At 46.3% G+C, this 60,948-nt stretch overlaps 3 protein-coding genes across 20 annotated transcripts; 1 reads left to right on the top strand and 2 right to left on the bottom strand.

Moving 5' to 3' along the window:
• Positions 1-219: 219 nt before the first annotated feature.
• On the bottom strand, positions 220-22,691 carry Nfya (nuclear transcription factor Y subunit alpha). Of its 10 annotated transcripts, none has more exons than XM_052191987.1 (10): positions 22,523-22,691; positions 13,521-13,663; positions 12,179-12,262; positions 8,644-8,790; positions 7,003-7,134; positions 6,725-6,830; positions 5,854-6,020; positions 5,390-5,563; positions 4,653-4,754; positions 220-2,683 (listed from the first exon to the last, which is right to left on the bottom strand). In XM_052191987.1, exons 2-10 carry the CDS (start codon positions 13,593-13,595, stop codon positions 2,630-2,632), a joined length of 1,041 nt encoding a protein of 346 aa, XP_052047947.1. In that variant the 5' UTR covers positions 13,596-13,663; positions 22,523-22,691; the 3' UTR covers positions 220-2,629. The 10 variants fall into 10 exon arrangements, with proteins under 10 accessions (XP_052047947.1, XP_052047946.1, XP_052047949.1 ...); XM_052191986.1 differs by having other exon boundaries at positions 12,176-12,259; XM_052191989.1 differs by having other exon boundaries at positions 12,179-12,259.
• Positions 22,692-22,837: 146 nt separating this feature from the next.
• Positions 22,838-29,990, top strand: Oard1 (O-acyl-ADP-ribose deacylase 1). 9 transcript variants are annotated; one of them, XM_052192002.1, is made up of 6 exons: positions 22,838-23,007; positions 23,756-23,832; positions 24,191-24,335; positions 26,661-26,719; positions 27,647-27,759; positions 29,435-29,990. In XM_052192002.1, the coding sequence occupies exons 2-6, from the start codon at positions 23,794-23,796 to the stop codon at positions 29,535-29,537; spliced, it is 459 nt and encodes a 152-aa protein (XP_052047962.1). In that variant the 5' UTR covers positions 22,838-23,007; positions 23,756-23,793; the 3' UTR covers positions 29,538-29,990. The 9 variants fall into 9 exon arrangements, with proteins under 9 accessions (XP_052047962.1, XP_052047959.1, XP_052047960.1 ...); XM_052191999.1 differs by having other exon boundaries at positions 23,753-23,832; XM_052192000.1 differs by having other exon boundaries at positions 22,838-23,148.
• Positions 29,991-31,980: 1,990 nt separating this feature from the next.
• On the bottom strand, positions 31,981-45,397 carry Apobec2 (apolipoprotein B mRNA editing enzyme catalytic subunit 2). Its single transcript, XM_052192921.1, has 3 exons — positions 45,156-45,397; positions 35,847-36,410; positions 31,981-32,326 (listed from the first exon to the last, which is right to left on the bottom strand). The coding sequence occupies exons 1-2, from the start codon at positions 45,284-45,286 to the stop codon at positions 35,867-35,869; spliced, it is 675 nt and encodes a 224-aa protein (XP_052048881.1). The 5' UTR covers positions 45,287-45,397; the 3' UTR covers positions 31,981-32,326; positions 35,847-35,866.
• Between the last annotated feature and the right edge of the window lie 15,551 nt (positions 45,398-60,948).

Genomic DNA, 60,948 nt, shown 5'->3' with positions numbered 1-60,948 from the left:
TAAAAGTCACAACTTTAACATTGTGAATGAGTCTCCAGGCACAGGGCTTGCAGATTCCTCAGTTGTCATCCATACTGGGTGTGGGGCTGCACACCAGGTAAGGCAGGAAGATCTTGAGTTGGAGGGCAGCTTGAGTTCCATAGCCAGATCAGGTCTCAAACAACAGCGAAAGAGCCAGAAAACCAAACTAAAACAAACAAACACCAAAAATCAAGGCACTTTTTAGTATTTTTATAAATTTATTAAAAAAAGAAAAGCAATTGCAATGACATCAGTGATCACCTGTACTCCCCTACTAGGGGGGGCTGGGGAGTGGGGGTGGGGAGGAGAGACCTACAGAGTTGAGTCCCAAAGGAAAATCAAGACATTATTATCAGGCACCCTGTAGCCAGGAGAGGCTGTTGGTGCAGTGGTCTAGACACTGGCGTGTCCCATTACCAGTGCAATTAAAATATATACATTTACAGTTATCCTGCAACAGGAAGTAGAGTGCCCAGTAGACCAGCAGCCTACTCCTCCACTTGCTCTGTATCTTTGAAGCCATCACTACAATCACAAGAACAAGTCAAAAGAACTAAGTTAAACAAATAAACAAACAAAAATCAATCCAAGTAAGCCCCTCCGGCCTCTGTGGGCTATTCTTACACTGTGCCAGAATTAGAATGACCACACGGACAGGGCAGGGGCCAACTGCAATGCAGCCATAACGTGGAAACCCAAGCATCTGCATCAAAGGAAAGAAAACTCAAACTTGCCTTCCTCAAAATGAAACTAGAACAGTATGAGGTTAGGGTTATGTACAAACTTACAGACACAAATAAATAGCATTCTACAATTGCTGGCTGAAGCACTACAGTTAAGTCTGAGGAATCCCTGAAGCCTCCCCTTAGAATCCTCTCCACCTCAAAGGTAGACATTTCTCACGGCTTTCAGTAAAATCTGGAAGCTCACGTGAAGAGCCAGAAGTTTGTAGTGAGTTTACTAAAAAAGGATCAGCCCCTGACCTCTGGAAGCCAGGAGAAATGGCAAGATTCCTGGTAGTAGAAGAGATGGCTTACTTCATGCTTCTCCGATATTAAACTGGTCTCCCAGTGAGATTTCTTTATAAGGTTAAAGTCTTTCCCATCTTTAACACAGAACAAAGTCAAGGAGCCAGTTTCTAGACTTGACTGGTATTTTAGTCTTTGGAATGACTGCATTTGACTTTGATTGCAGAGAAGGCAGCCAAGTCTTCTGAGACATCAGCGTTGGTCTTTCCTCCCAGGCCTCAGCATCTACAGAGCTGGGGCTGGGGCTGGGGTATGTGTGTGTGTGGCTCAGTGGTAGAGTGCTTGTCCAGAAAACACATTTCTGGGGCCCAATTCCTGACCCTGCAGGAATCCTTACAGGCTGTAGTTGGTCCCTACAGCACTGATGCAGTGAGCAAACCTTGCTGCAAGGCCTACAGAGAAAGGAGAAAACAAGTGGAAACTGGCACCAAAGAATCAGCTGCCATGGGAAGAACATTCACCCTCTGGGTCAGCACCAGGCAGGGGTGAAGCACACGTCTCTCCTCCACTCTGCGCTCCAGCAGGGCTCCAGTCTGCATCCAGGACAGCTGGCTCAACAGTGATTCTTCAGCAATGTAAGGGTTCTTTTTTAGTGCACGTCAGGTGTCAGTGTGAATGTGACTTGGGTTCTTCAGCCTAAGAGCCATGCCTGGTATCCATCCACTGGAGAATCATGCTCCACAGCAGCACTTGGGCCGGCAGGGAACTTGCTCTCTAGATTGAAATGCACAGATCCTTCCATTTGCTACTTGCTGTCATAAAGCCCATGATTAAATATCCTAGGTTTGCCTCTGTTGAAGAACAACCGTGAATATCCTCAACACTTCAGCACAGATATTGTGAAGTTTTGTTCTCTACTCTCTAAACTGTCTCTAAAGTGGCCACAGCATGAACTATGACCCAGATGGCTGTTAACAGAAACAAGCAGACCACAGTCAAAGCTACAAATGTACCTTTTAGGTCCATCTATCCTTTTATCCTGAGTCCAAAATATCCTTTTTGTACTTTCTTGGCTGAAGTAAAAAAATACCAACCTAGCATGTGGGCAGACAGACTCTTACCAGCACAGGTCAGAAGGCTGCAGCTCAGTTGGTGCTCCAAGTCCTGACAGAAAGCTTCTTTGCTTGGGAGCCACAAGAGCGCAGTGTCTATGCATCAGGCAGCCCGACATCCCACCAGGGGATGGATGCTGTTGAGACTCCACAGGGAGGCAGGGGCTGTGGCTGCCTTGACTGAGGATCAGGCTGAGAAGGCTGCTCTCCCCCACTGCAATGGCTGATGGGCTGGCTTTACCACTCAACATTAAGTGCTGTGTTTATAATGCTGGGCTGGCAAATACCTCTTATCATCCAAATTTGCAAAAGGTCAGTATCCAACAGTCTGAAACAGGTCCTCAATGAAAGGGTGAGACAAAAGCTTGCCACTGCAGTTCATCAGCCATCACTGCAGCTGTAATACTGAGCTAAGTAGTGTCTGTCCTGAGAAAGGGCAGAGTGAGACTGTCGTCGCCCCACTGGAAGTCAGTCTGTTTCCAGACAGTGGAGAGGACCGTGAGTGATCAGCTCTGCCACCCTCTGTGGTTAGGAAACTCGGATGATCTGTGTCATGGCCTCTTCGTCAGCTTGATTTGGATCCTACAGAGAAAGACAGCACAACAGTACTTTACACCAGCAACAGGAGTCCCCGGCTCTCACAACTTATGTACTTGGGTGGCTACGACAAAACCCCAGAGCAAGCACAATGATATGCTGTAGTTTTGTGTCATTTTTATATATGATAATCTAAAAAAATGGAATCCCGATAGTATTCTCCACAGATGCAGATACAGATGAAAGGAGGCAGGGAACTTCCCAGGTCAACATGGAGATTCACAAGAGCCTTTAACACCACGGCCCACAGCTCGCAGTTCCGAATCACAGACGTGCCCAGATACCACTAAAAACCAAGGGTTGTCAAGATGTTTGCAGTGTGGTTCACTATGGAGGAGGAAACTACAGACTGCTGTGGGTAGACTATGAAAGCCTTCACTATCTGATACAGAACTGGAGGAATTCTATGCTGCTGAGAAGGGAGCCAGCAAAAGAATCCATGAACTCAACCAGCACTTCTGAGCATTTGCTCCAAGCTGGAGTCTTAAGTTAACCCCCAAACACTCCAGAACAAAACTTTCTATTTTAATGTAGCTTACTCTCCAGTAAATGAAAGCAATGTGGACCAAATAGAGAAAATCTCTTGTTGATTCTTATAAGATAAAGGATGAAATTAAGAGAAAATAAAAGAGTAAAAGAGCTCTGCTAGAGATGAGAACAGGCTAAAAGCTTCTCAGATCTAAGCCAGGCCTAAAAGAAAGGAAGGCAAAAGCTGTCTGTGGCGGCATGCTCCTGGACCCCAGCGCTTGGGAAACTGGGGCAGGAGTACTGCAAATCTGAGAATAGCCTAGCTACACAGAGAGAAGAAGTCATGGAAGTGATGGAGAAAAGAACATTACAGACTAGAAACTATAAAGACAAGGGACCACGCAGGAGAAAGAGAGAAATGGTAAACGGTGAGCAAATAAGAGCAAAGGAATCTAGACCCAGACACCCGCTTCCTGGCCATGGCTGAGACACACAGAGGATGAGAAAGCAAAGGCAGGATGAGGCCCGTGTGAGGCCTGCCCAGCACAGCCCTGAGACGTGGAAACCAGAAGGGAGGACAAGAGTGCGTGACAATGGATGTATTCATCTAGACCAAGAAAGAGGACTAGGCCAGGCTGACATCAGTAAGGACAGTATGATAAACAGATTCAATCATGTTTCAGAGACAAAACCAAAAGAACTTCAGAATTTGAATCACCTAAACTTTAACAGCTGGGCGGTAACAAGCCACTTGTTTAGGGAATAGACTAATGAACAAGCACTCCATTTTAAACATACAGATTCAGAAACATGTGAGAGATAATTAGTGACATTCTACTACCCAGGTTTGAATTCAGTTGATGGGTCTGTTTGTGGAAGAAGCAGGATTTGAACCCAAGGCCTCACATGCCAGGTCAAATACTTCGTACGACTGAGCTACAGTACTAGCCCTTTATGAGACAGTCTCACTAAATTAGCTGGTTGAGTATGTCTCTAGCCCAGGCGTGGCCTCACCTTGTTAACTTCTTGCCTCAGCTTCCAGAATAACTGGGATGCTGGACTGCACTTCCGGGCTGCCTCAGTTGTGTAAGGATGACCTTAGGCAAGCTACCTAAGGTCGCAAGAACTCCTATTCAACTGTGAAAAACGCTGATATGTGTACTCCTACTCTATGGACCTAGGTCGCCAGTCAGTTGAACAACAACAAATAAAAGTTTACTAGAATCCGTGGCACAAGAACTGCCCACACAGTATTAAATGTTACTCTAATACTATGCTAAAAGAAAGTAAAACTTTTCCTTTAAAAAGAACTGAGAAACCGAGAGTAAAAAAGGTGGGGTTGAAGCTTTCAGCCCTTCTAAAAGGAAAGGAAGCTAAGCAACAGATCTACCTGCTGTGGCGGAGTGGGTTTCTTCCTTAATGGAGGGTAGCTCTTTGCTGACAGAAAAGGCAAGCAACAGAGAAAGGACATATTCAATGTCCTTACCTGCATGTGGGGACTGTCCTTTTCTTTTGGAGAGAAGAAGCGGCCCCCTTCCCCACGCTTCCGTGCCATGGCGTGCCGATGCCGAGACTCATGGAGGTATTTCTAGAGAAGGGAAACAAGATCCCCCGTTGTTAGTGAACTCTAGCAGTAACCTACTGCAGATTCTTTCACCAAAGTTCAGGCAGTGCAATCCGAGCCAAGAGGTCAAGGAAAAATGAATGATGGACAAAGTACAGTCGCCCTGGCATCTAACCTGTTAGAATGTTAGGCTGACTGAACAGGAGGGAAAAGCAACGATCACGACTGCCCTCCTAACACTGCTTCAGGATCTGACCAAGGTTTGGTTGAGCAGATGGCAGCTCTGGAGGAGACCCCATTTCTATGCTATCTATAGGTATATTAGACTGTATCAGTGGATGCTGGCTAATGTGACAAAAGCAATCCTTTAAAATGAGAAGCTGCTTTCTTATTTCCTTGGTCCCTTGGCTAGAGCCCAACTGCCATTTCAAACTACAACCAACACATGAGCACCGCAGCCTTTAGACAAGTCCCGAGGACACATTTTCTCTGGACTTCTTTACTGTAGAAAGAGGAAAGTCTCTTGCTTTCAAGACACTTTGTCACTAGTCTTACAGTGAACCTTCCTGTACTCCAGTGTTTGGAAGGGACCAGGAAACACATATGCTTGATGCAGAACTGTGCTGCTTCCGGCTTAGCACTTCCCAAGGCGTACGCACCCTTCTTTCCTTTGGAATTTTCCCTTCTGCCTCTAGCTTAGCCCGTGCTTGTCTCCTCTTAAGGATGCGGTGATACTGTTTGGCATTCACATACAGGGGCTCTTCTTCCAGCATCTCCGCTCCAGGTAAAGGGATTCTTTGGATAGCAGGCACAGAGCCAGCTCCGGGTACCATCTGCATGAACAGGACATCAGACCTATTACTGGCATGAAAATTTTAAATAAAATTGAGCATTTACACCCATACTGCTCTATCTCCAGCATCTAGACTAGTTTGCTAACAGGTAGGCATCAGAATGAATTAGGCTTCCTGTGGATGTAGACCACTGCTGGTGCTTTAAAAATGTAGTTAGCTTCAAATCCAAAAGTTAACATCATAAGTGACTTCACAAGAGACACCAACTTGCAGCTCAAAGACAAAAGAACCCCACTGAAAGCTCCAGTGCCGGGAAACACTTTCCTTACCATGACCATTCCTCCTGAGTTGACCACATTCCCTGCCACTGGCAGCGTCACAGTGACAGTCCCTTGTCCACTGCTGGTTGTGTTGGTATTGGCTCCTGTCTGAACGATCTGTGCCCCTGCCAAACTGGCTGCTGGGATGGTGATCATGCCTGAAACAGGGACTGTAACTTTAAGAAAACAAAACATAAAACAAAAACAAAACAAAACAAAATAAAATAAACAGGTACACGGAACAGAAAGAAGGGGAAACGTTAGTCCCTTCCACCTGGCTCCTGTATACCCTCCTGGATAAACAGATATACACTAAAGAAAGCAAGCATCTTCTACTGCTTCACTGGATTCCGCTAAGTAGTCCGTGTAAGTTCATTTTTAGAAGTTTAACAGTCTAGGACCCAATTCCAAATAAATTATACTTCCATCTACCACCACTGAATCTGGCTGAGATAGCCTTTCTAGACTTAGCTTCTAAAGCATTTAAGTCTACTTTGAGCATGTTTTCCCTGAAGCCAAGTCTAGATTTCTCACAGGAGATCCTGTCTTTTACTCATCTTTTCCTAGGGTGTACTTCTCTAAGGCTCTGCACTCTATATGGTGTTTAGATCTTCTTAGCTAGACTAAGGTTTTGAGACGTTCTTGACTCTTAAGTAAACACCTATATGAATAGATTTAGAGGCCCAAAGTGAAAAGGAAGGAACTCTAGTCACCAAGCAGCATCAGGTTGGTCTTATGTGGCTGGCAAACAGTGCAGATGTGGTGGAAATCCTGTTGTTTAAACATGACAAGGACTTCATAATGATTTTGAAGCACTCTCAGGTACTCAAAGGCTAAAACTAATGCCCTGAAAAGTGCCACTGCAATAGTGGCAGCTTACCTTGCTGAAGAATTGTGCCATCTGCATTAACTGGCTGGTAAACAATAGTTTGCCCTTCAGCAGTCTGGGCCACTTGCTGTCCCTGAACAGCAATCTGTTGCTGTGTCTGTAGAAAACAATGACATATTAACAGATGCCAGAGACCCACACAGACCCCACTGTAATGATGTTCTTCACATTCACAATCTATGTGCTCCACAATCTGGTGGAACCAGGTGGCTTGCAGTTCCACCCTTCCACACCAGCTGTACTGATGCTAGAGCAGCGAGCAGACTCACCTGAGTCTGGCCAGCGGTGACTGCAGTCTGGGGCTGCTGAATGATGATCTGCTGGGTTTGGCCTTGCTGGCCTTGCACCTGCACAGCCTGTCCACCCTGGATCTGGATCTGTCCAGGCGGCACCAACTGTATCTGTGGAGGAGAATACACAAAAAGCTTGGCACCATATTGATACCACTCTTTTGGTTCCTTATTTGTTTTTGCTTTTTATTTTAGGTGTATAGGTATTTTGCCTGCATGTATATGTGTACCATATGTGTGCCTGGTGTCCAGAAGCCAGAAGAGGGAGTTGGAGCACCTGGAACTATAGTTACAGGTGGCTGTGACCACTAGGTGGTGCTGGGAATTAAATCTGGATTCTCTAGAGCAGATAGTGTTCTCAACTGATGAGCCATCTCTCCATCCTCACTCTGGTTTCTGAAAATTAGCTGAATAAATTCCACTAGAGATCAAGAAATACCCAGAGGAATATGCCTGTAATTCTACAGCTTGGGAGGCAGAGGCAGAATTATCAGGAATTCAAGGCCAGGCTTAGGAACATAAAAGTGTCCCTTTAAAAAATAATCGTTGGTGGCATGATTATTTTTTTAAAGTATATTTACTTAAACATACTCTGAGGTACTGTATCAATGATTAAAACAACTTATAAAATATATTCTTTCCAAGTTAAATGCTAAGCTGATGGTAGTGAAAGCAACACTTTGATGAGGTCCGTGATAGAGATCAGCTGTCAAGACTTCCGAGTCACAGAAATTGAAATGTATGACCATCCATTTGACTGGATATAAAAATCACATGAAAACAAACACTGGGCATGCCTGTTGAAGGAGTTTCTAGATTAACAGAGGTGGCATCCTGAACTCAGAGTTCTCACTGGCTTTGTAAGCATCTGTCACTGTTCCTTTGACCTTCTGGAGCATTCCTATATCTAGCAGCCTGAGAGGTCACTCTCAGAAAGGTGAGTCTGTGAAGGGCATGCCTAGAGCCTCAGGTCCCCACCCCTCTCCAGCTGACCGACCGACCAACGGCTGGTAGGAGGGAAAGGGGAGGAAAGCAGCCCATGGACCTTTCTGTTGGGCTACACATTGCCCAAGTTTTCTTATGCTACTTAACTCACAATTAAAATTGCTGGCAGCTGACTAGGTGAGCAAACCCACCTGTTTCCACCGCATTACTCTGCTCCAGTTATGTAGTACTACTGAACGACAAAGGTAGAAAGGCTAAGCACAAAATAAGAGGTAGGACTCAAGGAAAAGCAGCTGAGTTTTGGTTTTGGTTTTTTGTCTTTTTTGATAGCAATTTCTTCTTCAAAACGTCTGCTCTGCAGGCTAGGGAGACAGCTCAGAGGTAAGGCATGTGGTGCAGAGCACAAGGGTCTGACTGGACCCTTGGCAATCATAGGAATGCACGGCAGGACAGTTTACATCTGCAGCCCTGGTGCAGAGGACAGACTTGTGGGGGGGCAGACACCAGTGGACTCCCAGACTACCCAGTTAGTAAAAGACCATGTCTCAAAAACTAAGGTGAAGATACCCGGCCTTGCATGTATGTACAAATCTGTACACATATGAATATATACATGATCTACACTCATACCAGACTTCTAATGTACAACCTAAACACTTTAAAAACAGCACTCACCTGCTGTAAACCCTGTGTTCCAGACACAGGTACTTGCATGATAGTTTGGCCTTGTCCCCCAGGCACAGCCTGCACCATGATGGGTTGGCCAGTTGATGTAATAAGCTGGCCTCCACTGACTTGCACCATTAATGGTTGCCCTTGGACCTAGAAAGAAATAAAATAACAATGAAATAGTGTAAGATACAAGCAGCTTCACCAAGACAATCAATCACTGCAACTCTCCTGCTGCCTGCAAGAGGGGAGGCAAGGCAGATTTAGTCAAGTCAGTCACCTGCCTCTCTGCCAGGGTTATGTAGTGCTAGTTGGCCTTGAACTTAGATATCCTGTCTCTGCCTCCCAAGTTCAGAGACTAAATCCTGGCCCAAGACAGTATTTTTAAACTCTAATATTTCTATATTCTCTGCCTGTGTGTGTGTGTGTGTCTGTCTGTGTGGTATGTGCATATGCTACTGAGAGTGGGACGTCAGATCCCCCTGGAGCTTGACTTACAGGTGATTAAGAGCTGTCTGACATGGTGCCGACTGAAATCAGACCCTCGATTAAGTGCCAAGCTGGATATTCGAAGGTCAAACCTATCTACAGTCTGGAAAATTCCAACAGATGGAAGGCATTCATCACCAAACACAGGCTGAATCCAAGAAAGCAGCCTAGTTACCAGAACTGTTTGCCTGCTTGAGCTGATCCTCAGGACTGGTTCTGGTAAAGGCTAGAGAAACAGTGGTGAGGGGCTGGGGCTGGGGCTGGGATGGGAATGGAACACAGGCCTAGCTTCACATCTGGATAGGAAGCCCGCTTGGAGCTTCCTCCGGGCCCTGAAGCAAAAGTGAATTATAAACATTCACTTCTAATCTTCTCTGAGGATTCCAGGAATGACTGTTATTTAGAGTCTACCACTAAAAACTTGCAGAACAGGAAGCTGAGGCAGGAGCAGCATGGGTTTTAGGACAGAATGGACTGCAGTTAGTTCCAGGTAAGCCTAATGAGACCCCGCTTCAAAGCAAACAAAGCCAAGACGGGTCAGAAACATTTTCCAGCCTGTTTGTGATCATCAAGGTAGAGTTCTTCAAACTGCATCGTAAACATTTGCATAGTTGTTCTAATTATCAGAAGCAATGAAACCCTGAAATCAGACAGCTACGGTGTGCAAATAGAATGTCCAATTTTTAAGTCTTCTGTACCAATACACTCTAAAAAGGAAGCCAATGCAATGCTCAGTCGCATACTGAAATGAACCCCAGTGTGAATCTCAAGAAAGTCTTTCAGAGGCCCAGACAGAAGTTGCTTTGGACTGAGGAGTAGCAGGACAAAGCCGAAACTCCCTTGTAGAGCGTGTCTCTGCTCGAAGGAATGATATGTAACAGAACAGACTGGCACACTCATCCTTAGTCCCAGCAGAAGTCAATTTCAACAGCATCAACCACCTGTGCAGTCACCGTGTCCTGGATGTGAAGGTGGCGAGGCTCTCCACTACTCTCCATCAGTACCATCAGCCCAACCTCAGGGAGAAACTCATGACTTTGAAGACTTTATGGCTTATTTATTCACATTCTCTCCTCTTAAGTTTCCATAAATCTCCTTTGCTGCACCAATGCTATTTTGTGCTTTGTTAGGAAATGTTTCCAGGAGCTTTATGGTGGAGAAAGAGAAAGAATTATTTGAATTCTCTAACATGACAAGCTCATAAGAAGACCTCATTACTTCCACTTCTCTTCAGTGCAATCTTAATCTACGTAAGCTGACACAGCTGTGTTGTTATAGTGCACTGGAAGGCTCTGCAGTTCTTGATGTCAAAGTGGAAGCCAGAAGCTGACATTGGATGCTGTCTTCTACTCTTGCTACCTTGTTTTGAGAAAGTCTCCTGGAGCTCCCTGCCCCAGGTTCGGCCTGTTTCTGCCTCCCAGTGCTGGGGTTACAGGACAAACCTACATATTTTTAAATGACTTCTATGGATTCAAACTTAGTCTTCACACTTGTATAACAAATAGAGCACACTGAGCCTCAGTCCCCAAAGTTGACACAAATTTAAAACCACTTACTTACTTTTCTGGTTATCCATCATCTCTGCCCATCCCCCACCCCTCCCACACTAACATGCTATATACACATGCGATAAAGGATTTGAGACTGAGGAGCTCACATGTCTACAACAAATGATCACAAGGACTCATGCACGAGACAACAAGCCACGTAGTTAAGAGCATGGCACATCCCCATTCCCGCAATGGTTAATGACAATCCAGACACCACTTCACGTGTTAAAAAGATGAAACAAGCAGGAACAGAGAGCTGCTGCTCTCCGATACTCAAGCTCTGCAGGAAGACAAATGAGCTTCCTTTAATATATGTGTAGAACTGGTTGTGTGTCATCACCAAACACTACTAAGTGGCAGGGTTGGGACAGGCTGAGAGGGGCAAGGCGCTTATAGCAATGGCTCTCAACTGGTGGGTTGCAACCCTTTGGGGACTGAAAGGTCCTCTCACAGGGGCTGCCTAAGACCATCAGAAACATGGACATTCACATTATTAATTCATAACAGTAGCAAAATTACATTATGAAGTAGCGATGAAAATAATGTTGTGGTTGGGAGTCCCACCTTGAGGAACTGTGTTAATGGGCTGCTGCCATCAGGCAGGTTGAAACCCCCTGACTTACAGGAAAGGGTAGTTACCTGCAGAAGGGTCTCAGCAACATTCTCAATAAATGGAGATGCCAGATGACTCTGGAGACCCCTGCTAAGTCAACCCAATTCAGCAGAGGAAGAAAGGGTATCTGAGTCTTGCCAATTTCTCAAAACCTTTAGTTCTTAATGGACCCAGAAAAGACCAATGCTGTTACTTTTTTCACAGGAATTTAGAATATTTAACAAGCATACATAATACTGAAGAACAGCATTGGTTAACTCTAGTTTTTTTTTTTTTTTTTTTTTTTAAAGCATATCAATGTAACAAGTAATAGCTTTTTGTTTTGTCCTAAACTCTCATTCCCCTGCCTCCATATCCCAACTCCTGGACAAGACACATGCATCACCATGTGCTGTGTTGCCACAGAGCTATGCAATCATCTGTACAGAGCTTATAATGAGACACGAGAGGTATGGGATTTTAAGAGAAACCTTGCTTAGGGCAATGGCTATTCAGTAGCCAAGTTGTACTTTTAGCAAAAACCCTTTAGGGTTAGGGTTTTGGTCTCCCCATGTGTGCACTCCCTTTTCCAGTGTAACACAATTCATGAAACTCTGACATGTACCTGAATTGGGAGCTGAGGACTGAGTAAGATCTGAAGCCACCTGTAGAATTTATTCCTATTGCTTCCCAGTCTTTCTAAAACAACACACTTAGTGCATACTTCTGAGAAATGACACAACAGTCACTACATGCCTTGGCATGGAACACTGACATATTGGTCTCATAGACAGGTTAGCAGCACAAAAGGCATGCGACTTTGCCATTCAATTTGAGATCCAAACACAAACAGTAGCAGACAGGCAGCGTTCATGCATCGCTCACAGAGAATCAGAGAGGGCACCACTACCTGGAGGGTCTGGACTTGCTGGCCTGAGGCGGATGCCACCTGGGCCTCAGTCTGCAGCTGGACAGCAGTGACACCACCCTGCTGCTGAGAACAGGAAGAGGAAGAGCTTGAAATGTATCAGGATGGAAATGTACAGCTCAAGATAGCAGATCACTCTCAGGGAGAAGAACGGACGGGGGCCTCTAAAGCACCTCATCCCGCACAGGAACTTTCAAAGGTGTGGACTCATATTCAAGCTGTCATGCTGCCAGAGCTGTCCCTAGAGTGGACTCACAACACACTTCTATGACTTAAAACACAAAGATTTATAGTGCAGTCGTCCCTAGGAATTTTTTCCTTCTGCTAGACATGTATGTTAGGATCTCTTTATTTCCTTACGGTCCCAAGAACAAAACTACCAGGTTTTAAAGCCTTGAAACTACAATGAAGAGTTTCTGGGGCTTTAATGCGTCACCATGGAGGAAGGAACTAGCCATGGTGATTAGCTCAGGAGGCTACTGCTTTTACATCCGCAAATGAAGATTTATTTCCAACCAACTGACTGCTTTAGAGGCAATGTTTTCAGAAAGTCAACCTTATTTCCTATCTTGGGGAAGTCCTCACAGAAGAGAGACCCACCAACAAGGTTCTGTCTGTAGTTAGAAGGCCCCTTTCCAAGATCTACTCTCTAAGGCACTTCAGGAAGCCAGCATGCTCAGCCTCTCTCCCCTTTCATGCAGAGTAGCCGCTCTCCCTGTCAGTGGCCAGGAACTCACCATCACTCCGCCCCTCACCCTCCTTGCTGATCTGTACTAGTGAGCCTCTGTTCTCAGGAGAAAACACAGGAGGGCAACAGCCTTGGCCTATAATCACATAGAAACAATGTCTTTTTCTCCAAAATGCAGGTGTAGGGGTGTGTGTGTGTGTGTGTGTTGTGTGTGTGTGTGTGTGTGGTGGGTATTCCCCAATATGAATCCAGGTAAAAGCCTCAAAAATGGCTCCTGTGCTTTATCCACAGAGTAGCACCTAAATATAGTCTAATATTAAACCACAACTGTTGAGAATTAATTCTGAACAGACTGGCTGGAATCTGACAATTGTCTGATTCCAAGGGAAATAAGCAGACTTAATGCAGAGAAAAGCAGGGCAGGTGTCATTTCAATGAGCTAAATAAAAGCAGGCAATCTACTCTAAAGTGATTTCATAAAGAACAAGTACCAGGTGGTAACAGACTGATTCATAGCACAGCACCAGTCATGAGACTGAGGAGTTCCTAAGGTCTGACACGAGGTCTAAGTCCTTCCACAGAGGATTCCATACACTCTGTGGTATTGTAATGATCAAAGTACACTTTCTCCCTTACCTGCTGCTGAATCTGGCCAGCCTGCACCACAATCTGCTCTGTGGAACTATTGCTGTTTGTCGTATACTGCTCCATGGCCCGGCCAAGTTAAGAGTCCTGAAGCTTCACTCTACAGATCCCAAGCAGCTGCCAGGTAGGGACGCCTATTAGAAAAGGAAGGAAAAAAAACCTAAAATGAGTCAATTAGAAAAGGCCCTCTGAAGATACTTAGCGCGCGCGCACACACACACACACACACACACACACAATTATTTGAAGTATTTACAATATAAAAGAACACCAGGAGAAGCTCATCATTCTTTTGGTTTTTTTTTTTTTTATTTAAATAAGAGGGTTCATGGCACAGTCTTTTAAAACTATCATTGTCAGGCTAGTAGTGGGAAACCGCAATTCCAGTACTGGAGAGGCTGAGGCAAGGAGGCTGAAGTTTGAGCCAGGTTGAGCTACACAAAGGGACTCCCTCAGAGACTAACCAACAGACAAGTCACAGTATTTTATTTTCACTTTCACTGTGAGAGTATGTGATGTTGAAAAGTACATTTTCACAGCACAGTGGCCAAGACATAGAGAATGAATACTCTGAGTGGCCAGGGCAAGATCTAGTCCTCAATAACAAACACTCTTCACAATAACCCACTTCTAACTAGGCCTCACTTACCAATAATAGTATCATATAAATCCACCCCATCAGAGCCCTCAGGATGTAAGGCCCCTCCTACAAACAGCATCCTCACAGACAAGCCCAGCTGTGCCTTATTTCCTGTTTCTTAACCCAATTAAGCTGATAAAACTGACCACCTTTCAGTATTGCCAGAATAACACTTAGAAACACTGTCTGGCCAGCTCTTGTTGCAAGCCTACTTTCAAGGCAGTGGGTCTATGTCAGAGAATTGGTATACACACGTGGTTCCAAACATGCTACTCTCTTGGGCCACATATATCATAAGCCACCTCAGGCTGGAGGTTTGTCACTAAGTAGTTCAAATATTTTTGCTTTATCAAAATCTCCACTCTACTGGGCCTGGGGGGGGGGCGAGGTCTTATGCTTAGAATCCCATCACTTGGCAAACAGAAGATGAGGACCACCGGTGACGGGCCAGCCTGGGTTACACAGTAAGTTCAGGACAACCTATACTTGAGTGAGAGATACTTTGCCTATATATGAACTCCACCTTACAGAATCATGTCTATTAAAAACCAAACAAACCCCCCAAAATTCCTGTGCACAGTGATGCAGGCCTTAAACTCAGCAGATAGATCTGAATTCAAGTCTCTGCTGGGAGTTTGTTCCAGGCCAGCCAGAGCTACATAGTGAGACCCTGTTTCAAACTCCATTAAATAGCACCAAGTAGGAACATTCTAGCAAAGCTTTGGGAATTGTGCTATAATCCAATGAAACGGTATCACTGAGAGCAGGCATTTAAAACTTGATAAAGCACAGCCTGTTTCCACGGGGTGTACCAATACCTGCACGGGCTATTTAAAACCTGGTTTACTATCAAATCCCATCTATACTATTCTCTGCATATTTACCCTGCAGTAAAGCCTAAATAGTGAGCCCAAATGAACCTTTTCTTGGTTGGCTACTTCAGGTTGTTTCTTAGAAACTGAAAGGTATTGTCTTAGTCAGGGTTTCCATTCCTGTACAAAACATCATGACCAAGAAGTAAGTTGGGGAGGAAAGAGTTTGTTCAGCTTACACTTCCATAGTTCATCACCAAAGATAATCAGGATCTGAACCCAAGCAGGTCAGGAAGCAGGAGCTGATGCAGAGGCCATGAAGGGATGTTCCTTACTGGCTTGCTTCCCCTGGCTTGCTCAGTTTGCTTTCTAAAAGAATCCAAGACCAGGGATGGCACCACCCACAATGGGCCCTCCCACCCTTGATCACTAATTGAGAAAATGCCCTACAGCAGCTGGCTCTCGTGGAGGCATTTCCTCAAGGGAGGCTCGCTCCTTTTTCTTTCTGTGATAACTCCAGCTTGTGTCAAGTTGACACACAAAACCAGCCAGTACAGGTACCTAACAATATTCAAGTGTGTGCCTAAACACTGACATATAAAACTTCTTTTATGTTTTACTATGCTTTCTTCAAAACCTCTTCTACCCATCTTGTGGCCCCATTTCTAGGTATACAATCTCTAGCCACACAAACATCTACTTACCCACTACCACAGAAGTAAAGCTAGGACTGCCTATGCCCTAGGGAAAAACACATGTGTTTTTTGAGTTTGACTTATTTTGCTTAATGTAACATGCATTAGTCAGGGTTCTCTGGAGGAAGAGAATAGAATAAATCCATGTATCTATATGTGGAGGAGATTAGACTGACTTACAGGCTGTGGTTCTGCTAGTTCAACAACGATTGCCTATCAACAGAAAGTCCAAGAATCCAGCAATTGTTCATCCATGAAGTTGAATGTCTCAACTGGCCTTCAGTATAGGTCAGGAACCTGCAGAAGCAGGCCTTATGCTAGTGAAGAAGCAAGAGCAAGCAGGCTAAGACCCAGTGAGAAAGTTTCTTTCTTCCATGTCCTTTATATAAATTACCACCAGCAGAGGATGTGGCCCAAAAATCTTTTCCTATCTCAAAAGATCTAGATTAAAGATGTGTCTTCCCTCTTCAAATGATTCCAATCAAGAAAAATTCCTCTCAGGTGTGCATAGTTCTTGGGTTTTAGTTAAGTCTAGATGTGGTCAAGTTGACAACCAAGAACAGCCATCACCTAAAACTTTCCAGATTTACAGTTTTCTTGCAAATTTCATTTTTTATGGCTGTATAGAATTCCACTTTACGTATGCATGGCATTTGCATTATCCATTCTGTTGATAACATCTAGGTTGGTTTTGTTATTGTGAGTAGAGCAGAGAGCAAGTACTTCTGAGTAGCATAGAATCGGAAGGTTCTCTATTTGAGAAACCTCTGCATTCATTTCTACAAACTAACAATGTAAATAACTAAGACTCCTCTTCCCTACAGCCTCAGCAGCATTTGTTGGTCTTTATTTTCTAGATTAGAGCTGTTTTGGGCTCCACCCTACTTGGGTAGGGAGGTGAGGTGGAGTAAATTTTAATTTGCATGGGCCTGGTGGAAAAGGATTCTGGTCACTTTTAAAAATGCTGCCCTTTGTGTCCTTCTAAGAACTGCAGAACCTATCTCAAGACTGGCAGTTCCCGTCTTCTGGTGTTTGCAGTTCTGGCAAGACAGCTCAGTTGGTAAAGTACTTGCCTCACAAGCAGGACCTGAGCTTGATCCCAGAATGCCCTTAACACTGGGTGTGCTGGCCAGTTTATAAGGCCAGAGTGGGGAGGCAGAGACGGCACAACTTCTGGGCCTCCAGTTCAGCCCAATTGGTGAGCCCCCAAAACAATAAGAGACCTTGTCTCAAAGGAGGGCAGTTATCCAGAGGATGAGTGGTTTCCTTCAACACACAAACACACTAATGGTAGGTCAGCAAAAACTGGATTCTGGAGACTATTTACTTTGCTAAAAAAAATCCTAATTTCACAAAACCCCATTTGTCAATTCTTAAGACTATTTCCAGGGTTAATGCGGCCCTTTTCAGAAAGTTCACATCCTTTTCTGCCACGCCACCCTGGAAAAGCCTGATCTTGTCTTATCTCACAAGCCAAGCAAGGTGAGAATTGATCAGTCAGTCCTCAGTACTTGGATGGGAGTGTTCTTTTCTAGGTCTATATCTTAAGTGTTTTCCTCCAGTAGTAACTTACTCTTATAGTGTTAAAAAATGAGTTTGTGGAGCGATGAACCAGCATTTAATTTGGCAGATGGTAATTATAGAGTCTAAGTAGTAGGTACATGGATATTCATCATAATATTTTTTCAACTTCACTGTATGAAAATTGCTACATTATAATGTAGGGGGGAAATAGTCAATAAAAAATAATCAGGCTAATTATCTGTAACCAAAATAGACCACTATGCCTTTATTGTGGGTTCCAATGGACTACTCAACAGATTTCTGGCTCTGACTTGAACTAACAAAGACTTGCAAAGGGAAGATATGAATGGCAACATAACTAAATTTAATCACTACCTCATTATCAATATATTCCAACTTGATTGCTACTTTACTAGCCATGTGTTCACTGTATAAAACAATGGTTTTTATCTATATGTTTTAACAATATACATAACCTGTCTGGACTACTGTGATCCCATTTTTCACTTTACAAATAATCCTTTCTTGTCTTTATTTAGATTATGCGTATGAGAACATATTTGCTATTTGTCTTTCTGCATATACTTTCTTTGCCTTACTATAAAGCTCCATCCAGTACCATCCATTTTCTTCCAAACAACATAATGTATAATACATTGAACATACACACACGTTTTTCTTTACCAGTTCACTCACTGATGGGCACCTACAGATTCCCTAACTTGGTGGTGAAGGCACAGCAATTAAGTGCAGTGTCTTTAGTATATGTTGACTTTAGTTTCTTCAGGTGTGCTCCCAAGACGATATAGCAGGATCATATAGTGGTGGGATTTTTCTTTGTGTGTGTGTGTGTGTGTGTGTGTGTGTGTGGTGCCTATGTGATGGCTTTTCTTGGTGTCAACTTGATACATCTGGTATACGCTAAAACCCAAGCAGCTGGGCACACCTATGAGTAATTTTTCTAAGCTAAATCATTTGATGTGGGAGGGCCCACTTTAATCTGGCTACACCTGGTGACAGCCCATATAAAGGGACTGGAATAAGGAAGTGTTTACCATTTGTCTGCTTGCCCTTGCTGGCAAGCTCATTCTTTCACTGGCTGTACAGCCCAGTACTTCTGGCAATATAGTGAAGACCAGCTGAAACTGAAATATCCAGCCTCATGAACAACTAGATTCTTGGCCTTTCTGTTGGTAGAAAGCCATTGCTGAACTAGTTGGATTACTTGTAAACCACCTTAATCAATCAATCCCTCCCTCCCCCACCCTCAGGCCAGTCTCTTTTCTATTCCTAGAGAACCATGACTAACACACCAACTTCCATAGACTCTATAGTGGTAGAAATGACTTATATTCCAACCCATGATGCTTAAGAGCTATTTTCATCCTCACCAGCACTCTTATTTTCTTGATGACAGCTATTCTGACTGGTGTGAGAAGGAATTACATAGTTTTGATCTGCATTTTCCTGATGGCTCAGTATGCTATTTTTAAATACATCTACAGGCCATTTGTATTCTTTTGAGAACTAACCTATTTGCTTGTTTATAGCTTATTTTGTCTGTAATTTCTGAGCTCTTTCTATATTCTGAATATTAATTCCCCTGGCTAAGTTTGCAGATTTTTACACCATCCTTTTTGAGCCAGTTGACTGAGCTGGTTCTTGAGACTCCAGGTCCAATATGGTAAATCAGCCGAACTAAGTGGCTCCACTAGGGAAACCATGTTCCCTAGGGGGCGTGAGGGTACTGACAGGTGTCCAGGCTGTCCTCAAACTCAGAGATGCACAGACTCTGCCTTCTGAGTGCTGTACTACCACAGTGTCTAACAATGTATCTGTCTCCAGACTAATACATTAAGGCTACAATATAAACAAGCATGGCCCCATGATAAACTCTGATAACAGTAACCTAGACAGAAGAGTTTCTTGAGCCTGAGGGAGGGAGGTGGGGGAGACTGAATAGATGAGCTAGATCTATGACCGTTCTGAGGATGACCAAAGTTCTTTTTCTCAAGTGGGGACTGTACAGGTGTGAAGAGCTTTAAAAACTCACCAAAATACATACATATACAATGATTACATTTTGATGTTAAAAAAAAAAGATATTAGCATCCTCTGTATTTCAACACTTCCACTAACTTCAAGACTCTTCTATAAAGCTTTCTTCTTGGCTAAATTTCCTAAATCTGCATCTTATCAGATTAAATGCAGAATGGAACTTGAAGTGGGCAAGAGGGCTGGAATGGCTGTAAGGAACATTTGGATCAGACTCATTTATCTTGCTGATACAAATGTTCCTCCACTCTCAGGCCATTGAGACCTACTGTGCTTTGAAGGGTAAGAGCAGAGGCAGCTTCAAAGCCAGCAGTCATTCCACATTGATGAGCGAGCACAACCCTCAGGCTGCCCATGGTGCCTGCTTCTTGGCTCCAGTACAGCTACATGCACCTTCCTTCCTCAACCTCAGCCAGCAGAACTGTGACACAACCTGACACACTTCCTTTCCTCAAGCTTTCTTTGCCCAAGTTTATGACAGAATTGAGCCAGCTGGATTTAGACTTTCTAGCTCTTCCACAAATTTGTGAATGTGTTTTTTAAAGTGAGAATATGAATGAATATGAATGAGAATGGATTTATTCTGGCCTGAGACATTCTCTTTCTGTAGCATTTCCTGCCCATCTACATGGCACAGATGCAGTTGGCCACCACTTAGAAAGCTAACCTGAGGATATCCAAAAGCTGAAATGCCCAGAAATGCTACAATAAACATATGATCACCACAGTCCATCTGACTTGACAATCACAAGCTACCACCAGACTAGGACCTTTGAAGGCTCCAAATTTGCTCATTTTTCTCCACTAATGATGTATCATGAATTAAATAATAAAACAAGATTCTAACTTCAAAGAAGCTTTTAAGTCTAAAAAGGAGCAAAAATGTATATTAGACTCCTAAAGGGAAATACAGTAAATGGAGTTTGGGGGACAGAGGCTTTTCCACTGGGGACAAACCAGGAAAACACTAGGAAAGGCGTCATGTGAATTAGATTTAAATGTGATATCTCATTTAGATGATGTTAGTCTTGGGTGAAATATTTAAAACAAAGGGAAACTGTTTAGGCTGTGTCTAGAGAAAGGGACTTTTTCTTAAAATGCAGATGCAGAGGAACCAGTGGAGGCTCCACAGGCTTGAGTCAGTGACCAAAGGATAACTGCTTTTGTCCACAAAAACATTAGGCAGTTTTGAAGTGGACAGATGTATCCATTTTTAAAATACCCACCAAAGTCAGAACACCCAGTCCAAAGACAAGACATATATTCTTAAAAAGACTGAAGCTGTGTGGTGCAGTTCATTTACTATTGCAAATGTAAGAAATAAGGTGTGCTGGCTAGTATTTTTGCCACCGTGACATAAGCTAGGGTCTTCCAAACCGGGCAAGCATCAACTGTGAGAATGCCCCCTTAAGACTGGCAAGCTACTGGGGCATTTTATTCAGTGTGGGAGGGCCCAAACCTATAGGTGGTAGGGCAAGGGACCCAAGCTTAAGAAAGGCTGTAAAAGCCATGAAGAACAAGCCAGTAAACAGCACCCTTCTATGGCTTCTGCTTCAATTCTGATCTTTACTTCCCTTCACGATGGAAAATGAAATAAACCTCCCAAGTTCCTTTTGGTGTGGTGCTTATAGCAATAAAAAACAAACAAACAAACAAACAAACAAAAACCCCAAAAACTAGAACACACGAGAAACTAGAAAACAATTTAAAGAAACCTGAGAATACAAGCTGTTTTGGTTTGGAAGGTGCACTGGATTCGTTTTCCCAGCCGAGTTCAGCAAATGTGACTTAAGAAACCACACACAGAAAATCGGCTCTCAGCTTCACTAGGACTAAAAAATAATTTTTCTTTCAGGTAAAAAATTCAGCTCTTATTATGGGGTAGAATTCTCAGGTTAGCAACCTTTTCTCCCAAAGTTAGGGGAGGAATCCACTCTAGATCACTTTTAATCTCCAGTCAAAACTGTTTTCAAAAAATTCCTTTGTAAGACCTGCAAAGGTTTTTACATACTGGACTTTCCCGCCTAAACTCAGTACTACTGGCCCGTTCTGCGTCCAACTACACTATCTGTTCCAGTTAATTCTTTTCAGTCTTTCTTCCCTGAGAACATTATCCTTCAACACCCAATCAAAAGTGTGGCGATGAAAATAGGCTTCCTCATGCAAACAGCACTTTTCGTTACTGGATTAGATCCCTATGAAACACTAACACCAATCAATCTCCACCGAGCAGGCAAGGCTCCTACCCCTATTCTCTCCCCGCTTGCAGCACTTGGGGTGATGCCCGCCAAAGATTAATAGCTAGCAGCCCTTGGGAGACTTCCTTTCTCCCGAAGGGGGAAAGAAAATCTAAGCATGTGTACGTTTTTTAACACCAATTAAGAAAACGTTCGCGCGGGATTTCAAAGTGTATTAGAACAAATAGACACAAGCGGGCTGAGCCATTGAGTGGAGACTGACACAAAAAAAGATTAAAAGGAAAACAAAACCAGAGAGTATCCAAGAGAAAGATCAAGGGAGGAGACAGGGATAATAGAAACTGCGAGATGTGTGCCCCCAATCATCAAGAATGCACAAGGTTATCAGTTCTGCAACAGCAAGGTTTCAGACACCGAGACACAGAGCAAAAAGAGGAAGGGCGCTTGGTTGGGCTCCAGCACGGAGGTGTGCCGGCACCGCAGGCTGAGCGGGGAGGAAATGACGAGCCAGAAAGGGGTGGTAACGGCGCCGGCCCGGGAGCCCCGGTGGCGGGCCGAGAGGAGGGGCGCGGCGGGCGCGCCAACGGCCCCGGGGTGGGTCTTGGAGGCCGCGCCGCGCGTCTCCGCCTGGCCTCGCTCCGGGTCTGTAGTCCTAACTGTGCACAGCTCAGGGTACACGGGCCTCGTCGGGGCCCGGAACGTGGGTACACAAGAGCCGTAGGATGAGGCTGGAACGACATGAGGAAACTGCCACGGCCCGTGGCTGGGCGGCCGGCCACTTGACCTCCCGGGACCGAGGATCGGGAGCAAGCGGCGCATCTGCCACCGGCACCCGGAGACGATCCAGATCCCGAAAAGCCTGGCTCCAGGGCGCCATCCCAACGCTGGACGGCCCCTATAGGCCTCCATAAACTCCGAGCCGGGGCTGCAGGCTACTCAGCTCGGGCAGCCTCGGCTCGACTCCCGGGCTCGACGGACGCCTGGGCCTCTCCTGAGTGGTCAGCGAGACCCGCCAATAGGGGCGCTGGGGCCGGCTCTGGGCCGCTGGATATTGGCTCCTCATACTCACCGTGCCTCGCTCCCCCGGTTCGCTGCCCGCGCTGATTGGCTCCAGTACCGGACCCCGAAACCCAATCAGAGGCTCCAGCCGCCGCCGCCGCCGCCACTGCCGCTGCCTCGCAAAATGGCGAATCTGAACAAAGGGGAATCGGGCCTCCCTCCAACCGCCTTCGCGCAAGCGCCTTCGAGACCACGCCCCATAACCCCGGCCAGCCTGGCCCCGCCCCCTAGAGGGAGCTGCGCGCAGGCGTTCCAGAGGCCACACCCACTTCCTGGATGTGACACCGCCTTCCGCCTAAGGCCTACGCACGCGCCTTGTACAAGCTCTGTACTCTTCTTCTTAAACACCTCCCTGAGTTATATACTACGCAAGTGCTAACACGCCTCCCTTCCTTCCTTTTTTAAAAAACTGTCCACCTATTTCTAAGTCTACACGGACCCACCCCCTGGGGCCAAATGCGCAAGCGCTCTTCTCAAATTGGGGTCGGCATCTCGGTACGCATGCCTGAGCGGTAGCGGGAGACTACGGAATTTACCGCCGGAAATTCTGAAGCCTTTACTACAGAGAGCGGGCACCGCTACCTAGCTAGAGAGGCTCACTTCCGCCCCGTTAAGGGATGGGGGCGGCCATCTTGAGTGCGTACAATCAAAAGGCTTTGGCGGGATTTGTTCGGTGTTGGGGCTCTTCTGTTGCTTCCCACCTACGAGGGTTTCATCTCGAACCCTTCCCTGCGTAGAGGAGGGCCTGTTGACGGCCGATTCCTTTGCAGGTGAAGGATGACCCCAGCACCCACTTTTCTACGGGATCCCAGGATTGCCCTCCTTAGGGTAGGAGGAGACTGGGAAGTCATTTTCAGACTTTTCCTTCCTGCATCTCCAAGGCAGGTGGTGATCTTTCCCTGAGAAGCTGTTCTCCCCCCTTGAGTTCGGTTCACTCTTTGCCGCTCAGTGTGTCTGTAGCCAAGTCTTTCCCATTCTAAGCCATATTCTCTGGGGAAATACTGGACTGTCCAAAACCACCTCTGCTAGGGAAGGCTTGAAGTAAGGAGGTGTGTCTTGGGGCCGCCTTTGCTTTTGCTCCTGGAAAGCTGTTTTGTATTGCCTCTTAGAGGCTGAGTGAACTTACATTCAGAGATATTACCTTAAGAAGGTGGGGGAAACTAAGTGGGTTGTCAGTGTAATCTGAACACGCTATGTTCAGGCTGCCTGAGCGTTTTTACTTGCTTTTCCTTTTCTTTAGCAGAAGAAACTCTTAAATTCTGGAAATAGCGACTCAGTATCATGGCCAGCCGCCTTAATGAAGATCCAGAAGGAAGTCGAGTGCGTAACAGCTATTAAATTTATCGGTGAAGTGAAATTCAGAATAATTGAGGTCAAAAGCATAAACACTTTTTAATTAAACCAATAATTGGATTCTTACCCTCCCGTTTGTTTCTCTCTAGCTGACTTACTTAGGAAAGGCTAATACAATTTTACGCAGAGAACAATCATCCATCACTTTGCTTTTACGGATACTTAAAAATATTGTGGTTAACTCCTTAAGATGGGTAGGTTTGTCTTTAATTCAGAGTGTCAGAGATGCAGGGTTGAGGCAGTGGCGGTGGGGCTCTGTTGAAGGTCTGAAAGGAGAAATAGTTTTCTGTTTTTAACCTTTTTTTTTTTCCTTTGTACGTTTTAGATCACTTATATGAAAGGAGATCTTTTCGCATGTCCCAAAACAGACTCTCTAGCCCATTGTATCAGTGAGGATTGTCGAATGGGTGCTGGAATAGCTGTTCTCTTCAAGAAGAGATTTGGAGGGGTGCAGGAACTGATAAGTCAACGTGAGTTTTGAGAGCATCTCAGCCTATTTCATGCTGGCTGAAGCCTGGTTTGGTCTTCCATTATACTCTGTGTACATATGTACAATCAGAAAGATTTCTGGTGACTGCGTTTAACTGCTAAGGGTGTTTTGTTATTGTTGTAAGCTTCCTCAAGATTGGCTTCTGGTATAGATCTTTGCCATCAGAGTTGTCAAACTTTCCAGTCTCTTCCCCTTTTTTAATGTATGAATTTGCAGTGTGCAGATACATACATGTAAGGAGGCCAGAGTTGGCACCATCTGTTTTTGTTTGTTTGCCAATTTTTTTTTTTTTTTTTTTTTTTTTTTTTTTTTTTTTTTGGGGGGGGAGACAGCCTCTCTTAAGGACATAGAGTTTGTCTTTCCAGTCTGGGCTGTATATATAGTGTGTACCTGACACTTGGGGGTTTTTGTGGGTGTTAGAGATCACGCCAAGATTCTCATGTTTGCATAGTATGCGCTTCATTGATTAACTCATCTCCCCAAACCCTCACATTTTTTTCTTCCAAAATATTTCACTTCTCCCAAACTTTGGTTAACTGAAGGGCTTATCAAATTCCATACACTTTGGAAGTCAAGATGCTGTATGAAATATTATTCTGTTCTTTCTTTGAAGCAGAGTCTCATTGTATAGCGTAGGCTGGCCTGGGTCTTGCTGTGTAACTTAAGCTTGTCTTGACCTCTGAGCAGTCCTCCTGGCCTAGTCTCCTAAATACTGACATTACAGGCGTGAGCTACTACATCAGGCTTTCTCAACTTACTCTTCAAAGTGTGGTTTGGACTAGAAGTGGTAGCAGACACCTTGGTCCTAGCGATTGAAATATAAAGGGGAATGGATCACAGTGAGTTCAAGACAAGCCTGATCTCCATAAGGAGTTCAGGGCTATGTACTTAGACCAATGACGCATAGGTTGGAAACCACTTTACAGATCCCTCCGCCACTTTCTGCCAGTGACTTTAAATCAGAACTATGTATTACTGTACATCTGGAGCTTCTGAAATAATCTCAGACTACAGTTCAGCCCCATCCTTTTTCAGAATAGCTAGTTCTCCAGACTTGTAAGAATATGTACCATTTGTTATGACTCTATGCTTGGACAAAAGCAGCTTATTGCCTTTGGTAACAATTATTTAAAAGGATGGCGTTAAGTTGGATGGTGGTGGTGCACGCCCTTAATCCCAACACTTAGGAGATAGGAAGGTGGATCTCTGTTAGTTCAAGGCCAGCCTGGTTTACAAAGTGAGTTCTAGACTAGGTAGGGCTGCTACACCGAGAAGCCCTATCTTGAGGAAACAAACAAACAACCACAGTAACATAAACAAATAATAACACTGTTTCTGAATAGATAATGTCATAACTAAGGACCTTAAATGTTTCTCAGCATTAGAGTGGTTGCACACACCTCTAATCCTAGCAGTCATGAGGCAGAGGCAGGCAGATCTCTGTAAGTTCAAGGTCAGCCTGGTCTACTGAGCAAGTTCTAGGGCAGCCAGGGCTACATAAAGAAGTTGGGAGTGGGGTACGGAGGGGAGTGTTCCTTATAATGTTTAATACAACACTGAGGAAAGGTTGTTGGGATGGGGGAGCGATTCAGTCTATAAAGTGCTTGCTGAACAAGCATGAAGGTGGGACCTCATGAACCCACGTGTTTGATTTTGTTTTATATTTGTAAAGCTATGTACAAATGTGTTTGCTCCCGGTCCTTGGGAGAGAGAGGTAGATGGATCTTTGGTGCTCACTGGCCAGCTCTAAGTTTCCGTGACAGACCCTGGGTCAGAAAAAAAAAAATAGGAGGAGGAGGGGAACAAAATAGTAGATGGCGTGGGGATGCTGGGAAGATGGCTTAGTGGTTAACAGCTTTTGAAGAAGACCCGAGTTTGCTTCTTAACATCCACATGGGGTATCACAGTTGCCTCTAACTCTGGTTCCAGGGGATCTGATGTCTCTGGTTTCCACAGGGACCTGTACTTGTGCACTTATGCATATATGAACATAATTTTAAAATAATAAAAGTAAATACTTTTAATAAGTAGACGGGAAGTAGTTGAGAAAGCACTCAATATTGACCTCTAGTCTATGCCTACCTGTATGTGCGGGTGCCCACGCCCCCCCAATACAGATTTTGTTGAATAAACATGTTTGACAACTTTTGAATAGTGGTCCATTCTAAGACAATTTTAAGACATAAGTGGGCAAATTACAATGCATTAGAAATTGGGATAAGCATGGTCAGGTCTCTAAAAATTGTTGTATCTTAAGTGGTAACAGACATTTTTTTCCTTTTACTATTAAATAACTTTTTCTTAGAAAAGAAGTCTGGAGAAGTGGCTGTTCTGAAGAGAGATGGGCGATATATATATTACTTGGTAAGATGGGGCCAAATCTTCATACTGTGTAGATTGGCAAGTAGATGGACTTCTCTTTATTGGTCATGATGTTCCATCCTAGACAGCAAAGAATGCCAAACAGCTCCAGTTGTACGTCAGCTCGGCTGCAGAGGCGCTGGCTGCTTGGAGCGCTGAGGCAGGTGTGCCAGGCCGCCCCAGCTCCATGGGGAGGCCACTGTGCTGTCCTCTGAGTCTGTGGTCTAAGAGTGACAAACCTTAGGGGGTCCCACTGCTATTTCTTAGTCATAGTGAAAGGAAACCCTATCTCAAGAGACATCTCCCTGAGGGCTTTTAATTATCCCTGTTACGAGCCACAGAATGTCCTATTCCTCTCCTGCCTGTTGTGGGAAATGTAGGATACTTTATCTTTCACCCCATCTTTGGTCCCAGAAGAGGGATGTCTTCCTTACAGTTGGTGTGGGGTGATTTAGAGCTAACCCACAAAAAGCCTTTTCTTGACAGCAAACACTTGGGAGACGCACTCACCTGCCAAGTGTGGTCTTGAAAGCCAAGACTGCTTTTCAGTTAGAAGAACTATCTCTTGCTGCTGCTGCTTTCGTAGGGAAACAGAAAAGCAAAGGAGCGTGGTTTGTAAATGAACAGACATTGGAGGGGGCTGCTCAGGAGGATGAGGCCTTGGCACAAGTGTGCGACTTCGGCGTGATCTTGCTTAACCATGGAGGCGGGCTCAGCTTTCCTGGGCTGTGGTTCGCCTCGGTACTCTGCAGTCTGTTTCTTGGTCACTGATAGATTTTCCTGTGGCTGGAGGATGTTGCCATCCCTCTTTAGATGAATTGGGTGAATTTATAAAGCTAAAGGATGTAGAGGAGTCTGGTCACTTCTTTATTGGCTGCTGTATTGGGAGATGGAGCTAATGAGAATTCAAATCCTTTCTTTTGTGTTCAGATTACAAAGAAACGGGCTTCACACAAGCCAACATATGAGAACCTACAGAAGAGTTTAGAGGCCATGAAGTCCCATTGTTTGAAGAATGGCGTCACTGACCTCTCCATGCCCAGGCAAGGCAATCCCGAATTGATTGATGAAGTTTAATATCTAACTTCCAGGCCAAGCCTAGAATGTAGGTGTAAACAGGTCCCTGCTTGTCAGAGCTCCTCACTAGGTGGCTGTGCTGCCACAGCGTATCTGTGTTCAGGACTGAATGAGTCAGTTAAGTAAGGAAAGGGCACACAAATGTGTTTGAAGCATTGGCCTCTGCTCCTGAAGCAGTGGGATCTCAGGGTGGAGACTGAGCGGTTGCACTTCCTCCTGGGCTGCTTCTCATCTCCTTACATTGAATGTGCTGCTAGGAAAGTTGGCAATGACCTCTGCCTTTTGTGCTGCATGCCAGCTTGTGGTCCTTGTGGGTAGCAGTCAGGATGTCCTCGATGTCCCTTTGAGGACTTAAATGGCATTGGTCTTAGGTGATCCTTTGCTTCCTCTTGAAGACCTAGTCCACACCCTTTCTCTTTTTATTGCTCTAGTAGCTTTCAGTCAGTACTGACCAAAGCTCAAGTGACTTTCAGTGTGATCACACATACCTTCTTTTTATTTTTTAATGTGCATTAGTGTTTTGCCTGTATGTATGTATGGGTGAGGGTATTGGATCCCTGGATGCTGCAAATTGAACTCCTGGTCCTCTGGAAGAGCAGCCAGAGGCCTCTCCAGCCCATCATCCGTTCGTGGCTTATGTATCAGAAACTTTTTTTTAAAAAAAAGTCACTCTCTTAGTCAGGGTTTCTGTTCCTGCACAAACATCATGACCAAGAAGCTTACATTTCCACATTGCTGTTCATCAGTAAAGGAAGTCAGAACTGGAACTCAAGCAGGTCAAGAAGTAGGAGCTGATGCAGAGGCCATGGAGGGATGTTTCTTACTGGCTTGCTTCCTTATAGAACCCAGGACTACCAGCCCGGGGATGGCACCACCCACAATGGGCTCTCCCCACTTGATCACCAACCAAGAAAATGCCCCACAACTGGATTTCATGGAGGCACTTCCCCACCTGAAGCTCCCTTCTCTGTGATAACTCCAGCTTGTGTCAAGTTGACATACAAAACCAGCCAGTACAGTCACTATTCAGAAACCTGTTTGTCCTGCTATCGTGTGAAGTTGGCAGTTTTAACGTTCCCCTTTGTCCCTAGGGCTGTTGAGGATCAGTACAGTGTCATCAGAAGGAAAGTGTCAGGTGGTAGAGGTGACCATCTGGTTGCAAAGACCTCCCTCTGGGGCCACAGCCAGCCCCTCTGGACATTCATTCCATTTTGACCTCCTTTCTAAGGTCCTCCCTCCTTTGCATGCTCTCCACCATTCTATTATTTTAAGGATGTTTTAAACATATGGACACTTTCCCACCCACTCAAGTCAGTTTTCATTGCAAGAGTAACTAGGCTAGTGGCCTTGTGTCAGTGTGAAATAATTAGAAAGTAATTAGAAATAATTGGAAAGCAAAGAGATATGATGGCTGCCTAAGATCTGTCTTGAGTGACTTCACAAGAATCCACTTGGGAGATTCTTCATCATGGCTTCCTATAGGTGTGAGTCTGGGTAACTGCTTTGATTAGAGCCCAAAGGGAGAGGGAAGGGGGGGGGCAGGTTCCTAAGTACTTTCATCATAACCAGTGGAGGGTTGTTTTTTCACACTTTATCTTAACCAAAAGACCAAAAAGAGATGGTGTTTTCTTTTCTTCTCAGGATTGGATGTGGTCTGGATCGTCTGCAGTGGGAAAATGTATCTGCGATTCTTGAAGAGGTGTTTGAGTCAACAGACATCAAAATTACTGTGTATACACTCTGAACACATGAAGATCTTGGACAAGCCCATGGTCTTTTGTGTCATCTCTACAAAGTTGTAGGACCTCAGAGTGGGCAGAGGACAGTCTGTGTGAGGGAGTCTCTTGCAGGCCAGATGTGGGTTTCTGTACTCCAAGAGGATAGGGAGGGCACTGCACCCAGGCAGGAGGGTCAGGACACCAGATAGGTAAGCTGTTTTAGGCCCCTGCTTTGCTTAGCCACTACTGGATTTGTTTGCTTAGCCACTGGGTGGCAGCATAGGTTATAATTCTCTTTCTTTTGAAGAGAAATTGTGGGAAGGGTAAACTTTTGAGATTTTTTTTTTTAAACAATTTTGTGTTTGTGTACTTGGTGTTAGTCTTATCAAAAATCATCATAGGAAAGGATTATGGTTTTTAGTTATGACATCACAATGCATCAAGAGTAGAACAATAAACTTTTCCCTTGGGTTCACTGAGCTTTGCATGCCTGAACGTCTGTGTTCTGGATCTTGGGGACAGGCTAAACCTGTGACTTAATTTTGAAGAGCCAGAATTCCCTGGGAAGAACAACAAGGTAAGGGGAAGTATGAACAAGGACTCTCCTCCTGGTTCGAGTGCTGAACTGAAGTTGGCAGTTGAAAGGCAGGGCTCTTTCCTGTCTGCTGCATAGTTGATGTGATTCATGCCTGGACTTAATCAGGAGGCCAGCAAAATAACACTAAAGACTCAGAGGCAAGGGCAGGTTTTAGGTTTGTGTTTTCCCCTCCCTAGAAGATCGTGACATGCAACTAATTGGACTCTCACAAGCACTACAGTTATTATGGTCCCTTCTGAAACTAAGGTCAAGCATCATGTCTATGGTGGGAAGATAAAGTCCATGGATTTAGTCAGTGTTCTGTTATTAGAGATATCGGAGCAACTAGGAATCCTCCCTACCCCATAGAAGTTGTACTGCAAGTTACCACAGCCAAACCTACCACAGTCTACTCCAGTGTGAAGGCTGGTTGGTCAGGAATGGGTGATTCTTCCAGTATAAAATTAATAACTAAGTTATAAGGAGCTGTGGAGACACCCTGAGAGCCCTGGTGATGTGATCTTGGGATGTGAGACGTGTTGTTAGTATATTGCAGCCTGCTGGCAGGGGAATCCAGAAGATGATACAGACAAGTTCTGCATGATGCTGTGGGAGGAGTCCAAAGCTTTCATTAGAGGCTGTGTCTCTAAAACTGTAGGGAGAAATTTTCTAAATACATGAGGCAGATGAGAGCGAGTGATGGCAGATTATCCTATTTCATTCTGGGAAATCTTTACATTCTTTTTCTCCCATGGAGTGAATCTGTAGCCTTTCATGTTATTAGACTATTCCACCACCAATCTACACTTCAGCCCCTATGGAAACATCCCAACACTTGCTCAGATCAGTGGCTCTCTGAGATCCTTTGCTTTTAAGGGGATTATAGTTAATTATTTTTGTCAGGGAGCCTGATTGGCTGTCAGTGACATTCTGGACCTTGGTGGGAATGTGATTAAGTGCCTTTGGGTCAAATTCTTCTCACCCATGAAGCCCGAGGAAAGGAGAGCTGACCTGACGATAGAATGGAAATCACTTCCTCAGAAACCCAGTTAGAGTCTGGCTGACACCCCAACACCCAGACATACAGGGTTTCTCTTCTGCAGAGGACTCAGACAAACCTTTTGAGAAATGACCCCTGCAACCTCCTGTCATCGTTTCTAAGAGTCTCACAGTGTGTCTGACCATTTAGCTGTTACTTTTGACCCCCTCTTTAGGGAGAAGAAAGTTGCTTATTGCTTGGCCCTTGTGATATGGATATCTCATAAAATTCCATGATCCTTATGTTCCCCCACCATATTATCAAAGGGAAGGAAAAGCTCTCCTTTACAAACAATTCCAGGAACATATATTTTTCTTTCATTCATTGTTCAGTAGTGATAGGGATGAAATGAGGACCTTGCATATTCAACCTGTTAGTCAACTGTGAACTTTCTGCTGCTGCATGCCTCCTACCTTATGTGAATCAGTCTCCTGGTTGCCACTGGGTGTACTGTGCTGGCTAGCCCACATACCTCCAACGGTTCTCCAGCCCTCATCTCGTGCTCAGAGGGCAGACTCACGCTTCTACATCCTACTTCATGCGAGTTCTGGTGATCTGGAGCCTGGTTCTCATACTTGGAGCAAGAATTTTACACTCTGAGCCATTGCCGTCTCCCCCGCCCTCGGGAGGAGATATTTTCAGGTCAGGACCGTGGTGAGAATTCAGCCTGGGAGAGCAAGATCTTCACTGTCAAGACCTGGCTTTATCTTCCTAATGTCATGGCTTGGTTTTTAGCCTACAATATCCCTGCACCTAGGAGTCCACTCACTGTTCATGGGAACTTCCCAGTGTCCCACTTTCTTAAATGAACAGGCCACAGAAAACCACTATTTCCTTTATTGATGTTGCTATCTTGTCTTTTTTTTTTTTTTTTTTCAAAAAAGCCAGCCCAATTCAAAACACTTTTCTAGATGTATTTCACGGGTAGTACCTTGACTCTGAGGACCTTTGTCTCAGGCAGCACCCCTGGAGAGGCAGGAAGACCCTCCACCTTTTCTTCATTTTCCTTCTTCCAATCGCCATGTTACAAAAGCCATGGTTGAATAAGTGATGGCCTGGGGTGTGTTTTGAGTTCTCTGAGGGAGGGTCTTGTCCAATGCAATTGGTTGGTGTTAGATGTCCAACTCCATGTAGAATCAGGAAGCCAGGCATGTCCTGGAGGCCATCCAAGTCATTGCTCTGAGTGGCAGCAGGCAGACCTTCATGGGAAACAGCAGGTTACTGAGAGCCTTGTTAACTAACCCCCAACAGCCAACCCTCTGAGATAACTAAAGTTCCTTTGTGCCTTCCCTAAAAGACCCTGGATGTCTTCTCCAGGACCTCCTGTGGTTCCTGGGAGAACTGGTGTTGGGACTGTTTCCTTCATTGCTTTGGTGTGGTTACCACAACCCCGGAAATCTGTTTGGATTCTGTTCTCTTGAGTTAAACATATAGTACACTCTGCTGTTGTAGCTTTGTGTGGCTCCAAACTTACTACACAGAGCAGGCTAGCCTTGAATTCAGATCTGTCTACCTCTGCTTCCCCTGGGCTAGTCTGCTAGTCTTTCTTAAAGCAAAGATAAAAATAAGAGATAGATAAATTGTATTGGAAAAGTGCTTGCTTTTTAGTGGACTTTAAGAAGGGCTGGCTGGCCAGGCAGTGGTGGTGCATGCCTTTAATCATGGTACTTGGAAGGCAGAGGCAAGTGGATTTCCAGGACAGCCAGGGCTATATAGAGAAACCCTGTCTTGAAAAAAGGCGGAGGAGGAGAGAAGAAGAGGAGGAGGAGGAAAAGAGACCTGGCTGCCCTGCCCTTTAGGGGCATTTAGGCCCTGTCTTGGCTTAAATTTGACCTTCCCTCAGGAACTTAGAAGACCCACAGATATGCCAAAAGAAGGGTGCTAATGGGTTCAAGAATTCTGGTCATATCTGTATACCCAAGGAGTTAAATTCTTTTTAAAATTACATTTATTTACGTGTATAGGGGGTGGCATGCAGGTTTGAAGGTTGAAGAATAACTTTGGGGATCAGTCCTCTCTTTCTGCTATGTATGTGGGTCCAACAGATGAAGCTCAGGTCTTCAGGACTAGTGGTGAGCACCTGGCCCAAAATGTTCTATTTTAAGACAAGCTGACTTAGACATGTACTTTTCCCTCATACTGGATTATTTACTGAGTATCAGTTAAAACTCCCAGTGATCCCATCATTGAAATTCACAATTTTAATGAAAAAAATAAATCCCTGAAGACTTGCTAGTTTGGTAGCTGGCAGAACTGGCCTGTAAAAATCTTCAAAGGGGCTGGAGAGAGATCTCAGTCAAGGAGCGAAGCCCAGCACCTGAGTTCCATTCCCAGAACTAGCATGGTGGAAGCAGAGCCAGCTCTGGTAAGTTGTCCTCTGACCTCCATGCTTGTGCCTTGGCATGTGCCCCTGCCATACACAAATAAAGTAAATATAACCTCATTAAAAGTGTGGAAGGGGAGGCTTTTTGGTTTTGTTTTTGAGATAGGGTAGGTAGCCCATGCTGGCCTACAAACTCTTCCATTCTCTTTACCTCACCTCTTGGTGCTGGGAGCATGGGTGTAGACTGCCACACTCAGTTTATTTTATTGTTATTATCAGAGCTAGAAACTGAATCCAGTATGTATGCATGCTAGCCAAGTATTTCACAACTCCAGCACAAATCTTTGGGTTTTGTAAACATTCTACCACTAAACTACACCCACAACCCGAACCCTTGGGATTTTTGTTTAGTTTTGACTCTTGTTTTATTTTTGAGACAAGGTCTCATTAGGTAGCTTAGGTTAGCCTGAGACTTCATATAACTCAAGAAAGCCTCTAACTCATAATCCTCTTGTCTCTCTGCCTCTGGAGGGCTGGGATTATAGGTACACAGCACCATATCCCTCTCCCCCTTGAAGATTGCAAAAGAAAACACCTCAGGGTTAAAATTAAGTCAGCAGCCACCTTTCTGGTGAGTCTTATGCTGGCTAGTGGTGCTTACACTAACAAAAGTCCTTGAGGAATTTTAATAGCAACTTCTGTATTTTCAGGGCTCATCCTTGAATCTCTCCTTACTGCTGTCATGACCCAGTGTGTCCTGCGTTACTTTATGGTGTGAACCTACCTACTTCAAGTCTCTGCTCTGTCCTTTTGCTAAGAAGACTAGACTGAATGCGTGTCCACTAGGATGATGCTCTGCCTGAGGATGTCTGGGCACCCCCTGTGGATGCCTAATGGCAAACCCCTGCCAACAGGCAGGTCCGGAACATCAGATTTCCAGAACATGTCTGCGAAGTGGCATCTTCTCTTAAGGGCATTGGAAGCAAGAAACATGAAACAAATTGGATGATCTTCATGAACGCATGCTGCGTCCATGTTTTATGAATACAGGAGCCGTTCCAAAATTAAACTCGGGTAGGAGTGCAGTGAGGAGCCTTCGCCATCACTGGGAGATTTTGATCAATAACTCTGGCCTTGGAAAAGGGTTCAGTCACAGCAGTTCTGCTGGAGCAAACTAGATCAGACCAAATTCAAAAGATAGTGAAGGATCCTTTACCCTCTTTCCTGAGGATAATTGGCCTGTTTCTGTGAGAGTCTAATTTACCCTCAGCAAGAGGCCAAATTGGCCTTAATTGTGTCCTGATTATTTGCCTAAACAGCTCATCTTTATTTCCAGTTCTCCCATCACCTCTTGACATCTGTAGGAGACTACTTCTAAGCTGCTGTTATAGTTACAAACACCTCTTAACCCTTTAGACACTCTGGTAGCTTACTACGCTCTCCTAATGGAGTTTGAATCCCCACGAGTTAGTTCTCATGGCGATCCCCAGTAAGAAGAATGCCCTAGCCTTAAACATCCACAAAATGATCACTGAGCCACTCAAAGAGCAGCCCTCTGAAAGCAGGAGAGCAGATCCGGTTCAAATCAGAAAGAGAATCCAAGGCGGGAGGATGGCTCAGAGTTTACGAGCGCTGGTTTCTTTTCCTGGCACCACATGCCTCACAACTACCTGTAACTCCAGTTCCAGGGGGAATCTAATGCCCTCCTTTGGCCTCCTTGGGTACAAGGCATACACACGGTACACAAAAATACATGCAAGCCAAACACCCACAATATAATTAAAAAAAATAAATGAAAAAAAAAATGAGAAGAGAAATTCCCCTCAAGAATGAAAACCCTGTATTACACAAGAACAGAGGTGGTGATTTTGGAACTAGGGATCTAGAAAGCAGCCAACAAACAGTAAGGGGCTTGAAGTCTCTGGAGTTTGGGTTATCCTAAACCCCCATGTGGGTGCTAGGAATCAACCTGGGGCCTCTGCAAGAAGAGCCAGTGTTCTTAACCCCTAAGCATCTGTCCAGCCCGTCCTTTATATTTGTGTACATCTGTGTGTAGATATGAGCAAGTGTATTCTAGTGTCCAGAATCCGGAAGTGTTAGGGCCCCTGGAGCTGGAGTCACAGGTGGTTGTGAGCCACTCAGTGTGGGTGCTGGGAGCCAAACTTTAGAGCAGCCAGTGCTTTTAATGGTTGAACCATCTCCACCTCCAAGACTTGAATTTGGGTAGAAGGATTCAGAGGAAAGGGGAAATGAAACAATGTTCTAGAATGTTTCTACAACCAATTCATACTAATGCAGCTCATGAAAATTGCATTTCTTCCTACCTGACCTCAAAGTCTTTCTATTCAAGTGAACAGTTAATACAGAGACAGTGCCAGGGCATCAGGAAAACTCACAGAAGGCTGAGCTCTGTTGCCTACTTCAGGATGTCTGCCAACTTTTCCTCATAGTATAGGAAGTTCTCCTGAATGTCCTCCCAGGGCTCAAAGGCCTTGGATTCACCCTCTTCTTGTTCCACAAAATTCTTCCAGATGTACTCGAAGTCCTGGGGTTTCATGATGCGAAGTTTGCAGCCGGCCTCCTTCAGCTTTTTCAGAGCGGCCTGGACCTCTGGCTCCTCCCACATGAAGAGCCGGCTCACCAGGATGAGCAGACGCAGGTTCTTGGTTTTGCTGAGGGTTTTGAGAATTCCCTCAGCGCAGGCTGCACAGGGGCTGGAGGACACATACCAGGTGACGTTGTACTTCAGGGCCGGGTCGAAAGTTGGCAGGATGGTGTTGAAGAAAGCCTCCTCAGCGTGGGCGCCTGCATGCTCATCCTCCAGGTAGCCCTGTGAAGCCTGTACTTGGCCTCCCTTACTCTGTGCCTCCACCACATAGCAGAGAAAGGTCTTGTTCCGCCCGGAACTATATTCCACGTTCCGGAACTGAAATTTAAAGAAGTTGACAGGCAGCCGCACCCTGTAGGTCAAGGGGACAAGGCAGGGAAGAAGGGAATGGTGAGTCTTTGTTCCTAGGACCCAGGGCAGGCAGGTCTCCAAGACCCAGTCATTCTTACTGAAAGTGAGCCGTGTCTATGCTGTCACTGATTACACACACGGAGTGGATCCCAGAGGTTATGAGGGCTTGCTACTCTTCTAGAGGACTTGAGTTTGATTCCTAGTACCCATGTTTAGCAATTCACAACTACCTGTAACTCTAGTTCCAAGAGGTCTGACACACTCTTCTGGCTGCCAAGGCCACCTGTACATATTCAGTGACATATACACATCAGTATAAAAATATCCACCCATTGAAAACAATATGGCCTTTGTATATAGCCCTGGCTGTCCTGGAATGAACTATATAGACAAGGTTAGCCTCGAACTCACAGAGATCCACCTCTGTGTGCTGGGAGTAAAGGCATGAGCCACCATGCTTGGTGCAAATGTAAATCTCTTACATAGAGCTCAATGGGAGGGACAGAGTTAATCTGAATTTGAGTTTGTATTCTGATTACCCCACTAGGAAGTGGCCCGATGTGTCCACCTTTGACCTAGTCCCACTGCCTCCCCACCCCATTCATTTCTTTCTCTCAACAGGGTCCAGTTAGCCCAACTGGCCTGGGACTCCAGCTCATCTTACCTTAGCCTCCCAAGTTTGCACCACCCCCAGTCCATCTGCACACTCCACAATAAGGCAGGAGGTTGTGAAATTTCCCGTGATAGAGCAAGACAGATTTTACAGAGCACCCCAGGCCTGCCTTTCTCATGGAAGCGCACATAGATTGCGTTTTGGCCATGGAATAGCCTCTATCATGTAATCCAGTGTTCTCCTATTGGCTGCTTCTCGGGATTTCACGTGATCAGGGGCTAAGCACTGTCTGTAAGATGAGTCTACCGAGGGTATACCACAGGGTAATTAAGCTTGAGTCATTTCAGTCTTGAAAGACTTGGCCCTTAGCCTCCATCCAGCAGCTAGAACCTAGGTAGACTGCAGAGACGTAAATAAACGGCCAAGAAGGCTAGAACCTCCTCACAGGACTGGGCAGGAGAGAACCTCTGCAGTGTGACCTTAGTCACGTTAGTCTGTCAACCTGCCTACATTTAGAATCACCCAGAGACGGCATGTCTGGGCATGTCTGTGAGGGTGTTTCCAGGGGGATTTACCTTGGAAGGGAAGAACTATCCTGAATTTTAGGGCCCATGGCATGGGCTTGAGTCTCAGGCTGATAGAAAGGGAAGAAAAGAGAAAGTGAGGTGAGCAGCAGCATCTCCTGCTTCCGGCTTCCCGGCTGTGGACGCCCTGTCACCAGCCACCTCACTCCCACCTTCCAGGCTCTGATGGGTTATATCTCCTCAGACTGTGAGCCAAGGAAAGTGTTCTTCCATTGCATTTGGTTACGATGAGGGTAAGCTTCGGACAATGTATGGAAGCTCTTGAAAGTTGCATCTTGATTCATGAGACCGTACAAAAATGTTTTCCAGTTCCTGAAGAAAAGTGTGCTGCGGGGAACCTCCAGGGAAGATCACAGTGATGACGTGGCGCTGACTTATGCAGTACGGCCGGGCACAGCCTGAGCTAGATGCCTTAGGACGGTGAACTTGGTAAGCAGAAGATTTAAGGGGAGAGTTGTATCAGGCAACGAAAGGGGTAGGAGTAGCCAGGCACTCTTTTTAAATTATATTTACTTCTTTATTTATGGGGAGGAGGCACCCGTGCCACGTCATGTGTGTGGAAATCAGAAGACAGCATGTGAGAAAAGTTGGGCCTGGGGGATGGAGCGTGGGTAATGAGCCTTTACCTGCTGAGGCAGCTTTGTGACGCTGAAAGATTCTTCTTACTTTTCTCATCTCTGAGTGTTTTCCTAAAATTTAGACCTGTATGGGTTTGGAGGCCAATAAAAATGAGATTTCTTTTTTTTCTAAATTGGGAGTGGAAAGGTATTGAGTTAATTATTAATTAATAAATCCTGGTGACCGTGTCACTGCCGGCCTCAATGGTTTATGTTCTCAAATGAAAGACACACACACATACACACACACACACACACCCTTGTATTTTAATATGCCCTATGCAGCACAATAGCTGGACACTGCCTAGCCTCCACACTGCTGGAATCTACCTCCCGTCACTAATTTTGAGTTAGCACGTACTGGCTTCTATGTTCCATCTTGGCCACTCCAGACCCATCTGTACAGCCCTCTGAGCCCTGCTTTCTTGGCCCAGGGCCCAGGGTGATCTCCTTGCTTCTCTACCCTATTAGCTGCTGGCATATCTATTTACCAATCAGAACCAACTGAGGGCAGGTCCCCAGAAGGTGTGTGCAGACCCTCCTGTGCAAACTGTTTTGGGGGAACATAATTAGCATTCGTAACACAAGCAGCTACAGAAAGGAGAAATGCCTGCCAGAGGGATTATTTACCTTGCTATAACTGGTCTCCAGGCTGGGGCGTGGCTCCCTGAGAGTGCTTACCCAGCATGCAAGATCCCCAGTGCTACAGAATAAATGTGAAATCTCTGCACCTGCTGCAGAACATGGCCAGGGACACCACTAACTCACTCTGCGCCTGTCAGCCTGTCGTTGCTTCTTCTTTCTACCTGGGAAGGTCAGCCGACTCTGGGGCTTCAGGGGAGCCCCTAGTGTTCTAGACCTTGGCTGCTTAAGGAGAAGCAGTCGACTGACTGTTAGAACCCAGGAAGTGCACCCCGCCCCATGTTCCCACCTTCCCTGCCGGCAAGGTAAAATTTCCAATATGAAGATGGATCGGTCTGAGGACCCAGCCTCAGGATTCCTTCAGGGCTATATTTAGCTCTTAAGCCCCTCCATCCCTGGGTGAAAGAGGTTATTATTTACTTCACATTGTATTGGGAGCAATCACCGATGTCTTTCCTCTTTGGAACTGGAAGAATACTCCCAGTTACATAGCTCCACTCACCCACCACACTGCCCTCCAGCTCTGTACCGCTCGCTTCCTGAAAAGGGATTTCTTTTCCCAGAGACACAAAGCTGATTTATTTATTTATGTATTTACCCAAACTCTCTTTTTTTTGTATTTAAAGACTTTTGCAAGATTCCTCCCTTCCCTTACCCAAGACCAACCCAGAGCCACCCCTGTGTAGGATCTTGGGGGAGGGAGGTGTTGGAAGTTTTATGTCTACTTTATGGGCCTGGGCCTTTTATAGTAGCTGCCCCTTGTGGTACTTCGGGTTTTTTTTTTTTCCTGGTACTCTTCCCCTCCCCCACATGTCCAAAGCATCGCTTCAACTTTATCCTCTGTAGCCTCGCTAAAAGCAGGAATTTGGCTCAGCCAACAGTAGCAAGCTAGCTCAATGGACAAGAACTGAGTACTGCTTGAAGCCCCTCCCACCCAAACTCTGACATTTGCCCCCTCCTCCTCTTTCTCAAGCATGAAGAGAGGACCCAGAAACCCTAAACCCATGGGAGAGGAAGAAAGGTCACCTCACTATAAATATCCATTTCTGACCCAGTCCTGCCAGCAGCCCAGGGCCAGCCTGCCCCTCACAGGGCCTCTGCTCTAGCTGCTCAAGGGAGGCCCTGCGGCCTACACTTTCCTTTGGCTTGGCTAGAGCCTGAGCTTCCTTGGCTGCTTTGGCTCCTCTCCTCGCTAAGGCTTTCAGGTCAGAAGGACCATAAAGGTCAAGCGAGGTTCTTTGGCCTCCTGTGGACTACCTCAATCAGGAAAGGGCTGGCCTAGGTCTGACATCAATGCAGGGAGCAAGTAGCATGGGTATCTCAGGCAACTGGAGAAACACGGGATAAGCCAAGACTACTTAGCCCCTTAGGGGAAGAAAGGAAGCAGAGGCATCTAATTTCTCCGTTGTAAACCTTTTTCCTAATAGCACAGTGTGGTTAAGCATCACTCTCCATCTCAGTATTTTTCCTTGCTAAAGAAGCAGTATAAATTCGTCCCTCTGTGTAATTGTGTACATGTGCGCATGTGTGTTGAGGGGGTAGGCTAAAGTGACAATCGGCCGGAAGTCTTGTTTCTTTGTATTTAGTCACTCATTCAGGTGTAGACCTGGGGTGTGGTTCCAGTTCTCTCTTTTAGGCACTGCTTGCACTGGGCACTGAACAGAACAAACCAGAATCCTAATATCTAGCCAAAAAAAAAAAAAAAAAGTCAGCCGGGGGGGGGGGGGATGGAGGGACCTAATATGGGCGTATGTAGTATGTATTTTTTCTAAGGTGTAAGCTTTAAAATATTTGTGTTTCCTAAGCACAAATATACAGTGAGAGGGAGCAGCATAGGCGTCCCTAGAATCTAGCTGGTCAGAGATGAGAATTTTTTTTTTTTTCTACAAAAGTAACCCTGGAGTGGAAAGTCCACCCAGGACCGAAGACAGATACTGACATGTCTCAGGTTGACCTCACCAGACCTGTGTGCGACACCTGTGTTAGAGGAGGAGCCACCGCTCTCAGTGACCACCTTCCTCAGGCTTGTTCAGTATGGGATGCTGCTCAGGGAAAGGGACACAGAGCAAAGCGGAAGGTTCTAGAACTACGGAGAGGATGCTAGATTTGCAGGGCTGCACGAAGTTCTCTGCCCAATGCAAGCAGGAAGTCTGTGCCTTCTCTGTGGGAGACACTCTTTCCACACTGCTGACCTCCCTGAAGGCCAGGGTGGCAGCCGTAGGCTATTTCCTGGTTCTAGTAGTACACTCCCCAGCATGCCCCAGAGACCAGGGCAGGGAAATGTGGCATTAAGAATAGGGGGCGGGTGTTATAGCCGATGCCTTTAACCCAGCACTGGGAGTCGGAGCAGAGATGGGTGGATCTCTGTGAACTGGAAGGCAGCCTGGTCTACTTAATTAGTTCCAGGATAGTCAGAGCTACATAGTGAGACCCAGTCTCAGAAAAACCAAAGCTCAGCAGCTAAGGTGCTTGTTGCGCAAGAGTTGGGACCCGACTTTGAATCCTCTGACCCTGAGTCAAGAGTCAGATGTGGTAGCGCCCTTGTCTGTGATCCGGGCATTCCTACAGGAATGTGGGAAGCAGAAACAGAAGACTCCCTGGCAGCTCACAGGCCAGCGATCAGACACAGTGGAAAAAACAAGAGGCCCTGCCTCACACAGGTGAAGGTGAGGATAGACCCTCAAGGGGGATCTCCTCTGATGTCTACATGTATGCACATCATGGTGTGCATGCTCCCATGCTCACACGAATGTGTGCACACAGATACACACACATACACAACTGATGTTGAAAGCTCACTGCATAGACACATATGTGAACAAAGCATCCATTAGCATACAGTAAAATAAGTAAGTGTAGAAGAATAAGATGTGGTTAAAAGAAAACTCATTCTGCCATTTATCCTCAGTCTACCATAATCCCTGTGACAGCCAGCCATGCTTTCTACAGAATCATACATGATGCCACGCTTACAAGGACGGTGCTGGCCAGGGTCACTCATGGCAGAGATGGAAAGATGGGGATCATGTTGTCCTCAAGCATCCCTGTGCTTGCTGCAAGGCCGTGCCGGAAAAATTCTGTCTGTGCTGAGAACTGCGAGTCTCTCTGTATTCTGATCTTCTCTGTGTAAGCATCCCTCTCTCCGTTTCGCTTCCTGTCACAGTGGCTTGCAGAGAGCCTAACTCACCAAAGTGCTCATTCATTAGGTCCATTCATTTGCCCGACAAATATTTATGGAGTACCAATTGAGAGCTAGAGATAAAGTGATGAGCGAGAGTCCTTGCTCTCGGGTAGGAGAGCTATTCTAACAGAAGCAAGCAGGAAGCGAGCAATTCATGGGTGGCAAATATTTGTAACTGTGAAAGGCCTCTGTGGTTTGCTTGGAGGTAGTGCAATGATTTGTAGTCATAAGGCCCTGGGGTTTGTGCCCTATGACTCTGGCTAACCTTGAGCAAAGTCCCTGTCCCTCTGAGGTCTATTTCTATATGCAGATGATTGAGTAATCTGACCTCTGAGACTTTGAACAACAGTAGATTGCAATAGCAGACACTTAATAAGTTGTAGCTCGTATCAATGTATGATCTCTTTTCTAAGCCTCAGGTCATATCTTTCAAAGAGCCACCCTAAGTTTAACCAAACCACAGAAAGAGAAACTTCTGGAACTGAGAGAAATATACCCAGCTTTTTGAGGGAAAGAAAAAAAAATCCCCTAAGTTGTAACATGATTTTTTACCACCACCACCACCATTATCATCATCATCACTGTGTGTATGTATGTTTGTTGCACATGCTGTGTAGTGTGGACACCAGTTTGGGCATGCCATGCCACCTGTTTGGAGGCCAGAGGACAATTTTGTGGAGTCAGTTCTCTCCTTCCACCTTCGTATGGGTTCTGGGAATCGAACTCATGTTGCTGGGCTTACAGGACAAGCTCCTTCACTTGCTGAGACATTTGTTGATTTCTCTCGTGTAAATCCTGCACTGTGAAGACTTCAGGGCATCAGTGGAAATCCCTGGATACTGGCCAGGGAAGAGGCGGGCAGAGTCTCCCCTCCAGATGGGAGGATCTGCCTTCAGCACACACCGTGGTTTGAGATCCTTTCTAGAGTCTTCCACCATCTTTCTTTGTTCTTGTGCTCAGGACTGCTTTCTACTGTACCCCCTACTCTTCTAGTTTCAGCCTAAATCTAAGGAGCATTTTAGACTGGTTCCCTGTGGTGTCTAGACTAGGAAAGAGCAGCTTCGATGGCTTTTTGGAAAGGATAAGAAGGCCAGACATCTTTACTGGCCCTGCAGAGGCGCTGCCACACCTCTGGGCTATTTTAAGTATCTGTTATTCCAGAGAGGCCCAAGAGACAGATCACCACAGCTGCTGTCTGTATCCAGGAAACACCCAGTGCTCCACCTCCATCCAGAAGTGCTCCGAGATCTCAGAATGGTGGCCCTCTGAGCCTCTTTTCTCTGAGCCGAGAGTCATAGAAAACTCTAACTCTGATTACCTGGGAGACCCATGGGCAAGACACTTGCCTAGGAGTCCCAAGACATACAGCTCCCTGGTTCTGTGGTCTTAGATATATTGTTTAGTCTTCCTGAGTTAGCCTCTCCTCTCCTCTCCTCTCCTCTCCTCTCCTCTCTTCTCCTCTCCTCTCCTCTCCTCTCCTTACCTCTTTCTCTCCCTCTCTCCTCTCTTTCTCCGTCTCTCTCTCTGTCTCTCTCTCTCTGTATCTCTCTGTCTCTGTCTCGGTCTCTCTCTGTATTACCTGAGGGTTAATAAGCATATTTTCTTATTATGAAGCCTTAGACAAATGTCAGTTACTTCAGAGACCCTTCAGGCTCTATTTGCCTGGGACCCCAATACATACTCACGTCAAAAAACAGTCTAATCTTTTTGTTGGCCCACCTTGCCCTGTACCTGGGAGATCAAAAGTTGCATAGAGGGGAAGGTATGTGTGGAACCCAGGACAGCACGGTCCAGGATGCTCGGGTGTCAGTAAAAGGGTCCTCTGCCGCAGGCGGGCCACAGCAATGGAGGACCCTGCTGGCCTGTTCGTCCTAGGCTTTCCCTGTGTCTATATTAGTCTGTGCCCAGCTGTTCCCTTAATCCTAGGACGAGAGCAAGATTATCTGGGTGAGCAAGAGTGAATGGAAGCTCAACGGCTGCTCACACGTCAGAAACCAAGCAATATTTCCCCTTGGGCTCTCTTAGAAGTCAGAAAACATCTGAGCAGGAAGGGACATTAAGAATCAAGTCGGGTAGCTTCCTCATGATAGAAATAGGAAAACGGAGGCCAGACCTCGGGCTGCACAGGTCAAACATGAAACAGCAAGTCCAAACTACTCCCCAGGGCTGCTTCTCCTCCTTCATGCCTTTGTCCCTCCTGAGCCTCGGTGTGCCCCTACCCAGCCTTTGCGCACTGCTGGAGACTGCTATGAAGGGAGCCGCGGTTCAGGGAAGGGAGCTTGCCCTCCCAGTCCCTTCTTACTCTGCCTTGGATTTCGGGGTATCTTCCTCTCTAGGAATAGAGAGAGAGAAGGAGGAAGGCTACTTGCCTTCATTTCTGGGGATGGCACAATCTGGACAAGAGGGGACCCTGTAGACTGATGTGAGCCCAGTGGCTATAGGCTGTGTTTTATGCTCCTAGCACCTGCAGTCTCAGAGATGACTGTCTTGCTGGGGCCATCTTTAAATATGCCATCACCACTGAACTTGTTGGGATTGGGCTATATGCACGGGCAGGTGATGTCCAATACAAGACAAGTCCAGATTGCCACTAGGGCTCCTTCTCCCTCTCCACAGCATCTGTACCACCACTCTTCCAGAAACTTCTCTCAGTGTGGCACCCATCCTGCCTTTGCACACTGTCAGAGACTGTCATGTAGTTTCATTCTGTGGGTTCCATTCTGGAGGCACTCCTCCTACATCCTTCTGATTACAGAGTCCAAGTTGTCACCCTAAAAAGCCCAGAGTAGCTGGACCTAGTAGTATGTGCTTTTAATCCCAGCAATGAAGAGGCAGAGGCAGGAGGAGGATCTCTATGAGATCAAGGTCTGCCTGGTCTACATAGTGTGATCCAGGCCAGCCAGAGTTACACGGTGAAACACTGATTCGAATAAATAAATAAAATAAAAAAAGACAAGAGGCCTTTGCTGCCCTGAAGCCTCCTGCTAGCATGCTGGACACAGCTCTCATAGCTGACCTTGGCTTCCGCTATTCTTGTCCTAACCTTCCATAGCCTGCTCAGACCCCACACTCTCTTAGGCAGAAGACCCAGGCCCCACACAAGGCTTACCCTGTGACAATCTCAAAGGGCGGCAGTTCGATCAGCTCCTTCAGCTTCTCAGGGTCTTCTAGGTTCTCCAAATCATCTCCGTTCTGAGAGGCTGGTGCTGCAGCCTCAGCGGCCTCTTCCTTCTGAGCCATGGCGGGACTGTGGCTGAGAAGTGGAGAGGCTGCCAAGCCAGCCAGGGCCTGGCGGCAGAGTCCCAAGCAGCTGTCAGCAGCTAAGCCTGGCTGGAGATGACAGAGAGAGGACCAGGTTTGGTGCTCCCCACAACTCAGCTGCAGGTTTTATAAGCAGGGCCTCCCGCTCCGCCCCTGGAACTGTCTAGCTCATCTTTTTTTAATTGGATGACTGACAGGGTGACAGGGTGGTGGGGGAATGGAAACTCTGGCCATGAGCATTCCCCTATTTATCAGCAGGCAGACAGGAAGCTGGCAGGTGGGGAGGGCTGGGCTAGCTCTTTGCCATCTCTCCTCTCTCATTTACCCAGGCTCAACTGAGCTTTAGAGGAGAAGGCCTCTCATTGTTTTAAACAGATAAGACCTGTGATGAAGGAGGAACTTGTAGAGATGCCGGCCATTTCCCGTTGGGGGAACTCGGGTTCAGGAAAAGAGGGTCTTTGTGGGGCATGCTTTAGAAACCAATGACTTGAGAGGAGAATGTCTGTTGCTACTTGGGGTCTGAATGTTGATGTTTGTTGTGAGCCCAGGTGGGTGAGTGGACGGGAAGGCCCGCGTTTGCGCATGCGCATGCGCATGAGCCTATGCTCCTCTGTGTGTGCATCGGCCAGAAGCCCCGATCAGGTGTCTTCCTCTAGCAGTCTCCACCTATTTCTTTGAGGCAGGATATCTCCCTAAACCTAATACCTCACAGTCTGAGAGTAGAAGGCAGTAAAGCCCCAGCCGCCCTCAGGCCTCTGCCCTGCTCAGAAACCAGCTTACAGGTGTTTCAAGGCCACCCAGCCTTTTCTGTTGGTGCTGGGATCCAAGTTCCAGTTTTCATGGTTGCAGATCAAGTTTGTCTCTCCAGTTGCTGACCACTACGCGTATAGCTGTAGTAATGTCATATTTACTGAGTTTCAAAGTTTCTAAATGGGCAATGAATTTAGTGATTTACCTGTAGAAGTCTATATAAGACTCTCCAAAGTCCTGGGAGGCAACATGTGTTCTTATCATGGTAAACGTGGGGACTCTGAAGCTCACAAAACGGTTGGGGTCATTGCTGAGGTCAAATGGCATTGGTAGGTTTAAAGTCCAGTTTGGTGCAAGAGGCAAACTTTCAGCCTTCGTCCCCTTCATCAGTCCTGTGCCTATCTGACAAATGTGTGCTGATCTGGGAACTGTTCCAGGCACTGAGGTGCAGAACAGTCCTGTAGCTTCCAGGCATCACCTGTTATATGTAAAAAAAAATGGCCTATGTTTTGGTAAGTGCTGAGGAGAACAGGCAAGGAAGGATGTGGAAAAGACGAAGGGTGAGATTACATTTTAAACAGGTATTTACTCTTTCTTTCTTTCTTTCTTTCTTTCTTTCTTTCTTTCTTTCTTTCTTTCTTCTTTCTTTCCTTTTTTCTTTGAGAGTTTCTCTGTCTTGCCTAGGCTGGCCTTGAACCCACAAAGATCCATCTGTCTCTGCCTCCCAAATGCTGGGATTAAAGGCGTGTGCCACTATACCTGGCCCTTATTTTTTATTTCTAGTTATCTGTTTGTGTGCAGGTCCCTGCGTGCACATATGCACATAAGTGCAGGTGTCTGCAGAGGCCAGAAGAAGGCGTCAGATACCTCGGGGGTGGAAGGACAGGAAGTTATGAGCTGCCCCAGGTGGGTGCTGGTCATCTGCAAGAGCAATCTGTACTCTTAACCACTGAGCCATCTCTTCAGCACCGAGATTGTGTTTTAATAGGGAAGGACTTTGGAAAGAAACGGAAAAGTCTGGAGGAGACAAAGGAAGCATTCATCTGACTATCTCAAAGGAAAGTTTTGCCAGCAGACATGGAGGGGGTGGGGGAAGAGGTAGGGAAAGATATGTGCAGGAGAATTCTTAGGGGTGGGAACAGAGGCCCTGAGATTTCCTGCTGTGCTCCAGGAAGCAGCAGGGACAGCAGAGTGACTGGAGAGTCCTAGGAAGGGAAGCCAGAAGGAGACAAGGCTGTGGACATGTTGGGATATATGCTCCACTCCTGGGTTTTCAGGGTCAGTGTAGTGAGGCAGAGTGCAAGGCTAGCATTTGGGAGGATGCAGCATTAACTATGTACTGAGGATGAGGCAACCTGGCCTATAAGAGACCCTTCAACAAGCTATGATGTATTATGCTATGCTATGCTATGCTATACTGGGGGACCCGTTAGAAGACCAATCAAGCCATCTCGAGAGTGAGTTGAGCAAGGATGACATTGAGGATGTCTGGGCACTCATGGGATGAGTGCCTGGTGTGCCCCCCTCCACATTTCTCTATTTGGTGGCAGGAATGCTCTAGAATTCTCAGGGAAATGTAAAAGTGGTCAAGACCACCTGCTGGTTGAAATGAGAAATCTCAGTTGCAGGTAGAAAGGCTTGGTACACAACTTGGTCGAGTGCTTGCTTAATGGGTCAAAGTCCCGAGTTGATTCCCAGCAGGGAATAAACCAGAGGGAAAGCAATCCTGCACTGGGGTGGTAAAGGCAGGAAGACCAGAAGTTCAAGGTCATCTTTAGCTATTTAACAAATTTAAAGCTAGCCTGACCTACATGAGGTTCTGTCAAAGAGAGAGAGAGAGAGAAGAGGAGTCGGGCTGGGCTGGGTGTGGGACTCCCTTTCCCAGAGTTCTGGAGTTCTGAGCAGCACAGTGTACCCATTTGCATGTGTTGTGAGCCTTTATAGTGCCCAGGATGGCCACGCTGCCTCCCTGCTGTCCCATCAGAATGACTACAAATGTTGCTTTTGTAACCTGAGGTTTTCTAGTCGGACAACAAGTTATGTGTTTCTTCCACTCATTCAACCGATTACAGATAGTATTCACGTCTGGAGATTACAATATAAATCTCAGGAGACTCAAGCACGGGTTGGAGGAAATAGCGCCCATGACCACAAAGCCATGCCAGTAGCAGCTGTAAACAGCACTGAGCGTTTGTTATGACAGAAGCACACAGCATTTGGGTGCAAAGCGGTTGTCTCATTCTTTGATTTAATCAACATTTGCTGAGGCTGCCTATGAACCAGGTGCCACAGTGAATATCAAGAATGCAGAGTGGAATACGCAGCGCCTGTATCTTTACAACATCTGGGGGCAATAATCCAACATTCAAGCACGCCCCATCCCACTCAGTCTCACGCATGTGACTTATGGGGCTCTGTTTGCAAGTCAAGAGGCTGAATGCTTAGAAAGGGACATTGATTTGTGTAAGGCCAGCATGGGTTTGTGTTCAGGGCTTCTGAGTCTAGGTCCAGCCTCATTTCTCCGGCTGCATCCAGATATTTCTTTCTTGGCCTATCAAAAGTGTTGTAAAGATGAGGCAGGGGGATGGCTCAGTGGTTGAAGGGATTGCCACACAAGGACCAGAGTCTGGATATCCGTAACACAGAGAAATGCCAGGTTCATACATATCTTGGTTCACCTGTAATTCCAGCCTCATAAGGCAGAGAGATCTGACTTGCAAGACTAGATGTATCTTGAGCTCTGTTTGCTTGAGAGGCCCTGCCTCAGTGGAGTAAGATGGGAGAGTGATGGATCAGCCCTGGGCCTTCCACATACATGCACATGAACATGCATGGCCACACATATTAACCATACCATACAATACCATACCATAAACACATACGCTGGACATGGGAAAAAGAAACCATTGTATATACGACTCCCTATCATCTTTCCAGTTATGGTGATGTGCTGGGATCAGCTGGGAAGGGTCCTAGATCTCTGCAGGACAGGTCCTGTCTGCTCACTTGTCCTCAGGGAAAGACTTTGTCCCTAAGGACCTGTACTTACATCTTGGTTCTCAAATCAACCTTGAATTAGGAAGTAAAAGGGCCTTAAAGGAGCCTCATCTTAGCCTGCCTCAGGGCGGGATCTTTAGGCAGCTACTTCACATCTCTGGGCCTCAGTTTCCCTCTCAAGTTCCTGAGCTATTGCTCTAAGGAATGGAATGCTGATGTAGGGTGGGTGGCAAAGACCACAAGGTAGCTCTGATGAACGCTGGCAGGAGTTTCCTGACCCTCTCCGTGGCTCTGAGGGACTTGGAGAGAGTGTAAGGGTAGCCTAGGCTGGCCTTTGCTTCTACAACAAACACCCTTAGATAATTTTTCCTTAGACCTTCTGGGAAATGCCCTGGGCTTGTCCCCAGATTGGTGACTGCAGCTTCCTTTTCCATGGGTTCTTTCCAGCTTTCCTACCCTCTGGAGGCCCTCTGGCCAGTGCTGGCTATTTATAGCACCTCCTAGGGACCTGGATTCCTAACCGGTTCCTGGCTCTTCTTTCCAAATCAGGCTAGTTTCTCTCACGGGGCCCAGAATGCAGCAGCTAATCTAGGGGGGATCAGGTGCCAGAAACCTGGCTCCTCCCCACGCGGTTGCCCCTATATTCTCTTTAGGGCCAGCACACCCTGTCCCCTTTGAAGCCTTTCGGGGGATGGTCTATGAGTCCTCTTACTGAACAGCAAGGTATTTGATTCAAGGTCGTACAAGGAGTTTAGTGGGGTGCTGATATTTGATCGCAGCCCAGACTTTTCCCACTATGTCATGATGCCTGGAATTCAGTAGCTCGGAGTGAAGACATTCATCATCCCTGGCTGCTAGCTTGATACTCCCCTGAACACCTGCAAATGAACTACTTTATTCCTCACCAGGACATTATTTCTGGCTGGTCTTGTTTCAGATACTGACAAGGAAACTGAGTCCTGGAGGTTGAGTGACTGGCCTAAGATGGTCCCTCCTGCTAGGGAAGTAGAACTCTTGGCTTCCAGAGCCAGGTTCTTAGCCTTTATCAGGCAGTCACAACTGCTGCCAGGCTCCCAGGCCATCTGAGGAATGGGATGGGGAGAGGAACAGGGGTGGAGTGGGGTGGGGTGGGGTGAGGGGGGTGCATGAGGGGGAGCCAGATTGCCAAGGAGTTGTTCTTGTTGAGAAAGCTGGCCCTGAAATATATTTGGGGCTGAGCAGCATTAAGTGTTGTGGTTACAGGTATAGAGACACCCCAGAGTTTGGATGGAAACCAAAGTGGGGTCACTCCTGGCCTCTCTTCACATCCCCTTTCTGCTGGTGGTAGTAGCTGGAAGGAGCTTGGCTACACTGAGGGAAGGGTGCAGCCTTCCCTCCATGGACTATTCCCCATGGTCACTTCAGAAAACATTCAGGGTCCTCCTGGTGGCTGAGGAGGAGGGGTCAGGCCAGGAACAGACATTCCTTTGTTCATTGGCCCTTGGAGGGTACAAAGCCGCTCTCCCTGAGAAGGGGAGAGGCCAGCAGAGGGGCTGGCAGAAAATAGAAGCCCCATCAGGGGAACCTTTAAATTCTTACTCTGTGAAAGAAGATACCTTAGGAGTGTGTTGACAGAGTGAGTGTTTTATGTTCAGGGACAGCTGGGACCCTAACAGTGTGTTGCCCAGAGACCCAACCCAGGCGTGCTGCCCCTCTGGTCACTACTGAGACAAGGAACACAAACAACTGGCTGGGCTGGGCACCAGACACCCCCTGGCGGGCACAAGCCTGCTTTCTCTAGTAACCACTCTGTTGACATAAACATAAGGAGCCAGAGTTGGGGACAGGGGCAGAAGGCCTAAGGTCTCCCAGAGTCTGAGGCTGGTTTTGGAGATGAGACCAAAATCACAGGTCAGGCAGGGGTGTGCCTTCTATCACACAAAACACAACAGTTGCTTTATCGTGAAGGACACATTGCCCTGGGTAATCAGGGGCAATGTAGAACTTTGGTCCTGGTCACCACGGCCTTCCATTCCAGTGGCCACTCCTAACACCACCCAAGCTGCCTGGCGTTGCCCAGCCGGAGTCTTTGAGGAAACTGATCTGATAAGAAGAGTGTCCATTAGGGTGACTAATAGTGTTCCTCTTTGAAGGGTGTGTATGAGGCCAACCAATGACTCCCTGGAATAAACTATGAGCTCAACAACCAACATTTGGGAAGAGAATTTAGTCCATAAGAGGAGGAAGGTTTTTAGAGTGGATGCAGGTAGAAAGGGCTTACACCTTTGAGCAACGATTTCTGCATTGTGTGGAGAACCCAGAGAATCTAAGCTTAGAACCTAGATCTAAGCCCTAGGTAATGAATGAAGGGGGCTCTGACTAGTCACCCCTAAGGCTTTCAGTATAACCAAGATGTCTTCTTCCTGCTTTTGTGCTTGAAAAGGTGACTTGAGTGTGTGGAGGTACAATGGAGTGCTTTCAAAATGAGGGTTCTTAAAAAGTAGTTGTCCTGGGCTGAAGAAGTAGCTCTGTTAAGTGCACAGCTATTATTGCAGAAGACTCCAGTTCGGTTGCCAGCACCCACACTAGAGTCTGTAATCTGAGTTCCACGGGATAGCAGATGCCTTTGGCTTCCAGAGAAACTGGCATTTACACACACACACACACACACACACACACAATTTGAAAAAGCTATCTTTCTTTTTTTCAAGTGTTGATCCCTGTAGGAATGTGTAAGAGAAGAGGCGCTTGCCCTTTGGTCCCCACCCAAGGATCTGGTCTCTACTGCCAGGAACCTGCAGATATATCTCATATAGTAGTGTGCTTGCCAAGATTATAGGAAGGCCCAGGTTCAATGTCCAGGACCACATGAACTGGATGTGGTATTTCTCTCCTGTAGTCCCAGTATTCCAGAGGTGGAAGCAGATGGGTCAAAGGTTAAAATCATCCTTGACTACAAAACAAGTCTGCAGCAGCCTGAGCTATATAAAACCATATTTTCAAAACAACAACAAAACAAAACCACCAAAACCCCCAAAACAGGAGCTATTGAAATAGCTCAGTGGGTAAAGGCACTTGCCACCAAGCCTGGAGATTACCACGATTCCCTTAACGTATGTGGTAGAAGGACCTTCATATGTTTTGTGCCCTTGAACAAAAGCTTCCTTCTAGCAAAGTGTGATCACTGCTGGTCTGAGCCCCCCCCCCCCAAATCATAACATACAGTGCTGACCGCACAGAAGTCACCAACAGACACAATGAGTTCAGCTCTGCATGTGAATGAGGCATGAGAGTCGCCAGCATCAGGCAGGAACAGGAAAGACTAGAGAGAGAGAGAGAAGGCTAGGGCAGGGGGAGACTCCTCTCCTGGCTGATGACTTAGGGGAGGGTGGTAAGCATTCTTTTCAGTGAAGACAGGGACTAGGATGCAGCTTAGCCAGTAGGATGCTTGTCTAATGTGCATGAGGCCTGAAGCTCCATCCCCAGCACTGCATCAGCCAGGCCTGGTGGGCCACAAGCTACCACCCCAGCCCTGAGGAGGTAGAGGAAGAGAGTCAGGAGTTCAGGGCCATCCTTTTATCCTGGACCACATAGAGAGATCAAGGCCACCCTGGGAGACATGAGACTCTGCCTCAACACACACACATACACAGAGAGAGAGAGAGAGAGAGAGAGAGAGAGAGAGAGAGAGAGAGAGAGAGAGAGAGGGAGAGGGAGAGGGAGAGAGAGAGAGAGAGAGAGAGAGAGAGAGAGAGAGAGAGAGAGAGAGAGAGATGGAGAGAGAGAGAGGCATGCACACACACTTCCTGGCTTTTTGTCTTACCACTGTGTTATGGTTTGAGTATAGAATATTACCCCACAGTCTCCCTGTTGAACCCATGGTCTCCAGCAGGTGGTGCTATTTGAGAGGTTCTGGAAACTTTAGGAAGCTGGGCCTAGCTGAAGAAACTAGGCAACTGGAGGGAAGGGTGTTCCTTATTCTTGCTTCCTTCTCTTTCTGTTTCAAGCCCACATACTCTGCCCAGGGGTATGAAACAACTGTTGATGGGGAGGAGCCTCTGAAGATGTTAAAGTACGCCTCTCTTCAAGTTCTTGTGGATGTTTTGGTCACAGCAATGAGAAAGCTAACTGAAAACTTTCTGTCAGTTGTAACATAGTGGCAGAGACGGCATAGACAGACTGAGAAGGGCCCCAACTATACATCATCTATTTTTCATTTTGTATATTCTTTTTTTTTTCATTTTGTATATTCTTAAAGATTTTTAAATGCATATATGTATAAATGTATGTATGTGTGTATGTATTATGTATATATGTACATTTAGGTATATATATATGTGTGTATGTGAGTATGTATGTATATATATATGAGTGTATGTATTATGTATGTGTATATGTATATGTGAGTATGCGTATATGTGTGTATGTATGTATACATATGTGTATACATATATGTGAGTATGTATGTGTGTATGTAAGTATGTATGTATGTATATGAGTATGTGTACCTCACGCATGTAGGAGTCAGAAGAGGGCATCAGATAGCCTGGAATTGCAGGTAGTTGTGAGACATCCCACATGGGTGCTGAGAACTCAATTCTAGTCCGCTGCAAGAGCAGCAGGTGCTCTTAGCTGTAGAGCCATCACTCCAGGCCTGTTTAATATATTTTCTGTTGTTTTTCTGTAAATTAGAAAAGGCATCAGGACCCAGAGCCGAAGTAGTCTTGTTTGTTTGTTTTGTGGAAACTCCAGTAACAGAGTTCTCAAAAGGTATTAAGGCCAAAATGAGCTTCCATAGTTGGCTAGGCCTCATAGGGACATCTATGAGGTGGAAACTTAAAGGTTCTTTGGAATGTCAGATGTGTTGGATGGTGTTTGCTGGGGCAAACACATGAAAGAATGTTTTGTTAAAGTGGACATAGGCTAAGGCCGATTCCTGAAGGAATATTGTGCTGAAGCAGACACAGCAGGGAGGATGCTCTGTTAAAACAAACACATGAAAGGACACATTATAAGAGATTTTTTTAATAAGGATGTGCATGTATTGGTCTGCCTTATATTGCATAGCCGAGCAGCATTTGTTGGGACTCCATAGAGAGAAACGCACCAAAAAGCTTCTGATGTTGTGCAGCAGTTTCGTGTTATTTCTCTGGACTCTGGGACTCTGGCTGATTTCATGCACAAGCTGAGGCAAAACCTGTGCTGAGACAAGGCACATGGAGGGCACCTGATGTTTGGAGGGTATAGACAGGACTCCACGGAGTTCTGGAGACACGGCTTGGCTTCCTGGTACAGGGAGCTGTGCAACACTTGTGGGTCTTTGCTGATCTTCATTCCCTGAGAGAGACACAGCTGAGAGCTTCTCCTGGTCTTCCTGTTGGAACCTCGTGCCGACTCACGCTTGACTCACGCTTGTGGGACCATGAAAGGCAGCCTGTTTTCTGGTCAAACTAGGTTTGAACGCCGGAGACCCAGCAGATAATTCTGGAAAGGACGTTAGACCGTTTGCCACGCTCCCAGATGCTATGCTCCTGACACGAGGCCTCAGCTCTCCATAATTCTGAGGCTATCAGAAGTCCCTGGTATTCTGTCTGGACTCCACCCCTACAGTCACCTGCCAACAGCCAGGTATGCTCCTCCCCACAATTACCTGGCAACAGCGAGGTAGGCCTGGCCCACTATAAAACAGGGTTCCTTGCCCCCCTCTCTCGCTTACTCTTACTCGTGCTTCCTGCTTGTTTCTCTCTCGCCCTCTTGGGCTCTTTTCCCTTCCCCCTTTCTCCACGTGGCCATGGCCGGCCTCTAATTTTCACTCTTCAGAACTCTCTGCCAACAATAAACATTTTAAAACCACGAACTGCCTCTTCTCATTTGGACCCGCCGTGCTAGAGCAATGCAGCAGGTCTTCCTCTAAAGAGCCGCATCTAGACTCCTGCAGGAAACCTCTCTGTGTTTCCAGACACTGTCTCCACCAAGCCAAGCCGAGCTGACAGAACAAACCAAGGACACTCCTCCCCTCCAGTACCAGCCGGAGCTCTTCCTTTCCCTCTTTCCCTTTTGGTCCCCACCCTGTTCTCAGCTCTTTCGTGGCATCCAGAGTCATCTGCAGTGCCCAAGACCGAGAGTCTGTCGTCCCTGGCCTCTGCTCGGCCTGGGGACCCACGAGCCTGGCCCTGCTGGTTCCCCAAGGATCTCAGATTGCCCTACCTCACTCCTGGAGCCATGTCCGGTGTCTTCTCACAGCCCAATGCCCACCTGGCAGTGTGAGGTATGTGCAGTCAATCTTCCTGTGACCATCTCTCCCAGAGTCCAGAGCCCTGACCGGATGCAGGCCACCATTTTAGCCCACACATGCTGAGGCTGAGGCCTGGCTGTCTCTGCTTGGTCATGTCACTGCTGTTGCTAACCCAACTCTACTGATCTGAACTGCTGGTGTATCCGTGAGGTGTTTGTGAGTGGACCTCTGCCTACTAACCTGTGAACTGAACTGCCAACTTCCAGGCAACACAAACAGGAGTTGCTCCAAAAAACCTTTCTAAACAGGTACACTCCCCCCGCCCCCATCCTGTTTTTTCTCACTATCTCTGGTGGGTGGTGGGTTACAAGGGAGATTAAGGCATTAAAGAACGATCATTAAAAATAAAGTTTGAAAAACTTAAAGTTACACATATAGACTCCAGGTTTGTGTCTTCTGAGAGAACTGAGAGTTAGATCATAGGTATGATGCATCCTCTTGGAGGGGCAGTTCAATATCTCTGTCAGCAAATATTGTAATGTCTGTGTGATGACGACGACCACGACGACGACAACAACGACGACAATGGCGACAATAAGTACTTTCCAGGTATTGACTGGTCCAAGGATGGAATGATGGCTCAGTGGGCAAAGTTGCTTGCCATCAAATCTAATGACCTGGTTTGTATATCCAAGACCCACATGGGAAAAGGAGAGAAGCCACTCCCTCAAGTTCCTCCCAGACCTCCTCAGGCATCTCATATACATAAAAACATGTAACAAAAAATATTTTTTTTAAAAAAATGAACCAATGAGCTGGGCAGTGGTGATGAAAGCCTTTAACCCTAGCTCTCAGGAGGAAGAGGTAGATGGATCTCTGAGCTCAAGGTCAACCTGGTCTACAGAGCCAGTTCCAGGACAACAAAGTTTACACAGAGAAACCCTGTCTCAAAAAAATCATAAAACAAAAAAACCAATGTATTGCTTTTCTCAGGCACAGCTAAAATGTATGAATTTAAAACTATTACTTTTTACATTGTTATTACATTTATATTGGGGGAGGGGCATGGTGTCACAGTGCATATGGAGGACAACTTCTGGGGGTCAGTTCCCTTCTACTGTTTGGGCTTGGGGATCAAACTCATTAAGTTTGATGCAAATGGCTGGGCGGTGGTGGCGCACGCCTTTAATCCCAACACTCTGGGAGGCAGAGGCAGGCGGATTTCTGATTTCACGGCCAGCCTGGTCTACAGAGTGAGTTCCAGGACAGCTGGAGCTACACAGAAAAACCCTGTCTCGAAAAACCAAAACCAAAACCAAACCAAACCAAACAAAAAAACAAAAAACAAAAAATGTTTGATGCAAATAGCATTAAGCTTGGCAGCTACTGTTTACCTGAGCCATTTCACTGGCCCAGTTTAAAACTGCTTTTAAAAGTTATGGGACTGAGAGATGGCTCAGTGGCTAAGAGCACTGGCTGCTCTTCCAGAGGACCTGGGTTCAATCCCAGCACTCACAAGGCAGCTCACAACTGTCTGTATCTCTAGTCCCAGAGGATCTGGTACCAGCCACACTGTATGCACCCTATAAATTAAAATTAAATTAAAAAAATTTTTTTTTAAAGTTAGTTGTAGGGCTGGACAGATGGCTCAGGTCATGAAGAGGGCACCATGCTATGGCAGAGGACTCAAATTCAGTCGTCAGCACCTACACCAGATGGCTCCCAAGTGCTCGTGACTCCAGTTCCAGGGGATCCAATGCTCTTTGGCTTCCATGGACACCTGTATCCAAATGGTGTACATGAATCCATACGCGCGCACACACGCCTAAGTTCAAGCAAATCTTTAATAAGTTACATGTATAAATTACAGTGATAAGCACAGTGAAGTTGTAAGATTTTCTTGGGCCCATTAATTTTAGGCAAATCCCCACTACTGAGCTCGTCCTAGCCCAGACAAATCCACCAAGTGCACAAGGTTAACAGCCAGTCATGTTGGCCCTGTGGCCACAGTCGGGCTAGTTCACCGATCTGAGGGGTGATTCCTGGCTGTTAGGCTTGGGAGCACTACTCGCAACTTGGAGAAGCCTGGCTCACTCTCAAGTAGCTCTCAACTACTTATCAAATGGTGGCTTCCTGAGCTCGACGCTAGACTGGCTAACGTGGGTTGAGCCTTTTCTCTGTGCCAGATGGTCTTTCTCCCATCATTCCACTGACTCTTTCTCCACAAAGCTGCGAGGTCCCCGTCTTACAGATGAGAACTGTGTAGCTAGGTGCTGGGAAGTTGGCATGCTAGCTGAGTTAATGAACGATGGGGTTGGATTCTGAGTATTCCAACTGAAAGGAAAACCCATGTAAGAACCAGGCCTGATTTAGAAAATGGAGCCAGCCAGCTCCACACTGAAGCCTGTGAACAGGAGAGCTGAAACAAACCTCCTCTCCTTGGAGAAAACACATCACGGGTGTTTTCTTGGGAGATGGAAGCTAATGAATAAGCACTATGGGCCCCTGGTGGGGCTGTCACCTCACAACAGAAAGGAATGGGGGAGCCTGGCGGTGGTGGCACACACCTTTAATCCTAGCACTCTGGAAGGCAGAAGCAGGCGAATTTCTGAGTTCGAGGCCAGCCTGGTCTACAGAGTGAGTTTCAGGACAGCCAGGGCTATACAGAGAAACCCTGTCTCGAAAAAAACCAAATCCAAAACACACACACACACACACACACACACACACACACACACACACACACAAAAGGAATGGGGGGAGCGGGAGGGGAAAGAAGGGAGGGAAAAGAAGAGACAATGGCCAACTCCTTCTAACTAGTTGTTCCCCTCCCCCTTGTAGTCTGCACAGATGTGATTGTGTTAATAGATTAATCCATGGATAAGGTTAAACTCTGCTGTAATCACCTCTGACCTCTGACCTTCCCTGGAACAAATCCACACCTATGCTGAAGACTCTAAATGATTCCTACTGAAAGGACAATAGAAAGCCCATTTGTCTCCATTACAAAACAAGGCCGTAAGGTAAGGCTCCAGGAAGAGACTCTAAAACTCAGAATGGGCTATCTGCCCTATTTCATCATATGGTTAAATGTTCATGACGGGAATGCAGACCACCTACCACCTGTGACCCCCAGAACCCTCCAGTGAAATTTTAGATTATGTAATCCTTCTAGAGAGTTCTCCCAGTTCCCCATAAGAAGGCCTGCGTGCCTTTTTCTGGGGCTACCATTTTGCAGAATGGTTGACCCCTGCATGCTGGATATTTCTGCAGAATAAAAGCTCCTTGTTTTTGCACACTATCTGAGTCTGGAGTCTTCCTTCAGTGATTTTCCAACCCTTCCACAACTTCCTGCCAGTGGAAGGTTGTAATGGTGCAGATCCACGGCCAAATTATTTTGGACTATTCTTAGCCACCTTAATAGTCATTCCTTAAGCAGGTCTATATCTGACGAATGTGCTCGTGGTTCAGAGGTAAATCCTAATGGCTTTCACCAAGCCCAGAGCTGAGTGTGCCATCAGTGGGACTGCAGCAGAGACTTGCATGCTCTGACCCACATGCCAGCTGGACTCCAGTGTAGTAGCAAATGAGTGGTTTGTGACTTTCTTTGTTCTGTTTCTCTAAGAAAGTCATGAAACTGTTCCCATGTTGGAACATGGAGTCTGGGGAAGCTGAATCTGTGTCCCTGGGACATGCTCACTCATATCTGATCCCAGGATGAACTATCATTCCCTTTGAGGTGTGGGGCTCTTGTGTGTGTGTGTGTGTGTGTGTGTTTTGGGGGCTATTGAAAGGATAGAAAATACAGCCTAACTCCAGCCTTCTAAGGAGCCCCAAACACTTCATATTCCAGAGCCCACTCTTTGCGCTCTTTGTTAGAAACTAGGTAAAAGGTCACATTCCAGAGCCCGCCCTTTGTTCAGAGTTAGGCAAAAAGGCCTTGAATAGGTGATCCTGGCCCCACAAGGTAACTGGAAATGAGCTAAGCTTATCTTGCTTCTGTAAACTGCTTATGCCATTACCCCTATGCAGGAGTTCATGCAGCTATAGACACCAAGAAAATAGGAAATTAATTGGTCCACAGGCTCTGATAATTTAAACTGATTGGCCTAAAAACTATGGAGTGGTACAAATCGATTGGCTCGCATTTTGCGGGCTCTCCATGCTAAGAAATGATTGGTTTGTGATCCGTGGGCTTTGTTGTAAACTTATAAAAGCTGTCCCAATTCGTCACTCATGGTCCACAGTCCTCTACCCCTGTGCAGTGTACGACTGTGGAACCCAGAATTCTGGAATAAAGAAATCCTCATGTTATTGCATTGAGACCGTTTCTCGAGAGTGATTTGGGTGTCGCCTTCCGAGGTGTGGGGTGCTGGGGCGCCCTCGGGTTTTGGGGGTCTTACACTATGTTTTCATATGTGAGTGGATGCCAGAAGCTGATGATTGCATTTTCCTCAGCCACTCTCCAACCTTAACTTTAAAAAGATATTTTATTCTATGTATATGAGTGTTTTGCTTGCCATGTATGTGTGTGCAATGCTTTAGTGCCTACTTCCAGTGGAGCCAGAGGAGGGCACCAGATTTCTTGGAATTTCAGTTACAGATGGTTGTGAGCTGCCATATGGGTGCTGGGAACTGAATCTATGCTCTCTGCAAGAGCAACAAATACTCTCAACTGCTGAGCCCATTCTCCAGTCCATCACTGCCATTCTCACTGAGACCACTACCACCACCACCACCACCACCACCACCACCATCACCATCATCACCACCACCACCATCATCATCACCACCACCACCACCACCATCATCACCATCATCACCACCACCACCACCATCACCATCACCATCATCATCACCACCACCATCATCATCACCACCACCACCATCATCTTTTTGGACACATGGTCTCTCTATGCAGCTCTGGCTGTCCTAGAATTCACTATGTAGATCAGGCTGGCCTTGGACTCACAGAGATCTGACTGCCTCTGGCTCCTGAATGCTGGGATGTAATCAGAGTGCTGGAACCAGAGGCATGAGGAGCCACCATACCTAGCTTCTATATTTATTATTATTATTATTAGCTTGGGGCTGTCACTGAATCTTCCGCTAGGGTGGCTGACCAGCAAGGCTCAGCTACGATCCTGTCTCTGCATCCTAGCAATGGAGTTATAGAGTGCTGCCTTGCGTGGCTTCTCTGTGGGTGTCAGGGATCTGGGCTCAGCTCCCCATGTTTGCACAGCAAACAGTTTACCCAGTGAGCCTTCTCCTCAGCCCCAAGAACTGTGTTTTTGTATCAGCACCCTCCATGTATGAGTCTGGGGTACTTTTCACAGGTAAACAGTGACAGTCTGCCTCCAGGACTGTACTACCACCAGCCTCTATAGTCAACTGCCCTCAGCCTCCATAGGGATCTGACTCTCAGGGCCAGATGATGGCTTAGAGTCCATGCCCATCAGGTGCCAGGTCACTGGCCACACTGTGGGGAGCAAGGCTCTACACAGAACAGTGGTTCACCATCTGGTTGCAGAATTAGAAGTTTCTAGAACTATATCTGTTTCCACTCTATCCAAAAGCAAGCGTAGGGTTGAGGGGCAATAGCATCTTGATTTTCCTCTTTCAAAGTGTGACAATGTGTTTATTTATTGGTATTTGAGTATCAATACCAATCTATCAAAGG

Source organism: Apodemus sylvaticus, chromosome 9 (assembly GCF_947179515.1).
Source record: "Apodemus sylvaticus chromosome 9, mApoSyl1.1, whole genome shotgun sequence".
In the NCBI taxonomy this organism is placed as follows: domain Eukaryota; kingdom Metazoa; phylum Chordata; class Mammalia; order Rodentia; family Muridae; genus Apodemus; species Apodemus sylvaticus.
This window is presented reverse-complemented; position numbering and strand designations above follow the sequence as displayed.

What these genes read in the sequence shown, in the direction of transcription:
- Oard1 (XM_052192002.1), top strand. Translation starts at nt 23,794, where the DNA reads ATGGCCAGCCGCCTTAATGAAGATCCAGAAGGAAGTCGA. An exon ending in AAGATCCAGAAGGAAGTCGA is followed by an intron (nt 23,833 to 24,190) that starts GTGCGTAACAGC and finishes TGTACGTTTTAG; the next exon opens with ATCACTTATATGAAAGGAGA. An exon ending in GCAGGAACTGATAAGTCAAC is followed by an intron (nt 24,336 to 26,660) that starts GTGAGTTTTGAG and finishes ACTTTTTCTTAG; the next exon opens with AAAAGAAGTCTGGAGAAGTG.
- Nfya (XM_052191985.1), bottom strand. Translation starts at nt 13,595, where the DNA reads ATGGAGCAGTATACGACAAACAGCAATAGTTCCACAGAGCAGATTGTG. An exon ending in CTGGCCAGATTCAGCAGCAG is followed by an intron (nt 12,263 to 13,520) that starts GTAAGGGAGAAA and finishes TCCTGTTCTCAG; the next exon opens with CAGCAGGGTGGTGTCACTGC. An exon ending in TCACCGCTGGCCAGACTCAG is followed by an intron (nt 6,831 to 7,002) that starts GTGAGTCTGCTC and finishes TGTTTTCTACAG; the next exon opens with ACACAGCAACAGATTGCTGT.
- Apobec2 (XM_052192921.1), bottom strand. Translation starts at nt 45,286, where the DNA reads ATGGCTCAGAAGGAAGAGGCCGCTGAGGCTGCAGCACCAGCCTCTCAG. An exon ending in CCCTTTGAGATTGTCACAGG is followed by an intron (nt 36,411 to 45,155) that starts GTAAGCCTTGTG and finishes CTTGACCTACAG; the next exon opens with GGTGCGGCTGCCTGTCAACT.